The 72,089-nt window shown below is 37.9% G+C and overlaps 2 protein-coding genes across 10 annotated transcripts; both read left to right on the top strand.

Annotated features, from left to right (window-relative positions):
* Positions 1–3,356: 3,356 nt before the first annotated feature.
* LOC113589464 (NACHT, LRR and PYD domains-containing protein 12-like) lies at positions 3,357–13,267 on the top strand. 9 transcript variants are annotated; one of them, XM_081716721.1, is made up of 12 exons: positions 3,357–3,492; positions 3,796–3,920; positions 4,220–4,336; positions 4,513–4,653; positions 5,761–7,536; positions 8,442–8,615; positions 9,188–9,361; positions 9,702–9,875; positions 10,612–10,785; positions 11,075–11,248; positions 11,723–11,896; positions 12,308–13,267. In XM_081716721.1, exons 2-12 carry the CDS (start codon positions 3,865–3,867, stop codon positions 12,312–12,314), a joined length of 3,141 nt encoding a protein of 1,046 aa, XP_081572847.1. In that variant the 5' UTR covers positions 3,357–3,492; positions 3,796–3,864; the 3' UTR covers positions 12,315–13,267. The 9 variants fall into 9 exon arrangements, with proteins under 9 accessions (XP_081572847.1, XP_035381156.1, XP_081572850.1 ...); XM_035525263.2 differs by having other exon boundaries at positions 3,363–3,492; positions 3,856–3,920; XM_081716722.1 differs by having other exon boundaries at positions 3,376–3,491; positions 3,829–3,920.
* Positions 13,268–16,779: 3,512 nt separating this feature from the next.
* On the top strand, positions 16,780–39,356 carry LOC113589461 (cytosolic phospholipase A2 gamma-like). The gene is made up of 16 exons (XM_081716737.1): positions 16,780–18,575; positions 21,553–21,606; positions 22,449–22,499; positions 28,833–28,944; positions 29,417–29,559; positions 29,844–30,042; positions 31,976–32,081; positions 32,208–32,348; positions 33,097–33,174; positions 33,350–33,496; positions 33,724–33,843; positions 33,928–33,990; positions 34,533–34,619; positions 36,564–36,718; positions 38,283–38,448; positions 38,599–39,356. The coding sequence occupies exons 2-16, from the start codon at positions 21,590–21,592 to the stop codon at positions 38,757–38,759; spliced, it is 1,746 nt and encodes a 581-aa protein (XP_081572863.1). The 5' UTR covers positions 16,780–18,575; positions 21,553–21,589; the 3' UTR covers positions 38,760–39,356.
* The last annotated feature ends 32,733 nt before the right edge of the window (positions 39,357–72,089 follow it).

Raw genomic sequence — 72,089 nt, forward strand, 5'->3', positions numbered from 1 at the left:
TAATGTTTCCTACGCTCCTTTCTCCTTTTTCGCTCAATTTGTTTGTCATCAAGCCAGAATGAGAAATGATCCAAGCTTCAATCAGCCAAACAGCAACAGATCTCGGGGTGAAAAACCTCCACACAGACACGCCAGCTACAGGATGCCAGTGTCTGTACACGAAACTCTTGAGCTATTGATCAGAACACCAGCAACGCTTTGAAAGATGATCTAGCTAAACACTGCCCTATTCACAACAAACCCCACCCAATGAGAAAGTGTTGCGGTTTTAGACTTAAAACTATCGAAGAAAGGAAAGCTTACCTAAAGGAGAAAGGAATATGCTTCAAGTGTTGTGTGTACCTACACACTGCACGTGTGCCGTAAATGGCTGGAGCCACTAACAAACATTCAAGTACGTGGCCTTGTGCTGCTGAAAGATGACCAAATGATGAGAAGTAGTTCCTAAGGCCTGTATCTGAGGTCATTCTGCTCATGAGAAGGAAGGACTGAACTTTAATCTGAGTATAATTGTACACAGATACCTTTAGTGGCGAATCATAAACCTGCTTGGGAACAAACCTGGTATAGCGGTATAAAGGTAGAGATGTTATAGGGGTATAAAGGTAGAGATGGTATAGCGGTATAAAGGTAGAGATGTTATAGGGGTATAAAGGTAGAGCTGGTATAACGGTATAAAGGTAGAGATGGTATAGGGGTATAACGGTAGAGTTGGTATAGCAGTATAAAGGTAGAGTTGGTATAGGGGTGTAAAAGTAGAGCTGGTATAGCGGTATAAAGGTAGAGCTGGTATAGGGGTATAAAGGTAGAGCTATTATAAGAGCTGGTAACACTTTATTTTCTTATACCATAATTTGTTGTCTTGTGCATATATTTAAAATCAAATATCAAAACCCTCATGCCTAATGAACCTGGATCTGTCTAAGAATAAACTAGGAGACTCATGAATGAAACAATTCTCTCCTGAACTGGGGAATCTTCAGTGTAACCTTTATACACTGTGGTAAGATCACTTCTCTGAAATTAATACCTGAGTGTGTCCATAGTAAGACATATCCTCAGTGAAACTGCAGCAATTTATTTTCATATTAGCTTTAATTTTGACCCCCACTTGACATTACATTACCAGTTTCATCACATAATTACATATCTTCAATCTAAATCTTATCTGAAAGATCTGCACCATTTATTTCAGTTTTAAAGATGGTGTTCCATCTTCTGGAAGATATTTTTCATATATAGCTTCTGATCTATGCAATAATGTTCCACAGAATACTAGCAAAGTTATTTATTATTTACACAACATTTGGTTATTTACTTTACTTAATTTTTTTTTAATTTAACAATTCACAGTAATGTCTATTTATAAATGTACTTTGTCATATATTTTGGTGCAATCTTTAACATTTTTGCTCAAAACAAGATGATATTATTTTAATGTGTGCTTTCAATTCCCTACTGACAAACAGCATTTTATTATGATTGTAAAACAGAAAATGTTTATTGATACTTTCTCTTTTACGAATTCCCAGTGGTACAGTTGAGAATTGTTTTTTGACTAAATCTTGCACTTACTGCCATCATGTTCCATAATAGTATGTGACTGATGATAATAGCTTCCTCAGCTTGAACACTGATAAAACTTGCTAGCTGCCACTAATAAATGGCTCTAATTTACCAAATCTTACCTTCTGTATTGATGATGGATCTGTGAAATCTTCACTTAGTGTCTTTGATCTAATCTTATCATGAAGCAATCAGATTGGGTTCCTGTCGTAGTTTCATCTTTACGAAACCTAACAAATGCAATCTTTCATAATCCATCTCATGAAGGAGGTAATCAATTTGTATCTTTTTAAACAAGTTAATCTGTGATTAATCCCTGGGCATGTGTACATTAAAGACATTTAAGGCAAACCGTCAATCACATGAACAATGGAGAGGTCTCAGATCAATTATATCTCAGCAGAGGAGCAATAAATAAAAATTTGGACATGTCATAATATCCATATGAAGTCCAGGAACTGATTATAATTGATTGTAATTCCAGTCATAGGCTATTACTGGTGTTAATTACTGCTGATGTGAAAAATCACTGGCTAGACAAGAAGATACACATAGTCAAGCAAAACTAAGAGCTAACATGAATAAGACTAGAAATACTGTACTGTTCGAAATACCTCATTTCAATTTACTGTCTCGTCAGCAACTTCTTTAATGAACGATATTATATATCAAGTTAGAGTTGCTACTTGGCATGATATGTACAGTACTGGAGCACATTACTTAACTTGGAACATCCTGATTACAGGACATCCTGATTACAGGATGATTACAGGATGTTGTTCAGTCATAGCATACTGAATCTTACTTCCTTTTACACATTATGAGGAATTATGAGTAATTGTGGATGCTTATTCTGCTCATGCTGACAAAGGACGCTGTTATTTGCTGCAAAATGCCGGACACGTCCTATACATCAGTCATTTTGCTGTAATAAATCACATAACTCCAGGTGCATGAGGAGGCAGGACTTAGTGACATGGTTAAATAGATGCAGATGCCAATGATTTTTCAGAATGAATGATTGAATGAGTTCATGCTCTGGCTCAGTGTGTGTCAGACCATCCTGTGTTCCCAGTGTATGTGAGACCATCCTCTGGCACAGTGTGTGTGACACAGTCCTCTGATGTCTGTGCCTATGAGACTGTCCTCTGGACCAGCGTGTGTGATTTAAAATATAACAATGAATGACCAAGGAATAAATACATCAGCCCTTATTGATTATTGAATATTGATTATTGGAGTGACTGAGTTATGGGTATGATTTCTGAATGTGTTTTAGGTGTTCTGGCAGCAGAGGGAGACACAGTCTGTATAAATCCAGGAGGATGTGATCAGGATACACATGTGGATTTATTTACAGTCCACTTCATGAAGTGAAAAACTCATAACACAAACACAACATACATATAAAAAGTAGAGTAAATAGTCAAACTAAAAAACATGGGAAAATAACTCACAGTTATTTAAATCTATTGCACGCTAAGTGTGTGTGTGTGTGTGTGTGTGTGTGTGTGTGTGTGTGTGTGTGTGTGTGTGTGTGTGTGTGTGCTTAGTTAGCCATGTAATTATACATAGATATGTACTCACATACCCCTTTGTTAAGATTTGTTTACTAGATACACCTAGTCACCTTCCAGTTCTTTAAAACGGTCAGTTTCTGATCACATCACAGAACAATTGTGGGCTGGATGATTTTAAGGAGTAGACCAATCACAGAACAACAGAGACTCTGACCAATCTCAGCAAAGCATTTATTTTTTGCACTGCGTGACTCCAATGCTTCACATGACACAAACAGTTGCTCAGCCTGCTTCCTGTAATGCGACTGGCCTTGTGGCCGTTTCTATCAGCATGCAGCTCTGACACTGCTTTCACGGGTCTGGGATTGAAGAGATTGGTGCTGCACAAAAAGGAATGCTGGGAAAGGTGAGAGACACTTTTTACCATATTTGTGTTTTATAAAAGTAACAGCAGTTTATGAAGGTTTTAAGATTTCTTTAAGTATCACACAGGAATCAGAGATACTTTAGTCAGATGAAGCAAATTCTGGTCTTAAATGATTCTGTCTCATCTTCAGCAAAATATCTTACAATATTGTGTCCAAAACAAACAAACTAATATCTATAAATTAGATTTGTGTAGTTTTATGTGGTAGTTCAGTGTGTACACATTTGTTTGTATTGTACTTAAATGTACTTTTGTTTTGTCTTTCATTGCATACTTTAAAAGTCACTGAATTTTACATGATGTGTTAAACTTTTTGGTGAGACAAAGCTGTTACTCAACCAGATTACCAGGATGAATTTGTCTCAGGAATGTGATGAATGTTTTTCCGCCTCCATGAAAGGTTTCTGGTAAGAATCTTACCAGGAAGGAAGAAAACAATACAATACAATACACACACACACACACACACACACACACACACACACACACACACACACACACACCACCACCACCAACACCCCATACATTATGCTATAGAAACCCTTCTTATAACCTTCTTATAAGGCAATGAGATAATGTCATGATGTTGCAACATATTTCCTTGTTATGAATAATTAACACTGGTGTAATATGGCTATTGTGTTACAGCATTATGAAAACATATTAGGTTTTGAAAGACTGCCATATTATTTCTATCATGTTAAAGCCCAGTTGAGCAGGAGGGATCAGACCCCCTGTTACCCCGCTGTGAAACCATGGTGAGTGAGCGATCTATGGAACATCCTGCAGAGTTCAAAGATGGAGGCCCCTCATCTGAACACAGGTAACACAGGTAACACAGCCAACACAGGCAACACAGGCAACACAGGCAACACAAGTAACAGTTGCCCACTAGAAGCCCATGAGCACCCAGCAGCTTTTACCAAGATACCAAAAAGTGAAGTGCCAAGAATTGAAACGCCATGTATAAATCAGTGGGTTGCTGTATATATGTTGTAGTCTGATCCAGAAAAAGAGATCAGAGTCACCTGTTTCCAGCAACGTGTCCATGAAGAGTGCATATGACTGCACCAATGATCAAAGATGGTCCAGGGATCTTCCATCACTAATCAGATTTGAATATCCCTCATCTGAAGACAGGTAATATCTTACAGCTAAACCATTACAGAGAAAAAGTAACAACATGCTTTTTAAACCGTGTCAACTGGCCATTACAGAGAGAAAGGCTGTAACTCAAGTACCAACTTCCCATATTTAACACACATTTTAAAAAGGACTTATGAGTGTAAAAGTTCATTTCTGTCCTCTGTAACAATTTGTGAAAAGTTTGTTATCACAGTTGGCCCCACCTTGTGTTTCTGTGGTTTCCCTGTCTCGTGTCTTTGTTTTGCTTTACATCCTTGTTGTAGTTCCATTCCTTAGTTTCATTTTCTCCAGCCCTCGTGAGTCACATGTGTGTCTAGTTAAGTCCTCAATACCATGTATAAGTAAACCCCTGTTATTTCTAGCCTCTGTATGTGAATCAAAGCCTGTTTGTAATTCATGCCTCTTTGTTCTCAGTAGTTGGATGCACTAAGTCTTCACTACCCATGTTTCTTAGCCTGTGTTCTTAATTGTAGTCTCTTTAGCTGACACTTTTATCCAAAGCAACTAACAATTATGACTGAGTACAATTTGAGGTTAAGGGCCTTGTTCAGAGGCCTAATAGTGGCAACTTGGCAGTGTTGGCGTTTGAACCAGCAACAGCCCAATTACAAGTCAAGTAACTACCACAGGTTCCTGCTTTCTGTTGGTTTTATCATTATATTTCCACGTCATATTTATCTGGCATCAAACCCAGCTAAAGAACATATTCATATGTACTCATGGAATATTTTTGCTGAAAGGGTTTGAATAAACTTTGTGTATTTTTCTATTACAGAATTTGCTTTTGTGCATGTTTTGAACCAAACATTTTCATTTATTGAACCTCCTAATATTTCCAAACAGGGTTAATCTATTTAAAAAATAACCTATTATGTATTATGTATTATGTATTTAATGGGAGTATTATGTAACCCATTAAATATGTAGACCAGAAATAAAATATATTTTCATATTTCTGTTTTGAAAAACTTTGTTTTCAGTGAAAAGAAACATTTTGAAAATCAAAATATTAATTTAGGATTATTGATAGACTCTAAAGAACACTGATTTTCTAGATGAAAACATTGCTAATAATGTATTTCTTTCTTCTCCATATCTCAGGCATAGCCTTGAACCGCCTGCCGATGAATTCAAGTATTTCAAATTAAACCTGATACGGAAATTCCAGTATTTTAATGAAATAATAACAAACCAGGGAAACCCAGAACATCTGAATGAGGTCTACACAGAGCTTTACATCACAGAGGGAAGAAGTGGAGAGATGAATAATGAACATGAGATGAGACAGACTGAAGCAACATCCAGGAGAGCACTAATTGAGGACTCACTAATAAAATGTAATAACATCTTTAAGCCCATATCTGAACAACACAAACCCATCAGAACTGTGCTGACAAAGGGAGTCGCTGGCATTGGGAAAAGTGTCTCTGTGCAGAAATTCATTCTGGACTGGGCTGAAGGGAAAGCCAATCAGAACATCCAGATCATATTTCCACTTCCTTTCAGAGAGCTGAATTTGTTGAAGGACCAAAACCTCAGTCTGATGGATCTCCTTCATTTTTGTGTCAATGAACCAAAAGAACTGGACCTCCTCACCTCACACAAAGTGCTCTTCATTTGTGATGGTTTGGATGAGTGCTATTTTCCTCTAGATTTTCAGAGCTGTGTGAGTTTGTGTGATGTCACTCAGTCATCTTCGGTGAATGTGCTCATGACAAACCTCATTAAGGGGAATTTGCTTCCAACTGCTCTCATCTGGATAACCTCCAGACCAGCAGCAGCTGATCAAATCCCCTCTGAGATTGTTGATCGGGTGACAGAGGTACGAGGCTTCAGTGACCCACAGAAGGAGGAGTACTTCAGAAAAAGAATCAGTGATCAGATCTTGGCCAATAGAATCATCACACACATGAAGTCATCAAGAAGCCTCTACATCATGTGCCACATTCCAGTCTTCTGTTGGATTGCAGCCATTGTTCTAGAGAGAATGTGGATGTGTGCAGACAGTGGCGAATTTCCAAAAACTCTGACACAAATGTACACACACTTTCTCATCATTCAGACAAACACTGCAAGAAAAAAGTACATAATGAACCAGAAGGAAGACAATGAAATGATTCTTAAACTGGGTCGACTGGCTTTTCAGCAGCTGATGAAGGGCAACCTGGTGTTCTATGAGGAGGACCTGAGAGAGTGTGACATTGATGTCACAGAAGCATTGGTGTACTCAGGAGTGTGTACACAGATCTTCAGAGAGGAGTTCAGGCTGCACCAGCGTAACATGTACTGCTTTGTTCATCTGAGCATACAGGAGCATCTTGCAGCTGTATATGTGCACCTGATGTTCATCAACAACAACACAAATGTTCTTAAACAGAGTTGGTTGCCTAAACGTTTAATGAAAAAAGAAAGTACAGTTACAGATTTGCACAAAAGTGCTGTGGATCATGCCATACGGAGCAAGAATGAACATCTGGATATTTTCCTTCGCTTTCTTCTGGGTCTCTCACTGGACTCTAATCAGACTCTTTTACAAGGCCTCATAACACAGACAGGAAGCAGTTCCTTTAGCAAAAAGGAAACAATTCAGTACATCAAAAAGAAGATCAGGGACAATCTGTCTCCTGAGAAATCCATCAGTCTGTTCCACTCTCTTAATGAACTGGAAGACCATTCTCTAGTGGAGGAAATCCAACATTACTTGCAATGTGACAATCTAAACCAAAGAAAACTTTCCTCATCGCAGTGGTCTGCTGTGGTGTTTGTGTTACTAACATCAGAGCAGAGTCTTGATGTATTCGACCTACAGAAATACAGGAGATCAGATGAGGTTCTTCTGAAGTTGAAGCCTGTGGTTGCAGCATCCAGATCAGCTCAGTAAGTGATGCAGAACATAACCAAAACACTGACACAACATTAGCAACAGGAAGATGATTGGAGTAAAATACTGCTTTGGCAAAGAGATTTTCAGATTTCAACTTTTAATTCATTCAACTATGACAAACATAAACAGGCAAATTTTAGCTGATGATCAGCTGGTATTAAAGCTACATTAAAGCTACACAATATATTAATAACAACTGATATAAACTTACATACACATTTTTAAATGTTGGGCAGCATGGTGGCTAGCAGGTTAGCACTTTTGCCTCTCAGCACTAGGGCCTCGGTTGTTTTGTGTGTGTGTGTGTGTGTGTGTGTGTGTGAGTGTGTGTGTGTGTGTGTGTGTGCGCGCACGACCAGTGGAAGAGAGTGCTCTGTCCTGGGTGTTGTCCTCTCTCCCTGCACCTGGTTAAATCCCCCAGGGGGCTGTGGTTTCTGGTTGGGAGTATGCTGTGTGGGAGTATGCAATTGCCTGCTGCTTCTCACTGATTTGTGCTTGGATATAAAAGCCATGTGTGTTAATTGTAAAGCAATCTTGGGTTCCTTGAAAGGCACTATATAAATATAACTTTCATTCATTCACATTATGTCAAGTTGAAGTAATAGTTGTCTCATGACGTAGTCTTTTTATTAACATAAGGTGTCATAATCTGTCATATACTATAATGCATACTGCTCTTAATGAGAGTATTAATGATGTAAATATGCTAAATCAAGCTGTCTGTCAAGACAATGATATTTTGTACTATTTCTTCATTTTGGTTTGCACTTGAATGCTAAAACAACTTTAATCTGTGGTGGGATGGCATATTAGTTAATGTTATAATAGTTTTCTTTAGGCTTTAGTGTTAAAATAGGAGCACATATTTGTTTGGTTAACCTTCAAATGTATTTTTCAGGCTTGCAAGCTGTCACCTGACAAAGAAAAGCTGTGCAGGTCTGTCTTTAGTTCTTGGCTCAGAGTCCTCCTGTCTGAGAGAGCTGGATCTGAGTGGGAATAAACTGGGAGACTCAGGAGTAAAGCTGCTCTCTGCTGGACTGGAGAATCCTCAGTGTAAACTGAAGACACTCTGGTAAGATGATCTCTTCCTACATGCTGTGGTCTCCAGGAGGCCATATACTTTACTAATGAGATTAAGTAATTTGGTACTCCCCTGCGGATGATGATCATTTAATTCCACTTGCTCTTTGGTGATTCTTCAGAGGATGTTGTCTTAAAATGCTAATTATAGTTGTGTTGATTTATACGGGAAAGCATTTGTGCTTCTCAATAATCAACTGATCAAGTAAACTGACAGTTTAAGAAATGCACATAGAATGCACAAATCAATGGCTGAATAAAACAATAGATCAATTTCAAAATTAAATACATTACAGTAAAAAAAGAACATCTATATTTAGAATGTGATTAAGTAATTGATCATGTTATACTTTTCTATCAGATGTTTAACATTTCTTTGTTTTTTATTTTATATTTTATTTACTTGTTTTCTACTGCACGTTGTATTATCAATATATGCACTGTGCTAAGTGATAGTACCTGAATTGCTGCTGCTTCTTTAACTAAAAGTAAAAAAAAAAAAAAAAAAAACTGTCATTGTGCGCTGAACTGAGAGAGTGAAGAGTGTGTCATTGTTCTCTGCAGGTTGAAGTATTGTGATGTCACAGATGAAGGCTGTGCTACTCTGGCTTCAGCTCTGACATCAAACCCCTCCCACTTGATAAAGTTGGATCTGTCTGGGAATAAACTAAGAAATTCGGGAGTGTTGAAGCTCTTTGCTGGACTGGAGAAATCGCAGTGTACACTAGAGATACTGAGGTAAGTCATCTTTTGTCACTACACTCTGATCATTTTTCAGTAACTTTGTTTTATCAAACATCTTGTATATTTAACATATTTAACATCTCTGAGTTAGTCATCTTTGAATAGAAACTGAAGACTGTATTCAACTTTTGACATAAATATAAAACAAATCAGTAACTTATATGTTCTGGAAAATTATGTACAGAAAAAATATATTGTCATACAAAAATAAATTAATAATTGCTCTATTGGAATACTGAATGTTAACTATTATAACAACTGTAGTTGAAGTTCATTCTAAACTGAGCTGTGTCCTGACCTGAGAGAGCGAAGAGTGTGTCATTGTTCTCTGCAGGTTGTGTGATTGTGATGTCACAGATAAAGGCTGTGCTGCACTGACTTCAGCTCTGACATCAAATTCCTCACACCTGAGGGAGCTGAATCTGATGGGGAATAATCTGGGAGACTCGGGAGTGAAGTGGCTCTCTGCTGGACTTCAAAAACCTCACTGTAAACTGGAGACACTGTGGTAAGATCATCTTCAAGAATCACATGACCTGGTCCTCAGCAAGACATTTTCTCAAACAATGAGAGTAATGTAGTGGATTTTGGTTTAGTATTAGTTTAAGGTTGAAAAGATTCAAATGGAAAGGCACATGTGAGAGAGAATAACTAAATAAGTAAATAAAAACAAGAGCACTGTACACCAAGAAATTACAGCTCAATATACTCCATACAACACACTAACTAGAATTACAAACTAAAAAGGTACTATTCCCATATAGTATTTTCTCTAATAGTGAGTCTTTAGGTTCCACATCAGTACACAGAGGAAGATGATTTGTAGATTTCATTACATATTCATATTGATGATTATTGCCGCTTGTTTCCTATCTGTATTCAGACATTTTAAAGCTCTTTTTTTTGTTTGTTTAGGACAGGAGACCTGCCATCTGTCCTTTCAGTGTTTTGCATATCATTTACACATATACACACACTGTATTAAAGTCAAATTGATTATTTTTGTAGCATATTTGTAGTTTTATATTTATATTTATTTATATATTTATTTAGTAGTTTTAGTCATTTATGATTGTAGTGACAATCTGATAAGGAAGTTCACACTCAAGAGATATGTGTGCTGAACTGAACTGTTTGTCTTGAACACAGCTGTGTGTCCTAAACTGTGTGCTGAATTGTGTGTCCTGAACTGAGTTGTGTGTCCTGAATTTAGACTGAAGTGTGTGTCATTGTTCTGTCTCTAGGTTGAAGCATTGTGATGTCACACATGAAGGCTGTGCTGCTCTAGCTTCAGCTTTGAAATTAAACCCCTCCCATCTGAGAAAACTGAATCTGACTGAGAATCTTGTAGGAGACTCAGGAATAAAACAACTTTCTCTTGGACTGGAGAATCCTCATTGTAAACTGGAGTCACTGTGGTAATATCATTGGTCTGAGAGTTACACATGACCTAGTTTTCAATAAGGCATATCAGTGGTCCAGAATATTTGCTATATATAATAATATGACTTCATCACCCAGAACTGAGGTTATGTAAACCCAGTAAGGTGACACAGTGTCACTCTCCCTGCTGACCTCGCCTCTCCACATCACATGACTCCTGAGCTCAGGACAAGCAGGAAACATATCAAGATAAATTAGGTCCTGTTAAATTGAGCTGTGTACACTGTACTGAGAGAGTGGAATGTGTCATTGTTCTCTATACAGGTTGAAGCATTGTGATATCACAGATAAAGGCTGTGCTGCTCTGGTGTCAGCTCTAGGATTAAACCTCTCCCACCTAAGAATGTTGGATCTGTCTAGAAATAAACTAGGAGACTCAGGAGTAAAGCTGCTGTCTGATATGTTGAAGGATACTCGTTGTAAAATAAAGTCACTGGGGTAAGATCATCACACACACACACACATAGACACACACACACACACACACACACACACACACACACACACACACACACACACACACACTTTACTACAAACACTATTACCTTTATTATAATTACAATAATACATTCAATATTAAATTAATATTTTGGGCCATTTACTCACTTGCAAAACATTGAAATCAAAACACATCAATTATATTAAAAATACAATGAATAATAATGCCCTCCCTAAAAAATAATGAGAAAGAATGTATGTTTGTTTATGCAATGTGATATTACATCATAGGCTGCCCTACTGGTCATGGTTTAAGCCTAGTCTTGGTTTAAGCCTAGTCTTTTTAATCTAGGTGTAGGACTAATCATGACTGAAGGTAGTAAGTACTGTATTGTAGTGGTTAAATGTTGATGGATTGTTAATGGAGAAGTTCCTGACCTGAGAGAGTGAAGAGTGTGTTGTTGTTCTCTGCAGGTTGTGTGATTGCGATGTCACAGATGAAGGCTGTGCTGCTCTAGCTTCAGCTCTGACATCAAACCCCTCACACCTGAGGGAGCTGAATTTCTATTGGAATAAATTAGGAGACTCAGGAAAGAAGCAGCTACATGCTCTTAAGGATGATCCGCTTTGCATGCTACAGGTACTCAGGTAAGAAATGACCATTTCAAATAAATGTAATTAATTAAATAAATGTGTATATTTCATTTAGTATTTTTATTTGTTTATTTATAACTGTTTTTGTTGTACCACTTTACATCAAACTAGTATTACAAAGCTACTAGATTGATTAGATTTTAAATCCTGATGTTTGGGTTTTAAATGTTGATGCAGAACAGAATGCTGTGGACAGGTGCAGGTTAACTTGAATTAAAAATTAAGATAAATTAAGATAAAATCTTTGATACATTTTAAAATATTGTAGACACAAAACACAGTGCCATCTCTGAGAAGTTAATATGATAGATGATATAGTTTGTATCATCTTGATATCAAAAGAGTATCCATTTTAATCAAGAGTCTAAAGGCAGTTGATTTTTCAATTGTTTTACTCATTTTCAGGATCTAATGAATTTCTGGTGAAGACTCCAGTGATGAGAGATATTAAATAGCCTTGATATCCAGGTGGTGAGATTATCTGGACTCCCCTGCAGCTCTGAGATGGAATCCACCCTCCTGTTTTGGGGAACATAGAACATGTGTTATGGATCAGTGGAGATTTATCATAGCCACACTGAAGTGCAGAACTCATGACACTGAGACTCAAGTCAAAGGACTCTGTTTTTCTGGTCATAGCATGAATTCATTAATTATTAGAGTTTGGATAATATTCTGGATCACAAGATAATGTCTTCTATGTTAATTAATGAACATTAACTTAATTAACCACTAGAGGGCAACAAAGCGCAACATCTAACCTCACATGAGAAACAACAAAAAGGCCAAACAAACCCTCCAACCCAAATCAAGCACAACTCAGTCTTGAAACTCTCTCATGCTTCTTACTGTTTTAGTTATTGATGGGATTTTTTATGACCATATTAAACCAATCCAGTGTAGTGCATACATTCTTCAGAAAGGAACGTTAGATTTGATTTTGATAATTTTGTATGTAATTATTTTCTGCATGTATGCCTTCATGCTTTCTACAGTTCTCCATACAGGTGTACCTTTGTAAGTTGCTCTGCATAAGAGCGTCTGCTAAATGCCGTATATGTAAATGTAAATGTATTCTGTTGATTATTTCACCACCTTTTACTTTTGAGCAAGAGGACATTTTAGCTGTAGCCAGCCAATCACATTCGGCAGGTATTGATTTGAGTTACCTTCTAACCAGCACTGTATCTTATGTATATACAATTATACAATTATATATATGATCATAACGTTTTGTAATTTGTTAATGTATTTTGACATGCAAAGAAATTTGTCACATTGATATTGAGACTGTGATGCATAACTATATGTTACACTGACATCAGTGCAACATGTGTAATATATTAAAATAAATGAGTGATTATACATTTCTAAAATGTATTGAAATTATCAGTAGTTCAAATGACTTAGACAGTAATTTGAGAGAGACATACAGTGATGACAGAATGGAAACTGTTGAACCGGTTTATGCAGGAAAAAAAACTAAAACCCTTCACTCCAGGATAGTTTGTGGTATCAGAAGGGCAATTTTAATAATTTAAAACTACTTTTAAATTCTTCTAATTTGTAGAAGACATCTTTATTATTTGTTTATTTGAGAGTTTTGGCCAGGAAACAAATTTCTATAGTGAGCTGCTTTCAAAACCAACATAACTTCAGAACAAAGCTACTTTGTTTTTTCTTTTTATATTTGTTTTGTTTTGGCATACAATATTGGTGTATTTGCAAAAGTACTTGCAAAAGGACAACGTTCAAACATTCAAATACATTTTACTATCATTTGCCTTCCTCCTATACCAGTATCATTTGCCATCCACTAACACACAGTGGTCTGATTTGTTGTTGTGGTTTGTGTTTTGTGTTAAAGCATTTAGGAACATTTGGGTGTCGGAGTTGTATTGTTGCAGAGAGTTGTTTCACTGTGTGATAGGTGTTGCCAAACCAGATTAGCAGGATGGATCTCTCTGAAGAGCGTGTTAGAGGCAATGCCACCAACATTAAGCATGACTGGTAAGAGTCAGGGAAACATGTCAGTTTACAACATAATACAGCTGTATCATTGTTAATAATGGAATTATATTTGACCACTTTGAATACATATTAAGATCTGAAGGACTGATGTAATATTCCTGTGACATTAAAGTTGAGTATATTAGGTCAGGTGAGACTCCATTCCCCACCTGGGTTCATGAAAAGGGACCAGCCAACAGCTGGGGATGTAATTTGTAAATGTAATTGTTTCATCTGAACAGAGGAAACATCTCATACTTAAATCTTACCATTACCTGCAGTGATTATATTAAAAAAAAATCCCCATTCACCCCAACTGGGGCATCTCTTTTTCCTTCAAGCTCAGGTCCTCTCTACCAGAGACCTGGGAGCTTGAGGGTCCTGCATAGGATCTTAACTGTCACAGGACTGTACTCTTCTGGATATAGATCTTGGATGTTGTTCCTAGGATCTGCTGGAGCCACGCTACCATTTTGGGGGTCACAGCCTCTCATGCTTCCATTACACGGGTATCCACAGTTGTCTTCACCTTCCACATCTTTTCCAACTCTTGTTTCAGCCCTTGGCATTTTTGAAGCTTTTTCAGGTTCCTGATGTTTTAATCACTTGGGATTGCTACATCTATCGCTACAGCCTTATCTGTTCTTTGTTCCTCACTACTATGTCCAGTCGGTTAGCCATTACCATCTTGTCAGTGTCACGGGAGGCTCCTCCTCCCACGACTCACGTGGTACGGCCCGCGGCGTGCAGTGGGACTCACTTGTATTATTGGTAACCACGCCCCCCTGGGATAGCACATACCTGCACGGGGTTTAGTGTTAAGTGTTTGTCTGTATTTAAAGCCCTGTCAGTGTGTGTTGCCTTGTTGGTCATTGTCGCTGTGTGTGTGTTAATTCCGAGCTCTGTAGCCGTAATGTTAGTTTGTGTAGTCACATGTTAACGTGTATGTGTTCATCATTTAATGTTAAGTGTAGAGTCATATTTACTGTAAGTGTTATGTGTGAGTGTCACCTGTGTCGTATATGTTTAATGTTAAGAATTATCTTGCACCATCGAGGAAGTCTGTGCATCCTACCCCACGCCCTGCAGCACTCGGGTCACTCGGGTCAGTCTGAATCTGCACCACTTTCAGGGGTGTATCCCATTTAGACCTTGGAACTTCCAGCCCATACTTGGCTCAGATATTTCTGTATACTACGCCATTCCATATATGGCATTCCATATATGCTCTACCATCAAGCATCTAGCATCCTGCTGTTATTTGCTAGATTCCATCAGGGTAGAGCCCAGCCTCTATTGATCTTGTTTTCAGAGCTTGTTCCTGTGCCGCCATGATTAATGCCTCCATGCTGTCTTTCAATCCAGCCTTTTCCAGCTATTAGTAGGATTTCTCCATATTAGCTTGCACTAGTCGCATGGAGTTTATCCTCCTATGATGGTTCCTGCTCCTCCTCGTTCCCATCTTCCTCGGGTTTCTACTGTGAGGTACTCACTAAGCACTTCATCACTTGATGGTCTCTGTGACGTGGATCAGAGTAGCTATGGCTCTTGTGAGAGACTGCCATATAGAAAACCTTTCAAATCACTGAGAGCCCTGGTTTGTGTTGGCCACCGCTGAGCCTCTGGACCTACTGCCACTAAATGCCACAGCCTTGCCTCTGGACCCACCAGTTCCTGGAGCGGAATAAGTCACTCTACAAGCCCCCATGCCTTGTGCCAGGCCTGATACATGCCAGGCCTGTCCGCGTGCCTCGTGCCAGACTTGTCCCATTGGTTGGTCCTTGAAGCTTTTCTGTGCCTCAAAACGCTGCCACTGCCATGTTGCCTGTCTGCCATGTGTCTGCAGACCTGCCTCTTGTTTCACAGGCTTCATGTTCCCTGCCTGTCCTGCCCTGACCTGTGTCTTCTGCTGCCTCTGCCCCTGGATTCCCTCCCGCCCTGCCCTGCCCTGCCCCACCCCGCCCTGCCCTGCCCCACCCCGCCCTGCCCTGCCCTGCCCTGGCCTGTGTCTCCTGTTCCCTGTATGCCTACTGTGTCTGCGTGGTTGCCTGTTTCTGGTTTTGTCCATGTTCCTGTCCATGCATCCATGCCTGTCTGTTACTGTGGTGAAGTGCCTATGACCATGCCCCTTGTGTGTTTTCTTCCTTTACCTGTCTCTGTTGTAATGAACATACTTGCCCCTGTCCCTGTGCCCAATCCCCATGTTTTTCCTGCTTCTGCTCCTGGTTGTTGTCCTGTCCTGTCTGCTCCTGTTGCCCTGGTTTCTGTGTCTGCTTTTGTTCCAGTGCCTGTTCCTCGTCGTACCTGTTTCTGCTCCTGTGTCTCATTTAGGTCCTGTCCCTGGTCCGTGTCTTGCCCTTTCTGTTCCTGTTGGTGTCTCGTCCTAGTCCTGTTTTATTTTTGGTTTTGGTGATGCCTATTTTTGTGCGCCCCGGTGTTGCATTCTTTGGGGTAGGGTACTGTCATGATCAGTCCCTCCCAGTTTCCGTGTTCCATGTTTTCCCTAGTTTGTATTTTTGAGTTCCATTCCATAGTTTCATTTTCTCCGCCCCTCGTTTGATTTTCAACACCTCTCCCTCGTTTAGCTGATTGTATTCTAACCTTTTTCTCCGGCAGCAAGTTCTTCTGTTCCCCGTTGCACAACATTTATTATAAATGCATTAAATTGTCTATTTAGAAATGAGTTTTGCTAGTAAATATGTGAATTGTATTTTAGCCATGCAAAAGTGAACATGTGGAAGTGTATGCATTTGATTACAATAAAACATGGTTGTAAAATATCTATTTCTTTTATCATAAGAACAAAAGACATTTTGCACAGAGGGCTTCAAACCAAAGGTTTCATATTCTCCATAACAATTCAGCAAATTTACCATTGTGCTATAAACCTTTCTTGACTTGTTTATTTTCAACACACTGTATCATTACCAAGACAACAAGCACTAATTCATCACTTTAGTCATTCTAGTGTTAAGAACATTGAGGGCAGGTGGCAAGTGTTTAAAGGAGATGACAGCTTAGGCAGGGCTGTTATGATCAGTGTACTCACAATTGCATCCTAAGGCACTAAAAGCTAAATTCATCCACAGGTATGTCTCTAGGTCATTGTGTAGTTGGGGCGGCTACATAGTTTGAGCAAATACTCGGTTTGGGCGGTTTGGGCACGGTTGTATGCTACATTATTACAATGGCCGGGACAATGCTATACAGCAAGTATAGCAACCCTCAGGGTATAGCATGCTAGGATGATTGACCAGTTTACCGTGTTTGATTGACTCAGAAATGTGGGGCAAGATTCAAAACTACACAACAGAAGCCTGTTTCCTTCTGGCTCTATCCTTTTAGCTGTGCTGCTATAGCTAGATCTGCTGGAGTCCATCCTTGCACATTCTAGTTCCCTAAATTACACACCCTCATACCTGGACATGCCTAATAATCTATTCTCTTTTTCTGCCGAGGTACACCTACCCCTGATGTCGTGACGTTACTGAGCCTCAGCCCACCCCAGCTGCCATGGCTGCTCCACATGCTGATGTCCTTTCCTGTAGCCCACCACACTGCCACCACAACCAACTACTTCTCCGTTGCCCTTGATGGACGTTCTCATGTGGGATGAGTTTCGGACATGAGCACACACACATTGGGACAGGTCTAGGACTTTTACAAAACTGGACTAAACTTTAAATGCTTTCATTATGTTTTCATTTTATTATTATTTATTTATTTTTCTCTTAAAATTGTTACTATTGTGGTGAACGTTGTCGGCCAGAAAATCCCCCCCCCCCCCCCCCCTTTGACTCATGATTCCTCTCAAGGTTTCTTCCTCATGCTCTAGGGAGTCTTTCCTTGACACTGTCACCCTTGGCTAACTCACTAGTGGCTTGGACTTGGACATTTGTAAAGCTGCTTTGTGACAACATCTGTTGTAAAATGCGCTATATAAATACATTTGATTTGATTTTTTATTTGAAACTGAATGAAATAATGCTAAGATCAAGCTAGCAAAATAAGTAAATTTTTATTGAAGACATGATCATTGAGTAACATATACTTTCATACGATTGTCAAAATCTAATTGTAAAGTGAAGCATCACACTGAATTAGCCATCGGGTGTTCAGGAAAGATACACATTTGACAGAACAATCTTATAAATCAAACAAACTCCATGCCACTTGGCATGTCTCTCAGTGTCTGACTTTTAGTGTGTGTTTTTCACCTGCAACTTGCATCCTGGAGCCACTGTGTGTTTCTGTTTTGGCACACAACTAGATGTCATCCATGTACTGAAGATGGAAATGGTACATATGCAATGTAATTTATTCAATCAGTTGGACTTTTTACAGTGTAATTTCTCAATGTGTATATACAGTTAGATATTACATGCATTTATAACTTGTTATTGTCATTGTCATTGTTGTCAAAATTGTTGTCATTGACAGGCAGGAATTATTACAACCAAACACGCACAAACACACATACAGACATGCACACACCCACTGAACAAGGAAATGGTTTGAATAATTTGGAAACCATAAAGCCCTCCCTCCTCCTTGGTGTGATATCCTATACATTTAAAAGGTTACTCTTTTCTTTACACAGCCACAAACAAACTCTGGCTATAAAATCCCTGAAGTTCAATGTTTTGTGAGGACTTCAGTGAAGGTATGTGCTTCATTTTCATTTTTTAAAAGCTTATTTTGTAGCTATCTTGTAGTGAATATAGTGTTCATTGTTCATAGATTGTTCAATGATGGTGAATTGATGAGTACATATAAACAATGCCTTCATGATCTAAAGGCCATCACAATCTACCATTGCTGATGTTCTTTACTCACATTCACTATTAGAAGGTCATCCACTCTCACTGATGATAATAAATGTACTGTAGTAAAGAAGTAGCAAAATGTATCACTGTACTCCATAAGGGGTATATATATATAATGTTGTTACGACCTCATCTAGGGGCCATAGCAAGTAAAAGGAATGATGATAACAGCACCTGTTAAAAAAAGAATCAGAATCACAAATGGTAATCTCTTTTGTTTATTAGTGTATAAATAAAGAAGTAATTTTTTACAAACAAACACACTGGTACAATTTGCTTTGGAAGTGATACAAACAAGACCCACACTAATGAAGGAAAATGCACACTAAATAATCCTAACAAAAAGAAACATAAAGACTGCCCTAATTACCTAACACATAATCAGGAGACTACCCTAATTACCCAACACATAAACAGAGACACAACTCACATCCAACAAAAATACCACCAGTATCCAACGCCAAAGTACTATACAATCTATACATATGTAAAACAGCAACCAAAGTTGGTGGTGGTGAGGGGGGGGGTCTCTCTTTTCTTCTGCCACTGAGAGGGGCCAGTAAACCTGAAGAGGAAGGGAGCAGAGTCAAGGTCACAAAGGGAGAGGAAACCTTGCATGGAATCTGGAATAAACAAGGAGAAAAGAAACAGACACGCAACACATGAACATACACATGAACATAAACACAATCATAACAATATATATAAATATATATAACATTCTTTTACCTTTATGCTCGTTTCCTCTACCAAAGTCCTGGGAGCTTGAGGGTTCTGTGGACATTCCTAACTGTTCCCACAACTGTATTCATCTGACCGGAGATCTCGGATATTGTTACTAGGAACTGCTAGAGCCACTCTTCCAGTTTGGGGGTCACAGCCCATAGTTCTTTGATTACCACAGGAACATTATTGCCTTCACCTCCCACATATTTTAAAGCTCTTCTCTCAGCCCTTGGTATTTGTCAAGCTTTTTGCATTCCTTGTCTCTGATGATGCAATCACTTGGGCTTGCTACATCTACATCTATCACTACAGCCTTCTTCTGCTCCAGTTGGTTATCCATTGCCATTTTGTCAGTCTGGATCTGGATGTCCCATAAGCTCTTAGCTCTCTGATTCTCCACCTCCTTTAGGGGTTTGTTCCACTTTGAGGTTCCACCTCAGAACTTCCAGCCTGTACTTGTCACAAATGTTTCTGTATACTATGCCTGCCACTTGGTTATGGTGTACCATGTAAAGTCTGCTGCTAGCATCTTGCATCCTGCTGTTATGTGCTGGATTGTCTCAGGGGCCTCTTTGCACAGCCTGCATCTGGGGTCCTGCCTAGTGTGGTAGATCCCAACCTCTTCAGAGCTTGTTCCTGTGCTGTCATAATTAGTGCCTCTGTGCTGTCTTTCATTTAATCCTTTTTCAGCCATTGGTAGGATTTCTCCATATCAGCCACTTCCACTATTTTCTGTTGGTACATACCACGCAGGGTTTATCCTCCCATGATGGTTCCTGCTCATCCTCATTCCCATCCTCCTTAGCTTTCTGCTGCCTGAGATACTCTCTAAGCACTTCATCACTTGGTGTCATCTTCCTGGCATACTCTTGGATCTTTGATATTTTATCCTGGATAGTGACACTGATGTTCACTAATCTTCAGACCCCTTCTGCTTTGTGTATAGTCTCAGAGTGCTGAATTTAGGATGAAACCCTCCATGCATTGATGACAGTGGTTTTCATTTCCTCCTTTAGCCAGCTGATTACACGAGTGGGGTATCTGATGACTGGTAGAGCATAGGTGTTGATAACATGGATCTATCTTGTTCTTCCCATTTAGCTGACTTGTCAGTACTTGTCTCACTCTTTGTAAATATTTGGGTGCTTTCTTTGTGGCTTCTGCATGGTTTCCATTTGCTTGTGCAATTCCAAGGTGCCTGTAGCTGCCCCCAACATCTACTTTGTTGCTTTCTGGTAGTACACTCCCCTCAGTTCTGATTACCTTCCCTCTACTTGTAACTATCCAACTACACTTATTCAGTCTGAATGACATTCTGATGTAATTACTCTATATCCTGGTGAGATGGATTAGCGAGTCAATGTCTCATTCAATTCTGGCATAAAGATTGATCTCATCCATGTAAAGGAGGTGGCTAAAGTTTGCTCTATTTTGTAGCCAGCATTTGTAGCTACTCTTGGAGATTATTTCCTTGAGGGGGTTCAGGCCTATTCAGATCAGCAGCAGGGACAGGGCATCTCCTTGGTAAATATCACATTTGATGGTGGCTTGTGCTCCTGAAGTCTGAAGTTGGCCTCTAGTGTTGTCTTCCACAGCCCCACTGAGTTCTTGATCAAGGCTCTTAGTGTCTGTTTATGTTATACAGCCTCAGGACTTCCAGGATCCATGTATGAGGCACTGATTTTCTTGTAGTAAATCCATGTGGTGCACAAGTAGGTCTGTCTGGTCTTACAGTCTCTGGATGGAACTGCTCCTTTCTGGGGGTCCTTCTGTTCTCATGCTGTTATCCTGCCACCGAGAGTCCTTAAACACTGCATAACAATGGTCCAAAGTATGTATGAAAACATCTGGTGGAATACATGACATGTTGATAGACAATCACCCTCATCTTTTTAAGGTTTGCCCAGTTTTTTAAGGTAATTTAACACTGAAGACTGCACAATCCTGGAGATATATATATATATATATATATATATATATATATATATATATATATATATATATATATATATATATATATATATATATATATATATATATTTAATGACTGTTTAATGTGTTCACAAAATTATGTTCCTCTGTTTTCAGACTTGTGCCTTTTACCACATCTCCCCTTTTGTCTCTGATGGGCCACAAACAAAGGTGTTGTTTAAGATTCTTATTTTGCTTTGAAGCAAATAATGATTTTACACTAACTCATAAAACAGCATTTAAGGTACCATCTAATACATTCAATCTATGTTTAATGTCTACATGTTGTTGTGAAAATACTTGCATTTTGAATGTCTGAATGCTTAAAGTCTAAACGGTGTCAAGTTTTCCACACTTTTTTCAGGACAAAGTTAATAAGCTATATTGACATTTCCCCAGAGTTGTCAAGTCTAACTCCTTTTCTCCTCAAGGACCCACACTAGCTCCTCATGAGATGCTAAATAGCATTACTATGTCTGATCCCCATCATAATAATCAAGTCCATCATAACTTTATTATTATTATTATTATTATTATTATTATTATTAACCTTTATTTAACCAGGATACTTCTTATTGAAATCTCTCTTACAAGGGAGTTCTGGCCAAGACAGGCAGCAACACAACTGACAGGGTTACAGAGATATATATCTTCAGATATATAGCCAAGAAAAACAACACTATCATCAGCATTCAAGCCAAACAGAGATACTAAAAATCAGTGAAAACAACTACACCTAAATGTGCTTGCCTCCAAATCTTTAAAAATGAAACTCTTCCAAGGAGACCAGCTGCTGGAGATTAAAGCAATTTTTAAACTGATTCCAGGAAGCAAGTACAGCATACTTAAACACCCCCTTCCTCAGCTTAGTACAGACTGATAGCATGAAAACCTCCTGAGAGCGAAGACTGTGACCTCCCCTAATGTTCTATTTTCTGAAAAATGTAGATCTGTAAATAAAATGGAAGCAGTCCAAGAATAGCCTTTGATATAAAAACATTCCTATGTTTTAGCCGACGGATGGATGACACTGACCATCTACCTCGAAAAGAAAAAGAGAAATGGTGAGTAAGAGCTCTACAATTTCAAGACTTGTTTCTAAAGTAAAAATTGATTTTCAACTTCTTTTTTTTTTTTTACAGTTTGTTGAATGTGGGGCTTAAAAGAGAGATAATCATGAATTATCATCCCTAAGAACTTGTACTGAGTTATCTTGAAGCCATGAAAAGTGGTACTAGAAGGAAGGTTTAGTCTATTTATTTTTTCTTTAGAAAACATCAGGAACTTTGTATTATCAACATTCAAAATGAGTTTCAAGTCACACGATTTACATTCAGTTTACCCGTGCCACATTACATTTACATTTACGACATTTGACAGAAGCTCTTATCCAGAGTAACTTACAAAAGTGCTTTGTTATTTACTCATAGAATGTATCATAGCCTGTACAGTTGGCTAGAGTTCAAGATACCATTGAACTAGACTAGTATTGAAATACAGGAATCATTGCTGATGCCTAGAAATGCAAAATGCCTATAAGCTCTATCTCAGACAATGATAAGTGCAATAACAAACAATATCAAAGCATACATGCTAGAGTTTTGGTTACCAAACTGGTGCAGGATCAGTGGTCATTCCAAATATTCCAAAAATAGATAAGTCTTCAGAATGTGTTTGAAGACTGCAAGGGACTGTGCTGCCCAGACCAGACAGACAGAGCAAGTTTGTTCCACCATCTGGGGGCCAGGACAGAGAATAGTTTTGATGCTTGTCTACCATGAGACTTGAAGCATGGTGTTTCAAGCAGAGCCATACCTGAGGCTCGAATTACTCAAGGTATAGATCAGGCTAGTCCATTTTTGGCTTTGTACATGAATATCAGTGTGTGCACTTTGGAAGGTTGAAGACCACTCATGCTGCTGCATTCTGAACCTTACATTTTTCAGCATTAAAAAATATTTAGAGCTAACAAAGACAATATATCACAGTGTCATTGAGATAAAGGTAGAATTTTGTCATTGAGATAGGCCTATAGTCTAAAATGGTTGATTCTCCACCTTTCACCAGGGAAAGAACAAAAGCAAATATTAAAAAGATATGTAAATATTTTGACCAATAGGGTTAATACATAAAATAAATATAAGTGGACCCAAGCCCAATCCTTGGGGTACGCCCTTAGATAGGTGTTGGTATAATATCAGCTGCTAGCCTAAGAAAGTAAGGCTCCAAGTCATCAGGACCTGCTGATTTTCTTGTATATAAAAGTGGAGGGCTTTGTGCACCTCAATCACAGTAACCAGATTAAAACTAAAGGTAGCATGATTGTAAGAACCAACAATAAGAGATCTCTCATGATTGATTTTGTAAGAATTGAACAAAGAACTGGAGGTAATAAAATGTTAAAACAATTAAACATTTCTACCTTCTGAGTAATTTTATTAGATTCCTTAACAGTATATGAAGGAAGCCCTACTATTTTTATTTCCATGTTATAAATTTAATACTCTTCAAACATTTCCAGGGATTGATCACATGGACTCGGGTGGGAGTGTGCTTGGTGCCCTTGTTGCTGTCGCTTCTCGCCAGATCTTTTATTTTTTGCTGCTATGTTTTTCTTTCACGGATCATAATTTGATTACATTTTTTTTTTGGTTTATGTTCTGTGTGGGTGCATCTCAACCTTACCTGCATTCTTACTGCGAGCCCTCTCCCTACTAACCTTCACTTTGGCTGCTTCTTTTTTGGGTTAGTTTTTAAATGCTCTTTAAAGTTGTTGGCTGCCAGCACTTGGATATGTTTGGTTGCAATGTGTGTTCTTGCTGTTCTTGGGCTGGTTGTTGATTGGTATAGCAGGATGTCTAACGTAGTATGGTAAATAGGTCCGAGTCGACTGGCCAGGGCTTTTTCTACCGATGTGGACTGGTTCTCTGTCAATAAATATCTGCCATGATCTTTTCTGGTTGTATGCAGTGTCTTTTTTTCTATTTTTTGCATTCTATTTGGTGGCTGGCCTACCTGCCTATCACTACTGGGCTATGCTGCTCCAATACATGCCATTACAACTCCGCAGCTTCTGTTCCTGCTATCGCCTGGACTCTTCCACCTACATGCTACTTGGCATTACTTGCTGTAGCCATAATTATTTGGCTAAGCCCAGAGTCCAGGAAAAGGTGGTGGTCTGGCTGCTGTCTATAACAACACTCTTAATGTCTCTGCCTGTACCTTTCATGAGGTCTCCTCATTTGAATATTTGGTGTTGAAGCTAACTGTTTCCTTACCAGTACTGTTTTTGTTAATCTACCAGCCTCCCAGTACATCTTCAGACTTTCTGTCAGAATTCAATGAACTTGCTACTCTGGCCAGTGCAATGTGTTCAGCGATGGTTGTGCTAGGGGACTTTAATATCCATGTTGACACTGATTGTTCATTTTCAGTTGAATTCCTATCTGTGCTTGACTATTTTTCTCTGACTCAACATGTTGATTTTCCAACCCACTCTCATGGTCGCACATTAGAGTGAATCTGCTCTTCTGGTTTAGATATTACTTCTCTTGGTGGATCGTTACTTGGCATCTCTGATGATAAACTTATTGAACCCACTGTTAGCATCTCAGTCACTCGGCCATGCACTTAATCTCTCATCTCTTTCCGTAATATCAAAGCTGTTGACCCTCTCACTTTCTCTGCTCACCTCTACTTCTCTCCCCTGATGTCAGTTTCAAAACTGTCCTTTTCTCATGATATTTTCTCTGTATATAACATTTCCATGAAAAGGTAGCACCTGTGAAGTCCAGGCAGGTTCCCTGTGGTTGTTCTGCTCCACCCTGAAAACCAAAGGTCGGCACCTTAAGCGCCTCTATAAGAGAACTTGTCTCACTGGTCATAAAGTAGCCTATTCCGACCATATGCTTAATTATAGGTCAGCTCTAAATACTGCCCGCTCACACTTTACTTCCTCTGTTATCAATAGTCCCGGACATAAGCCCCAAACTCTCTTTTTCACTATTAATAAGCTCCTCCAGCCTCCATTTTTCTTTCCATCTGGAATTATTGAACAATGTGAAGGTTTCCTTAGATTCTTTAATTTAAAAATAACCAAAATAAACCAGTTTTTCCCCCTGCTCTCCCTACATCCGATTATGGGGACAACCTTCTCACCTCTGCCGCTGAGCAATCTTCTGCCTTCTCGCTCACCCAACCTTCCCTAATGTCTGAGATTACCTTAGGTTATGTTCCTTCACCTCTCAAAACCTCAGCTCTCACTCCCATTCTTAAAAAACCTGGACTAAATGCTGCACTTCTTGATAATTACCAGCCCTTTTCCAATCTCCCCTTTCTGGCCAAGGTTTTAGAAATAGTTGTAGCTTCTCAACTGCAGTCTTTCTTAAATACACCGGCTCTATTTGAAACTTTTCAATCTGGTTTCTGTCCCATGGACAGCACTGAGACAGCCCTCTTACATGTTCTAAATGATCTTCTCTCTGCTGATTCTGGTGAGCTGAGTATTCTCCTCCTTCTAGATTTAAATGCCGTATTTAATACAATTAACCATAACATGCTCATTGCCTACCTCTCAACCATTGGCATTACTAACTTGGTTCTTGAATGGTTCTCTTTCTATATTTCTAATAGAACACATTATGTTGTTTTATGTTGTTTTAGGTAAACTGCTACCATCACTCAAGGTGTTCCCCAGGGATCTGTCATTGACCCTCTACTTTTCATTATCTATATGATACCCCTTGGTCAGATTCTCCACAGGCATGGTGCTTCATTTCCACTGTTATGCAGATGACACTAACATCTATATTAACACCAAGGCTAACACTACCCTACCACCTCCTGTTTTATTATCCTGTATCCAAGATCTCAAGCAGTGGATGAGCATAAACCTCTTAAAACACAATTCTGATAAAATGGAATTTCTACTTATTGGCCTGAAGTCCAAAATATAAAAATTCTCCAATCTTAAATTAAATCTGGATGGTATGTTGATCAGTTCCTCATCCACGGTTAGGATCCTTGGCATACTCTTTGACTCCTCTCTCTCTCTTTTGAACCCCATGTCAAGTCTCTGGTCAAAAGATTTTTCAGCTCCTTAATATTGCTAGGATTAGGCCCATGCTCTCCACACACGATGCTGGGACCTTGGTTCACGCCTTCATCACCTCCCATCTTGATTACTGTAATTCTCTCCTCATTGGCATCCCTAACAAAACCATCCGCTCCAATATGTCCAAAACTCAGCAGCAAGAATCCTCCTTCATATAAGGAAATCAGTCCACATCACTCCTAGTCTACATCAGCTACACTGGCTCCCCATCCCTGAACACATTCAGTTCAAAATCCTCCTTCTTACATACAAAGCTCTGCACGGTCTTGCACCTCCCTATCTAGCTCAATTCTTACACCCGTACACTTTGTTCCTCTAACGCAGATCTCCTCTCCATCCCCAAGTTTAGAATGGTGTCTGTAGTAGGCAGATCCTTTAGTGTCATGGCCCCAAAACTATGGAACATTTGAACTTAGTCTCTCCATCTCTGCTCCACACTCTCCTCCTTCAAATCTCAACTTAAAACAAATCTCTTTTCCCAACACTTTTCATAACCTATTTTCTTATCCATATTTGTTAATTATTGTGTTTTGTCAATTTGTGTCAATTTTATTTCCTTATTATTCTTTTTCATTTATTATTATTTTTCCCCCACTATCATTGTAAAGTGACCCTGTGTCTGTGAAAGGCACTATATAAATGGAATAATATCAATGTTCTCACATTCAAAGTCAAACAGATCATGAAGAATGCTTGTTCCATAAAACTTTTAAAATGTCATGCTTTAGAATAATGCATGGCATGGTTTTGGGAATTTTTGTGTCTCTAACCATAGCAATAATGCAGTGGTCACTGATATCATTAACAAATACTGAAGCAAACATGTATTTATGGGGATCATTTGTTAGTTTTAGATCAATTGATTAATGATTTTCCAGGACATTTTAGATTAGGTCTTGTAGGACTATCAACAATCTGAAAGAGATTTAGGGAGTCACATTATTGAATATTAAGTTATTTATCTGCATTTAGTAGTTTATATTAAAATAGTCTGGTTTGTAAGCGGGTCCTAAGATTTCATCCTTCTGTATCAATTGATGTTCTGTGATGTCTCATGTAAACAGGAAATCAAGCCAGTGAGGCTGTAATTTACAAGCTGTAAATTCAAGGATTAAAAATCAGGTCCAGCCAGGATCTTAAACCAGGATTACAATTTAAAGATGCCAGCATCTCAGCCAAAGAAAGAAAAAAAGCATTTTTCTTTATTGTGAATAGTTTTGGGTCCATCAAAGAGGCAACAACACATCTGCTTTGAGAGGTGTATGTCTAAGTGGTCCAGACAAGCAGATCAATCCAGATCCTCCAGAGTCACTGAAACTATGTCCACTCTGAATAATCCAAAACAGGAATTAGTAAAGATGAATGATTTCAGGAGGCACACAAAGCACTGTCCATTTTCTGCAAGCGGGACTAACCAGCTTTGTAATGAACTGATTACTAATTTTACTGCATCAGCACAATGAATTAAAATACTGTGATGGATACAAAATGGTGATAGTGTACAAACAACACACAATCAAATGTTGTTGTTTTTTTTTCGAAGACAACAAATAGCATTCAACAATAACATTAATGTGGATGTGTATCTTTCTTCCATTGGCATATCAGGAACAATATTAGACTAATATATTCCTACCTAACAGGCAACATTTCCCTATCGGTAAACACAGATCGCCCCCTGCACCTGTTGTTCAAAAGGTTTCCTGAAGGATCTGGACTTGTACTACTTCTCTTCATTATTTTATAACACTGAATAAGTCAGGTCAGAATTCCCATTGCTACAGGCACTATATAAATGAGGCTTACAACCACTTCTAAATATCCTACTGTGAAGTTCAATTCCGCCCTCACTTCTGAGGCCTACATTAGAGACACATCAGGAACACGTTATGTGTAATAATGTATGTGACAGTTTGTCATTAACTCACGCTGCTTTTTTCATCTTTGTAATGTGACACTCTGGCCATTACGCGTACTGAGTGATGCCAAAACTCTGGTTCATGCCTTAATTTTTCCCCCCACATTGATTATTGTAACTCTTTTTATGGTCTCCCTACCAAACACATAAACAAACTACAGTTTATCCAAAATTATTATTATTATTATTATTATATCTATGAGTAACCATGCCATGTTGTCCCAGCTCAACAAAACTTCAATCATATATACTGAACAAAAACTTTCACAACAGTGAAAGACTCTTTAATAAGGGCTGGTGTTATAGATGACTTAGCTAGATTAGGTTCTTACCTGTTTTACCTGTTATTGTGTGGTGTGTGTGTAGCAGTGAAGTGAGAATTGGCAACTCTCTGAATGAGTCTGAGAGTCAACATGTGGCCAACAGGAGAGCAACTGTTCAACAGTGTCTTCAGGAGCACAATATATTCTGCAGTGTGGTAAATCAGACTCTTAAATATATTCCTCAGTTTTATACAATATACTACTGTTCTGTGCTACACTATTATGATTTTGCTACATATATTTAAGCATATTGCCATCTTTATTCAAACCAACATAATAGAAGTTAAATATAAGCATCTATAAATAAATATAAAACATGATTAGTGGTTTTGCAGGGACACACATGGGGACTGTTAAGATTTAAGATAAGTGTGGGCGGGATATGTCTGTAGCCCATGCAGCTCATAGGGTGTCCACACTGGAGCGCCGACCAATGACATTATGACATTTTCCTCAGATCTGTACAATATCTGTACATATCTCATAACACTGACCATCAGTTTTCCATCTGTGAATGTACCTGGTCTTCAAGAAACCTGTGCTACAAAGACTGTGTGAAGCTCATGGGCTTACAGGGGGTCTCCCAGATGTGTGGTGGGTTTAGGGTGTGTGTTTCAATGACTGCAGGATGAGGTGCCCAACATTGCTCTGGCGGCCACTGGTGGTGGGGAGAGAGCTATGATTGGACTGCTGGGATCACTGAGCCAGCTGAGTGAAGAGAGACTGCTGGACTGCATCATGTATCTCGGTGGCGACTCTGGATCTACGTGGTACTCATACTGAATATATAGCTATTCTAACTTTTTAATTATGTCCACACATAGAGCAGCACCTCACATGCTCATCCTGAATATGGCACATCATTAATTTTTTATAAAAAAAATCACATACACAAAATGCACATACACAAATATGAATTAAATGTAGACATTCAACAAAAAAAACCAAATCAATTCAGTAACATCTCTTTTCTTGATGGGGGTATCCAAATATATGAGAATTCCAGACATTTATTTTTTAATGTAAACATTGTGTTTCTCTCTGACCTCTGAAGGTGCATGGCATCAGTGTACAAAGAACCAGACTGGTCCAACCAAATGGAGACAGTCAAACAAAACATCATCAAAAGGCTCAATCAAGGCAAAATCACCTGCTCTGAACAATACAAAATGCTAGCAAAAATGTGTGAAAAGGACAACTTCAATGTAACCGATATCTGGGCAATATTCATTGTGTCTGATATAGTGAAAGAGGTAAGAACAGTGTCCACAGAGCCAGTAGTCAGAACACATTTTTCATATTTTATTTTTACAGACTACATTTTTAAGAGATAATTTATTCTTGACATAGTGTAGTTTCTGGTAAAAACCCACCAAAATAAAATTTAATGTGCAATACTTAGTACACTTTCTAAATTGTATTATTTAAATTTGTACTATATTTAAAGTAGGTATTTACCTGGAAACAAATACCACAAGGATATGATGACTGGTCACTGTTAAACATTACATGTCAGTGAGTAACTAAATGTAACGGCCCGAGTACAGAACGGCGAGGGGCAGGAACGCGCAGGCTCCAGTGACGTGGATAAACATTTATTACCATACAAACACAATGGCACTCAAACGTATTACAAACAAAGAACATGAAATGGTTAACATTAAACAGACACGATAAACAAGAATACATCTTACATTAACATGTTACATTCACACATTATGCCAACAACCGACAACACTGCAAACAATGACAAGAGTTTAAATACACAAAAGACTAACACAATACAGGTGTGTGCAGGTGTGGCTACGAACATGACCCTCCCACTGCACGCGGCGGGCCAAACCACGTGCTCACGGAAGACGAGCGTTCTGTGACAAAACCCCCTCCCAAGGGTGCACGGCTCCCGACGCGTCCGTCCAATGAACGCGAATCCCCGGGTGCCTTGTACAAGTAAAACACAAAAAGGCAATGCTGGGTGCCCACCCATAACCAGGCGGACCAGGTGCCGTCAGCAAAGGAGACCTTGCAGCGCGAGGGAGAAAGGCAGCATCCCTGCCTCCCTCAGGATAATCCAGTACGCTCCTAACAACGTTGAGTCTGCAAACACATAATAGCGCCCACACACAAACATAAGGCGCTGTGACATGGTGCCCCTCGGTCCTCCTCAGGCCTCCCCCAAGAAATTCCTGGGAGTGTTCCCCTCCGCTTCCGGAGAAGACCCGAACAGCGGTTGCAGTCCTCTCCCAAAAGTCCTGGGATCCAGGCAGCAGTGCGGGGGATGCCTACGCACCTCCCGCTAGGAAGTCCATTTTTAGCTGCAGGGTCTCCCTTGCTGGAGGCACCTGGCCTGCCTGGTACTGGGTGGGCACTGCTCTGCTGTGTTTGTGTTTATGTGTACATGACACCCAGAGGTTCGCGTTCATTGGACGGACGCGTTGGGAACCACGCCCCTTGGAAGGGAGTTCTGTCACGGAACGCTTACCTCCCGCGACTCACGGGGTTTGGCCCGCCACGTGACTTGGGAGGATATTTGTTTGTGGCCACGCCTGCACACACCTGCACCTTGTCTTGTCTGTGTATTTAAACCTGTGTCTATGTGTGCAGTGCATTGGTCATTGTTAGTGTAGTGTAACTATATGTATCAAGTCTTATCTGTTTGTTTAATATCATGTTAAATGTTAAAAGTCGTTAGTGTTTAGTGTGCTCATGGTCATTGTTTGTGTTTTCACGTGAGTGCCACATTTGTCCTTTATGCTGTGATTGAATAAATGTTCGTCCATGTCGAGGAAGTCTGTGCGTCCTGTCCCACGCCCTTCGGCACTCAGGCTACCATGTTACATTAAAATGTCAAGAGTAAACTAAAATGATATAGAAACAACACCACATGGTGTTAAGAGTCATGGGCAGAGTTGAGAGCTATTATTACTATTATTATTATTATTATTATTATTATTATTATTATTATTATTATTATTATATACAGATTGCACATACATTTTTGTCCATCAGATATTTTGTGAAATATACACTTCTGAAGTCTGAATTTTCATTTTAAACATATTTACAATATTACATTTACCATAAATGATTCTTTATTACATGTAATCAAAAATCATGGTAGATTTATTATCATTTACTTAATTAAATATGTATACACAAAAACTGCAGTCTGTAATCCCTTTGCAGATTGATGATCATGTACTCACAGAACAGAGGGGACAGAACACCAACAACCCATATCCCATCTATACAGTGATTGACAAGAAGTGCAAACATAATACACTGAATAGAGGTATTTTTTGCACTTGTGTGTGTGTGTGTGTGTGTGTGTGTGTGTGTGTGTGTGTGTGAGTGAATATGTGCACGAGTATGATAGTATGAAATGTTTATAGACACTTTATATATGCTCTGTTTATAGACACTTGGTTTGAGATTACTCCACATGAGTGCGGCTACTCCCAGACTGGAGCCTTTGTGGATTCCAAATCTTTTGGAAGTCAGTTTGAGAAAGGGGCAAAAACTAAGGAACAGCCTGAGATTGACATGATGTACCTACAAGGTAATACCTGAAAAAGGGGGCGGGGTTTAGCCTTCACGGCCCTATGCTTTTTATGACTTTGGTCATTTGGTCTTTGAATCCTCAAGACCAAATGAAGCCCTCCAAACATACCTGCTGCACTTTCCTCTGTGGAGTGAGATTTATACCAAAACACTTTGTGTATAAACCTTCAAAATTCCTAGAATGAAGGTGATATTTTTTCTATAATTGTTATTTATAAAAACATATATTCTTTATAGTTTGATATAAAGACTCTACAGAAGAAACTCGCTGACTGTCAGATTTACCACCTGACTTACCTTGCTGAGTGGTACACCATGTCTGTTAATACTTAGGAATTAGGATTAGGAATTCATGATGTTTCTTCCCCTTAAAGCATTATAGCTGCTCTTCTTTTGACCAGTTTTTAGCTAGTAGAAGAACCTTATACACATCTCACGACTGCATTGTGCCAGGCACAGAGCATTGTTATAGGTTGATTGGGATTATCACAGTTACTGTTGTAAAATACACACCATAAAAACTGTTCAATCAGGATGTGATGTAGCCATGTGATTTTATGTCTTTAGTTTCAGTGGTAAATATGTCAGTGTAAATACTAACCTGGACTAAATGCAAGACTCCTTCACCAGACTCCTCCGTCACTTAACCAGACTCCCCCTACACTTAAACAATGCATGGGAGCCTGGCTTTCTCTGTGCTAAATCTTCTGAATTTATTTCTGTTAATTACTTTTTTATTTTTGCAGGTCTGTGTGGTAGTGCACTAGCTGATGTGGAAGAGATAAGAAACCGGATACGTAAACAAATACTACACTTTTTCACACGTATGGAAAAGTGCCTGATATCAAAAATATAAATAAGTGTTCAATTCTCAAAACTCAAGAAAACTAACTGTAAAAAAAAGTCAATGTGACTCTGTTTCTATTAGTGATTAGCAATATTAGCAATCCAGAACAAACTTTTAAAGTTTTGTCTTTTTTTTCATTTCCTGTCTATCAGAGATGAAATCCACTTTCACCACTTTACAAGGACCACATATGGAGGAAGGTTACCAGGTGTTGTGCAACCTTCTGGAGATGAATATCAGTTTCCACAAAGGAAATGACCCTTCAATTTATGTAACCAACATGAATGAACTACTGGAAGGTTTTGTTCACCTAAATATTCCATAATATAAAGAACAGTACATGCATTATTTAAACTCTTAATATTTGAAATAATAAATAAGTACTTTAATGGGAATCCAGTTTTTCTACTGACACAATATTCAGAATAGCTGTTTCCTTTATAATAAGGTATTATTATTTCTTCATTATTATAGTATCGGTTTAAAGGAGCATTTAAAAATGCTACAAAAACGTTTTTCTCTTTAGGAAAGCATGATAAAGATGGACAAAAGGTCAAAATTGAGGATTCAATCACAGAAGAGACCGTAAAGAAGCACACCCTGAGTGTCTGTCATTCTTTCTTTGACTGGTTCCCAGAGCTGAAGGGTGAGTAGTGGCTCAGAGATGTGTGTTACTGATGGATTTTCAGAACAATGACCCTGTCATTTTAGTGAGCTATTGTTTATACAGGTTTGAAGAAGCAGGACATGACAAACAGATCTAGAACCTTGGATCAGCCAGTGACTTCTGCTGGTATTGTATTTCTTCTACATGTACATGGCAGGAAGTGCAGCTAAAACACATATCTTGCTTTTATTTAACATTCAGTTAGCATGTGTCATGATTAAGTAGGACATTAATTAAGCCATCCATTAGTCATCATTAAGTAGGACACTAATGAAACATTCCATTAGTCATCATTAAGAAGGACATTAATTAAACCAGGCACTGGTCATTATTAAGAAGGACATTAATTAAACTAGCCATTAGTCATCATTAAGTAGGACACTAAGTAAACCAATTATTACTCATCAGCAACTGACATGGTACTATAGATTTATTAAACATGGATCATGTCAGTTCAAAACAAAATGGTGGCAGCTCTGTCCAGATGTGATGTGGGTTATAGGGTCTTGTCCCCCAAGAGGTAAATCATTAGGACTTGTCCTGGAGTGATTCTATACATTCTAAAAGTTTTTTTCCCCCTAGTTTCCAGTGGTAATCTCTATTAAAACTGGTAATCGATTCCTTTTGAAAGCCAGAAGTGAATTAATCTGTTTATTTTACCTTGTCAGATTTTTGGAAAGTCATTGTTAAGTGCATAGAGAAAGTTTCTCAGTGGGACTGGGGAACAAAATACAACTTTCTCTACAAGATGAAAGGTAGGAAATAAAAATCTCAGAGTATTCTATTTTGGTTATGAAACCAATTCAGTTTTGTTTCTATATGGTGGAATATAATGTTTCTTATTGTATGATTAATGAAAAGTTTCAGTGGTTAGCATGTATCTTTATGTACTTACAGTCAACACCTGTCCTTATGTTCACCTGTGTCTCACCTTCCCCTAAACTTTCTGTATTTTTGTTTTCCTACCTTGGTTCATCAGTCATTGTATTTTAGTTTTTGATACCTTCCTAGTTTGATTGTCTATTTTTGCTCGTTTCTCTTCCGTTGTTTAGTCTGTATCTGTCTTTATGTTATCAGGTTTCATTTCTTTTAGTACTATCTTACTGACTATCAATCACATTAATGACAATAATACTGCATTACATATCAGAAACACTTCTTCATTGGTTAGTCTGTTCCTTCCTTTATGTAATCTGGTTATGTGATTACCCTTCAGAAACACTTCTCTATTGGTTAGTCTGTGTATGTTTATGCAGTCTGGTTATGTGATTACCCTTCAGAAACACTTCTCTATTGGTTAGTCTGTGTATGTTTATGCAGTCTGGTTATGTGATTACCCTTCAGAAACACTTCTCTATTGGTTAGTCTGTGTATGTTTATGCAGTCTGGTTATGTGATTACCCTTCAGAAACACTTCTCTATTGGTTAGTCTGTGTATGTTTATGCAGTCTGGTTATGTGATTACCCTTCAGAAACACTTCTCTATTGGTTAGTCTGTGTATGTTTATGCAGTCTGGTAATGTGATTACCCTTCAGAAACTTTGCTAATTCCAGCACTTGGATCCTGCCCCACTTTCCTTTGTGTCCTAATTTATAATGAGTGATAAACATTTAATGACCTACTGCTAATTTAAATTTCATCAATATAGTGTTTGTTGTTACATCATGATTAACAATTTTTAGACTACCAGCAGCAATATATACACAAAATAGAATCCACGTCTTCTTTCCAGACTTTGAACTAATACAAAAGTGGGTTTTTTTGAATGGTAAAACCTCAGTTGACTGCAATTAATCTGACTGTTTCACTGTTTGACAGCCTCTCTATTGAGAGTCCACAGTACGTCTGCCTCAGTTAGTAACTCGCATTTTGTGATGTTCTCCATTGGTTCACCTATGGAGTTATTTTAATCTTTCATCTGAGAGATCTTAATTTAAGATTCATCCAACCACTTTAGTAATGCATCCACATTGATTTGTAGTCCAACATTGCTACCATTGCTCTCTGTCATATCTACTTGAGACTCACCATCACCTTACTGACTTGTTTTATTTTCTCCAATTACTTCAACCATTGTTGCATAGTAGCCAATAAACATAACTCCTTAACTCTATTAGTAATCACATTAGCGCAAATTACAACAGGCTCTGCTAGTTTAGTTTGTTTCCCACTAGCAATGCTAACTTTCTTGGTATCCTGCTTGGCCACACTTGTTTTAGAATTATTAGATGGTGCCATCGGTTCTCAAGCATTTCATAATTTGAAGTGGCAATGTAAAACCCAAGTCTGATATCTGCTTTATAAAAGTTTAAATGATAAATTTTGTGGTTATTGGGTAGACTTTTCAGATCTGTTTCTAGCCTTCCCTCTGGCCTAAGAGTCTTATATTAGTCTTACATGAATATTCACATTTCTTATTTTCTAGTGTCTAACGTGTTCTTTCTAAACATGGCATCACATTTATTTATTGTCCTATCCAATTTATTTATTGCTCTAGACAATCTACTCTAGACAATTCATTGTTCTAGACACATACTCACCCACACATACACACTTTGGACATTCTAACAACATTCTAAACATCCTAGAAAACTTTAATTCCTAATGCAAGAGAAGCAATAGAAAAGGAAATTGTACAAAATACCTGAACAACTAATGAAATCTTATATAATGAGTATTGTTTGTCTTTCATTAACAGTTGATGATGTTCACCCCAGCGTCCTTAAGTCAGAGAAAAGACACTATGAGGACACTGGTCTGTTAATCAACTCACCCTATTTATCCATACTGCGAAAGGAAAGAAACGTTGACCTCATCATTTCCCTTGATTTTAATTCTGGAGTTCAATTTGAGGTAACACAACACAAACAGGCACATACACACACATAACCTGTAATAACAAAGATTCCCAACACTCAAGAAAACTCTTCTTGGCTAACTATGGGTCTGGGTACAACTGTTTTTCTTACAATAATTGGACTAGTGTGAGTTTACCACGCTGTGATGAACTGGTGTCCTGTTCTGGGTCGAATCCTGCCTTGTGATGTTCTACTGCTCTGTTCTGGGTCAGTTCCTGTCCTCTGCTGCTGAGTCCCCCCCACACCTGAACTGGAATAAGTGGTTTAGAAGATTAATCAACATCTCCAATGTAGCTCATTTTGAAGTATTTAAGAAGCAGTTTAGTTACAGAGACAGAAAAATTTGATTTTCATGCAAGACTTCTTCCTCGTTTAACTTACTGGCTGACCAGCTGGCCAAGCTAATAGCACAACTGTACAGAAATTTGCAAACAGACCTTAGAAATGTTAGATAGAAAACACTAAATCTATCATCCCTGCACGATTCTTGCCAAATACAATCCCACAAGCTGGAAAGAATAATAGATTTTACCAATGCTTGTGTCGTCTTTAAGATTGTAGAGTTTAAGTTGTGAGGGTTCATCAAATCTTCCTTGAGAGGCAGTTTTGTTGTTCCATTTAGGAATATATATATATTGTCAGTCAGCTTTCTCAAATTACACAAATGCTTTGCCAGCAGAGGTTCATAGTTCTCTACATCTTACCCAGCATGTCTCCATTAGCTTTCTATTTATGTACTTTCTGTTTATATTCCTTCCACTGCATGTGACCATGCCCCCCTGATAGCAGTGTCCCTCGCTTCACCTGTTAGTAGTTGCTTAGTTCCAATCATTGCATATATAAATACCCCTTTGTTAGCACTAGTCTTGTTTGCTTATTGTTTGTGGATACCTTTGTCACCTCTTTTGTGACTGCTGTTGTGAATTTATGAATGCCTTTGTAGATGTGCCTTTCTATTGCCGTTTGTGTGTATGTTGTGTATTTGAATGTGTCTTGCGTGTTTGCCTCAGGGACTGCAGCTAATAATAAGACAGCTGAATATTGCTGGTGCATTTGCTTTACAATGATGAATGTGGACTGTCCCTGATAAAAATGAAATCAAACAAAAAAAACTGATTGTGACCAAATCTTGTTTGTTACTTTGACAAGACTAATTCATGCTATATAAATTGCGATTCCAGACTATTGAGAGCCTACTGAAATCCCACTGATGTCCACATGAGTCATGTGAGCTAATTCACCAGCACTTATATAGCTGGCTAGTCATGTGATGACAATATTTTAGTGTTTTATAATAGTGTAGTAGGCAATGTGTTCTAGCAAGCATAATGTAATCACCTTTTGTGGGTGAGCATTTGTAAATGGCATGTGAATGCATATTCAGAGATCTTTGCATTCTTTGAGGCAAATGTGTAGGAATTTATTTAAGAATAAATATATAAAGCAATATCACAAACTTCTTTTAACTGTGCTTAATTTTTTTATGGTTTAAATGATACCTTTTATTGTAGTCATGCACACATGCACACACAGCTAATTAAGAGCATTCCCTCTTATAGACAGTGGATCAAGCTGCTCAAATGTGTAAAGATCTTCAGATTCCGTTCCCTACAGTTGAACACCCAGAGAATATTGAAGAACCAGAGGACTTCTATGTGTTTAAGGACAACCCCAATGCTCCAGTTGTGATTCACATGCCTCTTTTTAATGCTATGAACTGTAAAGGTAACTATAATATACAGTAAACAAACATTCAGAAGTGTAACTAGCTTCACTGTGCATGCAAGATACGAGCACAAACCACATCTTCCTCAAACCCTGAAATGAAGTAACAAAGAGAGCAGTGTTATACATGATCAATGTCTGTTTCCTCAGGTGAAGTTAAGATGTGCGAAACCAAATACACGACCTTTCAGTTGGCTTACAGTGATGAAATGATCAGTAATCTTTTGGAGAAAGCTGGTTTAAATATCAAAAACACAAAGGAGAAACTCCTGAAGGAGATTGAAGAAGTCATTCAAAGAAAGAAGAATTAGACAAGAAACCCATGACCAGGTTGAACATGATTTTGAAGAATGTGAAAGTAGATACAATTGTAAATGGATATTCAACAAGACATGTTAATCAATCAACACGTGATCATAAACATGTTGTGCCTGATTAAATCGATTATGTTTGAATTCTTTTCTGGTTTCTCTTTCACCATAAGCTCTAGGATAAGGTATTCAACTTATTGTTGGTACAGGGAATTCAATTTATTATTGCTTTTAAGTAACTAACATATATGAATACTACTAAACAATCAAATCTTTCATGTATGGATATTTAGGTGCATATGTATTGCTTTAGAATTCTAGAACATTTGTCTCCAACTCCCTCAACTGAGCAACAGAGTTGCTTCAGTTTAATTGATTATAGAGGAGCAGAGTTGTTTAGTTAAATTGATTTAAAAAATATTGTGTGTTAAATCTTTGCTGCATTTGTGATGGTTTATTATCATAAATAAAACAAAAAAAACAACAAAGTGCACAGTGTCAGCACAGTGTCAATCATAAATAAAGTGCACAATATACAGACCTTAATGAATTATGTAACACTACAAATGTACATGATCACAGATATGGAATGGAAGGTTCACAGTTGAAAATAAAAAGTAAAATTTAATGAGCAATTGTGTGTTCTGCTGTTCTGTTGTATCTTTAAAAAAGAAATTAACAGAATAGAATATGAGAATGTGTGTGTGTGTGTGTGAGAGAGAGAGAGAGAGTTTGGTAATTACTGTCTTCGTTATTTATTTCAAAACATTCAGCTGTATTACTAAAGTTGCTGTAAGTCATTATTTCAGTGATTCTTATTCACATTATGAAACAGTCCTTATACTGACACCTAGTGGCCTGGATGCATCAGAGACGCTACTAAATTTATTTTAAACATGGGGGGGGGGGCTCTGTGGAGCTTAGACTGCTTCATTTGGGGGCAACAAAGTCATCTGATTCTTCATCTCATGTTATTTAATTATTTAATAATTTATTTTATATATATATATATGTATATATATATATATATATATATAAATAATTACTTATTTATATATATATATATATAAATAATTACTTATTATTTATATATATATATATATATATAAATAAGTAATTATATATATATATATATATATATATATATATAATTATTTATATATATATATAAATATATATATATAAATATTTACTTATTTATATATATATATATATATAAATAAGTAATTATTTATATATATATATAAAAATAATAAGTAATTATTTATATATATATATTTATATTTATATATATATATATAAATAATTAATTATTTATATATATATATAAATATAAATATATATATATAAATAATTACTTATTATTTTTATATATATATAAATAATTACTTATTATTTATATATATATAATAAATAATTACTATATATATATATATATATATATATATATATATATATAGTAATTATTTATTATATATATATATAAATAATTACTTATTATTTATATATATATAATAAATAATTACTATATATATATATATATATATAGTAATTATTTATTATATATATATATATAAATAATAAGTAATTATTTATATATATATATTTATATTTATATATATATATAAATAATTAATTATTTATATATATATATATAAATAAGTAAATATTTATATATATATATAAATATAAATATATATATATAAATAATTACTTATTATTTATATATATATATATATATATAATAAATAATTACTATATATATATATATATATATATATATATATATACATACACACACACACACACAGGTGTGAAAAAATGTTTGCCCCTTCCTGATATCTTTTTTTTTTTTTTTGCATGTTTGTCACACTTAAATGTTTCAGATCATCAAACAAATTTAAATATTAGACAAAGATAACACAAGTAGAGAAAAATGCAGTTTTTAAATGAAGGTTTTTAATTATTAGGGGAAAAAATCAAAACCTACATGGCCCTGTGTGAAAAAGTGATTGCTCCGTAAACCTAATAACTGGTTGGGCCACCCGTACTAGCAACAACTGCAATCAAGAGTTTGCGATAACTGGCAATGAGTCTTTTACAGCACTGTGGAGGAATGTTGGCCTACTCATCTTTGCAGAATTGTTGTTTTGGTCTTGGAACTCTGCCATGTAGGCCATTTTTTCCCAGTCTCTTTCTTATGGTGGAGTCATGAACACTGACCTTAACTGAAGCAAGTGAGGCCTGTAGTTCTTTGCATGTTGTTGTGGGGTCTTTGTAACCTCTTGGAGGATCACAGCATCCTGTCTAGCTTTTCAGTCTACTTCACTTTGTCAGGCAGGTCCTATTTAAGTAATTTCTTGATTGAGAACAGGTGTGGCAGTAATTAGGCCTGGGTGTGGCTAGAGAAATTCAATTTAGCTTTCCAAAGATGTGATAAACCACAGTTAATTTATTTTTTTAAAGGGGGGCTTTCACACATGGCCATGTAGGTTTGAATTTTTTTCCCCTTAATAAAAAACAAAAAACAAAAAACTGCATTTTGTGTTTACTTGTATTATCTTTGTGTGTGTGTGTGTATGTGTGTATGTGTGTGTGTGTATGTGTGTATGTGTGTGTGTGTGTATATATATATATATATATATATATATATATATATATATATATATATATATATATATATATATATATATATATATTTATTTTTTTTTTTTTATTTTTTTTTTTTTTTTTTTGGGGGGGGGGACGGGACTGATTGCTCCTCTAATAAGGAGAGAACACATTTGTCTAATTTTCAAAGGGGTCCACCAACAACAGATCATAACAGAAATAATGAAGAAATAATACCTGTAATATAGAAATAACACTAATGAATATAGGATTAAACAAAACATGTATAAACTGAGCTATGCAAAATACAATTAAATACAATTCAGCTATAATATGGCAGAGAGAAAGCATAAATGTCCTATAAGCACTGACACACACACAACAACAACAACAACATTTCTTCTTTGCATTAAATATTGGTTTTCTTTTTAGGAAGATATGTAAAAAACAAATAAACAAACAAAAAACCTTTTCTGAAAAGAAACTTAGTAAGTAGAAACACTATTCAAATTGATGCTGCTCATCAGACTTCTTCACTTCTGAGATGATATGTGATGTTCTGAATCACTGCTGAGATAAATAAAGCACTATAACACAAAGGTATCATTTAAATCCAAAATAACATTACATTTATTCCTAATTTTCATTGTTCAAAGTTATATATTTATGAACATAATTTCAACAACATCTAAATCGTATTTGCTCTTTTGAATTTGACCTTATTCTGTGTCCTAAAGCCTGCATCAACTTTTAATTTCCTCTGGTAGGCAAAAGATCTCTAAGTAAATTTCATAAATACAACCATAAAGAGAACATACTTTTCTTCGCTTATTTTCATCAGAAAACAATGGCTAATATAATAATAAATTATCCACTTTTCAGTCACCTTAAACCAGAACACAGATACATATACAGATACACATATAATCATGCATTACCTAAACTGTATGTTTTATAAATGCATGTTAACTCAAACAATAAGTGAGATTCCAATGATAGAGGCTAGACAGCATATAAGAAACATGAAATATTTTTCTAAATTAAATTGACATTTTAGTTCCAGATAGTAGAGAATCCTTAAAAGAAATACCAACAGTGGAGCACTCTGTTACCTACATGTTTCTACAGACTGTGACCATTAAAAACAGAAATGTACTAAATTCAAAATGAAATGAAAACTATTTGAATTGTTAAAAAAATGAGCTATTTAAAATTTAAATTCTGTTCAATGTGACTGAATTTTCTAATTTTGTAATAATCTAATTAGTGAGTTTTTTGCAGTCTCTCACTTCTCTGGCTACCTCCATCACCAACGTTGCAATGTGAGATGAATTGTGCGGTTTATTTTTTATTCTTTCCATATTGTTACCATGTCAACAGATTCCCAAATCAGTTTTCCTGCTATTCCCAAATCAGCACTCACATAAACACTGACTGTCAACATGTGACTTCCCTAATGGAAAAACCTTCCTTTTATACATTTGAAAGGGTTATTGAAATAAGACAAATTAATCCTTTACCTGTCTAATGAGTCCACCTTAGAGTTGTGCAGAAAGAAATGGAGAATAATCTTCATTAAGAGACCATGCACTGACCAAGACCCAGGGCACTGACTTCATGAAATGACTAACCAATCAACTATTCTTTCATAACTTCTCACACTCTTTAGTTGTTTTCATCCCTCTTGTGAAGCTGACACTGTAGTATCAAAATCCCACAGAAGCAAAAAATTAGGTTCAGAAATAATCCACAGGTGAGCTTGATTGGTATCCACAGGAACCAGTCAGTATTGTGCAGAGGATTCCCTCTGGTGGTGAGTGTGTAAGAAAGTGTGTAAGGGGTCCATCTGGTGGGCTGACTGAGCAATGGCAGGGGCAAACCTGGCACCTTCTTTACTCTTTGGTTTCCAATTTCCTTTAACACTGGTCTTATATAGGCTGCAGAATATATTATTGTCTACAGCAGTGTATTAAGTGTTACTCCCAGTTACCACTAATTATTAGACACTATAATGAAACAGTTGGTGTGTTTATAGTGTATTCATATAGACCAGCATTTTCTGACCCAGCCCTCAGGATCCACTAAACTGTCAGAATTATTCTCTCTCCCACCTGACAACATGTCTGATACAAGCCATTCAAAACACAGAAGACCTGGTGCAGTTGTGCAAGAACAACTACCTGCTGTCAGAACCAAATGATAATGAAAGTATATGTTAATCTGTTTCATGTCATTTAGTTTAGGTACAAAGTCTATAAAATAATGATATGCTTTGAAATGTGTTCTATATGTGTATACCTCTGAAATACAACTAAAAACACAGAAAAACATTTACAAGTTCATATATTTATATCTGTAAATGTAATTACATCATGCTGGTGTCGATAAAGAGATCAGAATCTTAGTCATTTCTAAAGAAGCCTTGTGTTAGCTTAATTTATGCAAAAATGCATGTGGTTACAAAATTGTGATCACTGCCATCAATATCATCATCCAAACTGTCATTATCATAAATCAGTTCAGTTCTTATTATTCTACACTAAATTCTAAAGTCTACAAGCTCAAATAATGATTGCACACTATAATGTAACATTCCACTGAAGATCATTTAAACTGGACTTTTAAATGTTTTGTGCTTCCTCTGTGTTTACTTAAATTTTATATTTCTGATCTAATAAATATTTATTTGAATAATTATTACCTTTTTTGCTGAGTGTTGTCAGGAGCAATGATAAGTATCACAGCAATCACAGTAAATACACATTCCCGAGGATGTGTCTGAAATCACAATTTGGCTAAAGTCTCTCAACAGAAAATACGTTCTCTCACATGTTCAAACTCAGATAGCCACAACTGTGAGTAATGTTGAGCCAGTCTTTCAGGAATATACCCACAAAAGTGCTGTTCACTGTGTGGAGCGTCAGCAACAACCCTGATGAAGACTTATAACATTTAGCAGAGCCTCCTGTAGCAGAAGGCAGGTATATAATTTCCTTGTTTCCAGTAGGTTCTGCATGACACTATCTGACATCAGTGACATTAAGCCACAATGAATGTGTTGCAAAACAGTGAGCAAGTGGCACTTGGTGAAAGTCGCAAGCAGCAGTGAAAATGTTGGGGAACAGCAGTATAACAGCAGTTAAAGTGTTGGGGAACAGCAGTACTGTGTCTTGCAACACGTGAGTTTTGCAGGACAAAGGGTTACAACAGGCACTTAAATTGAGGTAGTGGTCTTGTCGCATGGAACATGTTGAATTTGTTGAGGTATTTATTACATTGCTGTTGTAAAAATATAGGGTGTTATGTATACTTGTTAAGTCCTGATAAGCAGGAACAGTAACAAAAATTATTTAGCCCAAACACAAATGCAAAAACATGCACATACACTCACAGACAGTGTTACACACAGACACACAGACACACACACACACACACACACACACACACACACACACATGTATCTGTAGAATAAATGGGTTGAATATATTGGAATCTATTTAAAACAAACCCCTCCTCTTCAGTGTGATATACATACAAATGTTTTCTCTTACCATAGAATAAGGATGTTATATATATATATATATAGACACACACACACACACACACACACACACACACATACACATACATATATATATATAGGACTATAAAAGGACTATAAAAGGTCTATAAAACAAAACCACAGGGGTCAAAGGAAAGTAAAAGTAATGACTGAGAAATGAAGGTGAGGTATAAATACAAATGAAATGCAGGTAAAAGAGGGTAAAACAAGTGATAATCGAGTAGGGAAAGAAACATTTATTACACAACGGTTGCAATGAAAGTGAGGATCATTCTTTATTACTGCCCTGGACAACTTTAAATCTCATTTTAAGCCAATAGCTACAAAATAGTCCTTTGTTTTTATGAGCACTGCCCTCAACTTCTAACCTATTAAAATACTGGTGGGTACAAATATCAATTTGTACAAATAAGGCTAAATTTACCATTTCAAACATGCTCTGTGAATTCAAAATTGTTTTCTCTTAAATCTTCTATTTGCATATTTTTATCCCCAGGACAAAGTATTAGCCAGCAATAAGATAAGATGGAAATTACACATATCAGTCCAGAACCAGCAGAAGGAGGACAGGTACCCAACTATTATATAGCTATTATATGTTGTGAAAACAAATATATTACAAAGCATACACTCCTAGGCAAAAAAGGGTCAAACCCAAAATTGCATAATCTTAAGATTTTAATGGTCTCAATGGCAAATATTCTGAACACCCAGACATGTTGGTTTGAAATTTTTATCAAAACATTTAAATCTTCTCATGACTTTATCTTTGCATAAAAGAAGACTACAGAAATTGATTTCCCTATTTCCAGCTTTTTGCCCCAACAATTCTTTGCAGCAACGAGCAGTGATTGACAAAAAGCCTCAGGAGTGCCTTTTTTTTTTAGTGTCACAACATGCTCCCACAGACTCCTCCCCATGTTTGTGTGTGTGTGTGTGTGTGTGTGTGTGTGTGTGTGTGTGTGTGTGTATGTGTGTGTCTGTCTATCGTCACGCCCCTAGTTGTTAATTGTTCATATGTCACTTGTCCTTGTTATGTTCATTGTTAGCACATGTATTTAAACTCCTGTTGTACTGTTGTTTGTTTTCAGTGTTTGACCCCATGCATACGACATGTAAAGTATCTCCCCAGTGTTTTCTAGTTGTGCTGTTCGCTACATTGATCTGGTTTAGTGAGTTTTGAGCTGTTCTTTGTGTTTAGTTTTCGGTTTCGAGTTATGAATAAAACACTTTTTTGTTACAGAGACTTGCCTCATCATCCCACTTCCTCATCACATCTCATCACAGAAACACCGATTGCCAAGGAATGCAGTGAGCCTCTTTTTCATTATGAGGTTTGCTAGCAGGGGCTGAGTATTTGCCGTTGCTCCCCAAGGAAATTGAGCAGGCATGTGAAGACAAGAGACGTGTGGCTCACGTTTGCCCACATGTTGAACGCATACCTTGGGAGGGACACTACTAGTTTGGGGAATGCAAAGCTGATCTGCATCAGTATGGACTTGGAGAGGCTCATACAAGAAGAGGAGTCATGTGAAGCCTTGTTAGAAGCCCCTCATAGTGACCCAAGCCTCCTGCTAGCACCTCCCTCAGCAGCCCTAAGAGGGAAGGACTCGACTCTCCTATCCCTTCAAAAAAAAAAAAAAAAGGAAGAAAAACAGAACTCCTCCCGACCCCTCCTCTATTGTAGAGCCACACAGTCCTCCAAGATGATTAGTTCTGTCCCTACCTGGAGGTGGAGCCTGTACCCCAAATTGGCTCACTTTGTCCCTTCCTGGAGGAGGAAGATTATCCTGAGGGGTTAAATGAGGATCCAGGGGATTCTGGTGGTCAATCAGCCCTCCATGGACCAGGATGATGAGAGCTATGCTGAGGGGCAGGAGTTTCTCATTCGGATGTGGGATCCGATCGATCGGTTGCTTCTCATCAAGATATGGAGGAGCTTCCCCTGGAGTCTCTCTTGGATATGGAGCAATCTGCAGACTCCTGCATGGAGATGGAAACCTCACCTGTGCCTGAGACTACGAAGGGTGCATGCCACTCCCGAGCATGTCCGCTGCCTCGTAAGACCTCGAAGAAGGTGTAGATGTCATCCGGCGCATGCCAATCAAGAGTTTGCGCATCCCCTCACAAGTTGGGCAGGACAGTGAAGGTCTCTATGGCACCTGAATCCATGGCAGGTGACTCATCTGCCGAGCAACATCGGGAAGCGTTCCCTGGCACATCCACCAGGAAGACAGAAGTGCTCTTGCTGCCCAAGCGGGCAACAGGCATTCCCTTCTGGACTCATGAAACCTGGTATTTACAGTCCTCAAAAAACTAAAGACCTGGTTAAGTCTAAACCAGTAGCAAAAATGGGCTACAGTCCAAGCCACTTTCAAGAGATTGCTCTACTATAAAAATCACCTAGAAGAATACAAATCCGCAAAATATGAGTTCAAAAAATAATAAAAGGCACCAAAATATGAGTTCAACATAGAATTCTCAGTGTGTGATATAGCACAAATGGAGTTTGCAGAGCATCACAACAAATTCAGAGAGGGCAATGATTGTCTACAACAGAACTACTAAAATCTATCTGAATAAATATGGTCAAACCTCCCAGCTTTTAATGGAAGCTGGTTAAACATGGACACATTCTTAAGTCACTAGGAGAAAAGGAGAACTTTGAGAGTTTCAAGATTTACCTGTTAAATCCTCTGCAACATTTTCAGAACTTTATTAAAGATGAGGTTCAAAAATACATAAAAGATAATCCCAGAGGCAAGGAAAACAATTACAGAGATAATTGCATACAACAAATAATGTACTGCAGCACATGCTGTCACACAGGAAAAAAGGACATTTTAAATCATGGCTTGAGACATTTTCTGACAGCCTAAAAGATGAGCTGGAATACAATACTGATCATCTGAGTGGTGAACATCAGTGATTTTCAGTTACTCACAGATAAAACAATACAGAACAGCAGGATTAAATTACGCAGTCTGGAGCATCACTCCTGATAATTCTGAGCTCCCATACAGGAAGTGGTTTGTATGCAGATTCCAGAAAGGCTTGGAGGACTTTTATAATAAAACATTTATTTTTTGGTCAGATTCCTCATGAGTGGAAAGAGTACACAAAGGAAGATAACATTCTGAGTTTGGATATTTAAGAACAAAATGTAAAATGTTACGGCCATTACATGCATCTGTGCAAAAATCACGTAAAAGCACACTCACTGTGTTTCACTCATGTTTCTTTTTCTTCATCTGTGTAAAGCAATGATTAAAAACAAAAAAAAAAAACCAAAACATAATCACAATATAAACCAAGCCAACCAGAGTATTTCTTCAGGGTGGGCTTATGTCAACACAACTAACAAAAATAGTAACTTAACACCAGCCAGTTCACTAACTTCAATAAAATAAAATCAAATCAAATAAAAAATAAAATAAAATACAACACTCCTACCTTAACTCCCTATTGCAAAAACAATGCACCCATCCCTACAACTCCAAACAAAAAAAAAGAGACAAGAACAATATTTACAATATACAAGACAACAGTACAATAGAATCTGTTGATTCCGATTTTGCTTTGAGACAAGTTGACTATTGACAGATGTTACAGTATGATAATACAGTAACTCACAAAACAGCATTTCAGATTATTGTACCATCTAATACATTCAATCTATGTTTTAATGTCTACATAATGTTATTCAAATACTTGTATTTGGTATGGCTGCATGCTTTAAATCTATCTTGCAGGACAAAGTTAGTAAGCTATATCTACATTTTCCCAGAGTCATCCAGTCTGAACTCCTTTTCTCCTCAGGCACCCATACTAGCTCCTCATGAGATGCTCACTGGCTTTACTATGTCCAACCCCCTTCATAATTATTAGATCTTCCTCAACTTAGTAATAATAATAATAATAATAATAATAACAATTAGTTATTATTATTATTATTATTATTATTATTATTATTATTATTAACCTTTATTTAACCAGGAGAAGTACTCACTGTAATGGAAAATCTCTCTTGCAAGGGAGTTCTGGCCAAAACAACCAGCAACACAACTGAATTGTTTATAGAGACATACAATGAAAAATAAAATTTATTTACAAGTTCATAAGATATCCAAGAAAAGTTGTCAATAAAACACCACCACCATCAACACAGAGATTCAATACAGAGATAATTGAAAACACCTACAACCTAATGTGCTTGCCTCCAAATCATTAAGAACTGCCTTCCAAGGAGACCAGCTACTGGAGATTAAAGCAATTATTGTAAACAATTCCAGGATGCAAGTGCAGTGTATTTAAACACCCCCTTCCTCAGCTTAGCATGGACTTTTGGGACAGATAGCAGGAAAACATACTGAGAGCGCAGACAGCAAGCTCTCCTATTTTTCTGAAGAATGTAGATCTGTAAGTAAGATGGAAGCAGTCCAAGAATAGCCTTTGAGATAAAAGCATTCCTATGTTTCAGCCGACAGGTGGACAACACTGACCATCTGCCCCGAAAATACAAAGAGAAATGGTGAGTAAGAGCTCTACAATTTGTAATAAACCTCAGTGTTCCATGATATACAGTCGAAAGAATGTAGGCATTGCAAAAATGCATATTATATATATATATATATATATATATATATATATATATATATATATATATATATATATATATATATATATTAGTCCAACACAGACATAGTTAGTAGCAACAAGTCTCCTTGGTAAAAAGAGAGAATCAACAATTATCATCCAAAAGAACTTGTATTTAGGTACAGACTCTCTCAGAGCCCTGAAAGGTGTTACTAGTAGAATGGTTGTCTATTTAATTTAGCTTTAGAAATCATTAGCTTTGTTTTATTATAATTCAAATCACGTTTCAATTTACATGGATTTGCATTCAATTTTCCCATGCCACATTTATCTTTATGGAATTTGGCAGATGCTCTTATCCAGAGTGACTTACAAATGTGCTTTGTCATTTGCTCATAGAATCTATCCTAGCCAGTACAGTTGGTTAGAGATCAAGATACCATTGAACTAGAATACTGTTGAAATACAGGGATCATTGCTGATGCCTAGAAATGCAAAACATATATAAGCTCTATCTCAGAAAACGATCAGTGCAATAACAAACAATATCAATCTATACATGCTAGAATTTCTGTTAACATATGGTGCAGGATCAATGGTCATTCCAAATATTCCAAAAATAGAAAAGTCTTGGATTTTGAATATGGATTTTGCTGTCTGGACAGCCAGAGGAAGTTCATTCCACCATCAGGGAGCCAGGACAGGGCATAGTCTCAATGATTGTCTTCCATGAGACTTGAAACATGGTGTCATGTATGGAGGGGCTAGTCCATTTTTGGCTTTGTAGGTGAGCATCAATGTGTGTACTTCAGAAGACTGAAGACCACTCATACTGCTGCATTCTGAACATTCTGAGTATTAAAAACTAATTGTAGCTGACTAAGAACCTGGTTTTATATATCACAGCATATCACAGTGTCATTGGGATAAAGGCATAATTTTATCATCGGGCTTGTCTAAAATGGTCAATTCAACACCTTTCAATAGGGGATAAACAAAAGCAGATTTCCATACAAGAGGAATTTTGTTAATATCGAGGAAAAGATTAAAAGATATGTAAACATTTTGACCAATAGGGTTAATATATAAAATAAATATGAGTGGACCCAAGCCTTGGGGTACACCCTTAGATAGGTGTTGGTATAATATTAGCTGCTAGCCTAAGAAAGTAAGGTTCTAAGTCATCAGGGCCTTCTGATTTTCTAGTGTACAAAAGTGGAGGGCTTTATTCACCTCAATCACAGTAACCAGATTAAAACTAAAGGTAGCATGATTGTCAGAACAAACAGTAAGGGAGCTCTCATGATTGATATTGTGAGAATAGAACAAAGAACCAGAGAAATGCTTCTTAAAACATTTAAGCATTTCTACCTTATGAGTAACTTTACTAGAGTCCTTAACAATATATAAAGTAAACTGTATACCATTTTTATTTCCAGATAAGGATTAAATACTCTTCCAAAATTTCCAGGGACTATTTAGATTGTTTGAAATAGTCAACCTAATAGTTAAATAGCTTTTTAATTGTAGCTATACATGCATTGCAGTCGTTTTCAAAGAATGCTATTAATGTTCTCCAATTCAAAGTGAAACAGATCATGAAGAAGTGCTTGTTCCATAATTTTTTTCATGTCATGCTTTTTAATAATGCATGGCATGGATTTAGGAATCTTTTTGTTTCTATACATAGCAATAATGCAGTGGTCACTGATGATATTAACAAATACTGAAGCAAAGTATTAGATCAATTAGAAATTACTTTTCAGGACATTTTAGATTACGTCCTGTTGGGACTATCAACAATCTGTAAGAGATTTACACTCATATTATTGAATATTAAGTTATTAATCTGCATGTAGTAGGTTATATTCACAAAGTCCATAATCGGGTCCTAAGATTTCATCCTCCTGTATCAGTTGATGTTCTGTGATGCCTCATTTAAACAGAAAATCAAGTTAGTGAGGTAAATAAAAGGATTAAAATCAGGTCCAGCCAGGTTCTAAAACCAGGAATACAATTTAAAGATGCAATCATCTCAGCCAAAGAAAGAAAAAAGCATTTTCCTTAATTGTGAATGGGCCCATCATTGAGGCAGGACAGCACTCCTACTTCAAGAGGTGTATGGCTAAGTTTTATATCGCACGATACCCAGCAGGCTGTTTGTCACTCAACCCAGGACTCAACCAATCAAGAACGTCACGTCAGATCATCATCACCCGAATATTGAATTTACATGTGTGACATTTAGAAACATGTATACGCTTGTCTGAAAGTACATCACGTTGCGAAGTATTGCTTCCATTGTTTTCTGGGCATACCGAGCATCATTTCTCTGATTCTACTACTGTGTATTGTACCTTGGATTTACTGTTTCTCGTTTCTGATTTTTGCTTGCCCCCTTTTGGATTCTTCTAGAATTTTGTTTTTTTTGTTTGTTTTTTTTCCTAGATTTTTGGATTGTCTTTCTGGTTTTGATATGAACTGTTTTCCCATTATTCAAGATACTCCCTTCCTTGCCCAATTTGTTTTGACCTTATTTCACTACATGGAACTAAAATTAAGCCCTGTCTTTTATCCACAAGTGTTTAATTTTTGCCTGCCCCGTTACAACAAGCAGATCAATCCAGATTCTCCAGAGTCACTGAAACTATGTGCACTCTGAATTAAAAAGCAGAAGCAAATCATAAATTCCTTTAATCAAAGACAGGAATTAAGATGAATGACTTCAGGAGGCACACAGAGTACTGGCCACTTCCTGCATGCAAGACTACCCAGGTTTACTCTGTACTGAACTGATTACTGTAACGGCCTGAGTGCCACAGGGCAAGGAGCAGGACGTACAGAATCGCTTGACAGACAGATGTTTATGGGTGAACACTGAACACATCAGCACTCACATGTAACAAAAGCAATAATCACAAACACAGGCACTGAGACAGTGAACAGCAGCACAAATATGAACAGGAACTTGATCACAAACAATAACTGACAATAACACACACACTGACAAGGGTTTAAATAACTACAAACATGACAAGACTAAAACGATGCAGGTGTGATCTTAACAATGTAGGTGTGGTTACAAACAATTCACAGTTAACGAAGAACTCCCACTGCATTCGGTGGGCCATATCACTTGACCAGTGGAAAGGGAGTGTTCTGTAACGATTACTAACTTTACTGTGTCAACACAATGAATTAAAAGACAAAATGATTATAGTGTACAAACAAATCATGGAATCAACTGATATTTTTCAAAGATAACAAATAGCAATCAACATAAACATTAACACAGATGTGAATCTTTATTCCATTGGCATATCAGGAACAGTATTATTAGACTAGTACATTCCTACCTAACAGACAGACAACATGTCACTATGGTAAACCCAGATCACCCACTGCACCTGGTGCTCAAAAGGTTTCCTGAATTATCTGGTCTTGTACCACTTCTTTTCATTATTTATATGATACTGAATAAGTCAGATCATCCATAGCCATAATCTAAATTCCGATTGCTAAAGGCACTGTATAAATTAGGCTTACAACTACTGCTAAAAATCCTGCTGTGACTTTTGATTCCTCCCACACTTCTAAGCATCATTTAAGACACACGTCAGGCACACGTTATGTGTAACAATGTATGTGACTGTCACTAATTCATTCTGCTTTTTTTCATTTTCATAACGTGACACAGCCTGGCCATTACTCACAATTAGAGATGCCAAAACTCTAGTTCATGCCTTCATTTTCTTCCCTGCCAAAACCATAAACAAACTTCAGTTTATCCAAAAAAGCTATGTTGGCCCAGTTCAGCAAAACTTCAATTATATCTACTGAACAAAAACATTTTCACAGTGATAGACACTATATATGACTGGCCGGTGTTATAGATGACTTTGTTATATTGGGTTCTTACCTGTTATACCTGTTATTGTATAGTGTGTGTAGCAGTGAAGTGAGAATTGTCCACTCTCTGAATGAGGCTGAGAGTCAACATGTGGCCAACAGGAGAGCAACCATTCAACAGTGTCTTCAGCAGCACAATATATCCTGCAGTGTGGTAAATCAGATTCTTAAATATATTCCTCAGGTTTATATACTTTACTACTGGTCTGTGTTATACTGATATGTTGTATGATACAGATAATTTTGCCTATTTCCTTCGTTACCCAAACCACTGTAATAAGAGTTTAATATAATAATCTATAAATAAATATAAAACGTTCTTTTTTTTTATTGGTGAGATGTTGTTGCTGGCCCGAGTGCTGGTGGGCATGGAGCAGGACGCACAGACTCCCTCGTTGTGAAACATTTATTAACATAAAACATGTAGAACCGTGGCACTCACACACAACATTAACGACAGACATGACTTATACATCTAACTAAACACAGGCTATAATACCATCCGACAATGACTACATATGCACTTACATACATCAGCGAACAAACAATGACCAATGTTGAGGCACACACCGATGTGCAAACACACATTAACACGTAACCCCATACAGGTGCGTGCCTTCATGGGGGTGTGGCTACAAACATGTGTGAACCCCCCTGCATGCGGCAGGCTGTACCATGTGATGGGGGGCGTCCCGTGACAATTGGTGCTGTAGGGACACACATGGGGGCTTAGTTTAGGTTTTAAGATCAGGATGTGGATGGGACATTCCTGCTCCTCATGCAGCTCATAGGGTGCCCACACTGGAGTGCCAATCAATGACATTATGACATTCTCCTAAGATCTGTACAGTATCCATACATATTTCATAATACTGACCATCAGTGTTACATCTGTGAATATACCTGGTCTTCATCAATTAATCTCTCTATTTTATCTTGTCAGATTTTTGGAAAGTCATTGCTAAGTGCATAGAGAAAATTTCTCAGTGGGACTGGGGAACAACATACAACTTTCTCTATAAGATGAAAGGTAGTAAATAAAAATCTAGTATTCTATTTTGGTTATGAAACACTTTTAAAAATGTTTTTTTGTTTATATGATGGGATATAATGTTTCATATTGTATGACTGATGAAAGTTTAAGTGATCACCTGTGTCTCATCTTCCACTAAACATTCTGTATTCTTGTTTTCTTTCCTTGGTTCATCAGTCATTGTATTTTAGTTTCTTATACCTTCCAATCTTGATAATCTGTTTTTGCTCCTTGCTCTTCCCGTTTGTTTATTCTGTGTCTGTCTTTACATTAATTGGTGTTTCATTTCTTTTAGTTGTGGCTCACTAACTATCAATCACATTAATGACAATAATATTACATTACCCTTCAGAAACACTTCTCTATTGTTAAATCGGTGTATCATAGCACAATAATCATTCAGAAATCAAATTGAAGTAGACATTTGGGTCAAACATGGTACTCTATGGATAAGTTTGTGAACAAGCACATTGAACTAGACCATCTATATTTCCCAATACAGAAGAGGAACATGAGCAGCCAAAAGAGGACCAACCAAGAAACTGGACCAGAAGACAGTGAGACAGTCAGAATGGCAACCCAACCAATTAATCAAGGTTGGACACAAGAACCAGAACAAACATTGATACATGGGTCAAAGCAAAATGATCAGTCAATCAACCAACTAATACTCAGCCCAATGAAAGAAATGCAGCCCGTTGTCTTACACAACAACAAGCATTTAGCCTCCCACCAACCAGTGCACCGCCTGAAGATGATTGATCAAATCAGGGCACTACATCAAATCAAGTAACCAATCAGAAACCAGCCTACGAGCTGCGACCCAGACCTGGCTTTAAACCCAGTTGATCAACCAATCAACGTCCAGAAAAACAAACAATGGCATTCACAGATCGAACAAGGCCCATGAACAAACAAATATTATGACAAAACTCACAGGCCAAACACAGTATGATGCTTGCATTGAAGATGTCACCTCATCCGGTGATGAAACGTTTACAACCAAAATGCCAAGATCAGAGAACACTACAACATCGAACTAATCAACCCGAACTACCAATATTTACCTTGATTTACACTTGTGAAGTAATTTGGTAGCCCCCCCAGCCCCCAACACCTTGGTTCCCGGTTAGTGTAACTCAAAGAAAATAGCTCTTTATCTTAGGTTACAAAAGAAAGGAACACATTTTTGTAGAAAGATGTGAGCAAGCAAATAAAGAACTTTACTAAGATTCTATATACTATTTAAACATGGCACACAGTTGCTTTGATGGTAATTTCATTTTCTATGACAAAATTTGGAGTTATACCGGAAGCATGTTTTAAAAGGCCATTTAACAAAATGACAGAAAAAAGATTGTTGTGCGACTTGACCAAAAAAACACAGCATGGGATTTCTTGTGAACAGTTGCATAAGACATTTTATGTTGATAAATGTAATGTATTTTAAGAACATTCACTGCTATTAATTAAGTGATTTATTTTACTATGCCAGATCTGCATAGAGGATGCAAGTGCAGTAGGAGGTTGATGAAATTTGTCAATTTAGTGTTTGTTGTTATATTATGCTTAAGCATTTTTAAACTTCCAGTTGCAACATGTCCATAACAAAATAGAATGCACATCTTGCCAGACTTTGTACTAATGCAGTGTTATTGTATTGAATGGTAAAACCTTTACTGATTGCAATTATTTTGACTGCTTCACTGTTTGACAGTCTCTCTGCTTAGAGTCCACAGTACATCTGCCTCAGTTAGTTACTCACATTTTGTAATGTCCTCTACTGGTTCGCACATGGAGCTGTTTTATTCTTTTGTTACAACCCTAATGTACTGTAAAGGAAAGCACACAGAGATGCAAGATTTGTAATAGAATTAACCACTTTATCATTATACTTATTTATTTAATCAAACACCCAATATCGGGAGCATAACATCAGGGTGGGCGTAGGTCAACATAACAAACAAAACACTAAACAACCCTCCAGAAACTCACTTCCATAAGCAATAAATAAATAAAAATAAATTACAACAAAACTTCACTAACCACTTAACATCAAAAATAGGAGAAAAAGGGCAAAAGAAAATAACACCCACTCCTACAGCTCTAAAAGAAAGAACATATGAATAAACAACAAAATATGTATTTCTGTACACCCTTATACTCCTATGCACATACTACGATAGGTGGAAAATCAGTACTTCTCATAGCACTCTAGGCATAACACCTAAGCACTTCTCAAAGCTTACAAAGCAATCGGATGTCTCATAAGGCCCTCTTAAAAGAACCTGTTATGCAGAGTTCAGTGCAATCTCATAAGGCCCTATTTAAAATAACCTATTTAGAAGTCCTGCATTTACCGTGACCACATAGTCTACCGCTCAATACATAATGGGGCAACATCACATTCTCAACAAGTGTATTTAAGCAATTGCTAATGACACTGTAGATCAATCAATCAACTCTCGAGCTAATTTTTGATTGGCCACATGACGAACTAGCCACTTGTTATTGCTCTTGTAGCAGCGCCATCTCCTGTAGGACCTGCAACACAAAACTGAAAGCAAAGAGGCACAAAAACCCAAAATGGAAGTAACTATAACACTTTAATCTCTGAGATCCTCATTTAGAATACATCTAACCACTTTAACCCTTCCACATTCATTTGTAGCCCAACATTGCTACCATTGCTGTCTGTCATATCTACATGCAGACTCACCAGCACCTTACTGACTTGCTTGATTTCCTCCACTTTCTCCAACCATTGTTGCATAGTAGCCAATAAACATGGCTCCTTAACTTAATTAATAATCACATTAGCGCACATTGCAGCAGGTTCTGCTAGTTTAGATTGTCTCCAACTAACAATGCTAGCTTTCTTGGTGTCCTGCTTGTCCGCAATTGCTCTAGAATTATTAGATAGTGCCATCAGTTCTCAAATACATCATAATTTGAAGTGGCAATGCAAAACCCAAGGCTGATATCTGCTTTATAAAAGTTTAAATAATACATTTTAAGGTTATTAGGTGGGCCTTTCAGATCTGTTTCTAGCCTTCTCTTTGGCCTAAGAGTATTATGTTGGTCTTGTGTGAGCCTTATGAATATTAGCATACATTTACATTTTCCAGTGTCTCACATGTTCTTTCTAAACATGGCATAACATTTAGTTATTGCTCTATCCAATTTATTTATTGCTCTAAACAATCCAATCTAGATAATTTATTGTTCCCCACACCACACACACACACACACACACACACACACACACACACACACACACTTTGGACATTCTAACAACATTGTAAACATCCTAGAAAACTTTAATTCCTAATGCAGCAGAAGTAATAGAAAAGGAACTGAATATTGTCTATTTTTCATTATCAGCTGATGACGTTCACACCAGCATCCTTAAGTCAAAGACAAGACAATATGAGGACACTGGTCTGTTAATCAACTCACCTTATTTGTCCATACTGCGAAAGGAGCGAAACGTTGACCTCATCATTTCCCTTGACTTTAATTCTGGAGTTCAGTTTGAGGTAACACAACACAAACACACATAGACACACACAGAACCTGTAATATTAAAGATTCCCTATACTCAAAAAAACACTTCTTGGATGGCTAACTATGGGTCTGGGTACGATGGATTTTTCACAATAATTGGAATGGTGTGAGTGTGCCAACTTGTGATGAACTGGTGTCCTGTTTTGGGTTGAATCCTGCCCTGTGATGTTCTGCTGCTCTGTTCTGGGTCAGCTCCTGCCCTGTGCTGCTGGGACAGGCTCTGGTCCCCCACACACCTGAACTGGAATAAGTGATTCAAAGGATTAATGTATATGTCTAATCTAGATCATTTTGAAGTTTTAAGAAGCAGTTTACCTACAGAGACAGCAAAATTAGATTTTCATGCAAGGCTTCTTCCTTGTCTAATGTACTGACTGACCATCTGGCCAAGCTAATAGCACAGCAGTACAGGAGTCTGTAAACAGACCTTATTATATAAATTATTATATAATCTATATAATAAGGTCTGTTTAATAAGGTCTGTTTATATATGTTATATTAAAAACTTCAAATCTAACATCCCCATATACAATCCTTTGAGCTGGAAACAATGATAGATTTAACAAATGCTTGTGTTGTTTTTAAGATTGTAGACTTTATTAAGATGAGTCATCAGATCTTCCTTGAGAGGCAGTTTTGTTGTTCCATTTAGGAATAATTTTTTGCCAGTCAGCTTTCTCAAATTATACAAATGCTTTGAACAGGTTTAAACCATTAAAACATTAAAACTGTCATAGTCCTCTACCCCTTGTCCAACATGTCTCCATTAACTTTCTGCTAATATTCCTTTTCCTTGTTCTTTCTGTTTGTTCTCTCTGTTTATGTTCCTTCCACTGCATGTGGCCACCCCCCCCCCCCCTTGTTATCAGTGTTCCGCGCTTCACCTGTTAGTAGTTACTTTGTTCCAATGATTGTGCGTATCAATACCCCTTTGTTAGCGCTAATCTTGGTTGCTTATGGTATGTGGATACCTTTTTCACCTCCTTTGTGACTGCTGTTGTGAATCTTCAAATGCCTTTGTGAATCTTTTTGCCTTTCTATTGCTGTTTGTATGTATGCTGCGTATTTGAACTTGTGTGTTGTGTATCCGCCGCAGGGACTGAAGCTCATAAGCCAGTTGAATAATGCTAGTGCATTTGCTTTATGATGATGAATTTGCACTGTCCCTGATAAAAATGAAATCAATGAACAAACAAAAATGATTGTGGCAAAATCCTCATTACTTTGACAATACTAGCTAGTGTTAATCATATAAATTGCTGAGACAATGCAAATTCAGACTCAGAGAGCCTACTGAAATCCCACTGGTGTCTACCTGAGACATGTGAGCTAATTCACCAGCACTTACCTAGCTGTCTATTCATGTGATGACAATATTTGGTGTTTTATAATAGTGTAGTAGACAATGTGTTCAAGCAAGCATACCATAATCACATTTTGGATGTGGGCATTTGTAATTGGTTTATTAATGCATATTCACAGATCTTTGCATTTTTTGAGGAAAATGTTTAGGAATTTATTTAACAATAAATATATAAAGCAATATCACAAACATTTTAACTGTGCTTAATTTTTTATGGTTTAAATTATAACTATTATTGTAGCCACACATAGCTAATTAAGAACATTCTGATTTTTCCTCTTATAGACAGTGGATCAAGTTGCTCAAATGAGTAAAGTTCTTCAGATCCTGTTCCCTACAGTTGAACACCCAGGGAATACTGAAGAACTAGAGGACTTCTATGTGTTTCAGAACAACCCCAATGCTCCAGTTGTGATTCACATGCCTCTTTTTAATGCTATGAACTGTAAAGGTAATTATAATATACAGTAAACAAACCTTTAGAAGTGTAACTAGCTTCACTGTGCATGCAAGTCATGAGCACAAACCACATCTTCCTCAAATCCTGAAATGAAGTAACAAAGACAGCAGAGTTATACATGATCAATGTCTGTGTTTCCTCAGGTGAAGTTAAGATGTGGGAAAACAAATACACAACCTTTCAGTTGGCTTACAGTGAGGAAATGATCAGTAATCATTTGGAGAAAGCTGGTCTAAACATTAAAAATACAAAGGAGAAACTCCTGAAGGAGATTGAAGAAGTCATTCAAGAAAAGAAGAATTAGACAAGAAACCCATTTAAGAAATCCATAACCAGGCTGAACATGATTTTAGAGAATGTGATAGTATATACATTTGTAACTGGATGTTCAACAAGAAATGTGTTAATCAATCAAATTGTGACCATAAACATGTGTCTGATTAAATAGTTTATCTTTTAATTATTTTCTGGTTTCTCTTCCACCATAAGCTCTGGGATAAGGTATTCAACTTCTTATTGTTGGTAAAGGGAATTCAGTTTATTATTGCTTTTAAGTAACTGACATATATGAATACAACTACACAATCAAATCTTTCATGTATGGATATTTAGGAGCACCACTCTTGGAGCTCCCCAGAGGGAGCTCACCTCCGAGGCTTTAGGTGGAGCCCTCCAGAATTGCTGGTGAGTCCACTGAAAGGAAGGGACTCGGGCTTCGGCCCTGCCCTCGGGAGATCCCGCTGGCTCCACCTAACCGCCCTCTTTACGGTTGTTGTGGGGCACATTAGTGCTCCTCAGCCCAGGCTCAGGCCTTAGGCCCCCCCCCCCCAAAGAAATTCCTGGTGGTGTTCCCCTCCACCTCTGGAGTGGACGCGAACATCTGTCACGGTCCTCTCCGCAATATTCTGGGATCCAAGCGGCAGTGGGGGGGGGGGGGTGCCTATGCACCTCCCTCTAGGAAGTCTGTCTTTTGTCAAGGGAACTGGAGTCCTGTGGTGGTTGGTCATTCTGTATCGGTGGCCCAAGTTCCGCAGGGCGCAGAGCAGGATGCACAGACTCCCTCGACTGTGACACTCATTTATTAACATTGAACACAAATGACAATGGTGGCACTCACACATAGTGACAATGATGAACATGAACACACAAACAGTTAAAATACTAACAGTGACAACATAGGCAGTATTAACATAAACAACATCAACACTAACATTAACATTGACAATGACCACGAGGTGCCGTCACAACGGTTTAAATAGACATACAAACACTTAACGTCTAAACACACCTCATGAAGCGTGTGGCTACAAACAAATGAACCCCCTGCATGTGGCAGGCCGTACCACATGACTCATGCGGGGTGGGGGGGGGAGAGTGTTCCGTGACAATAAGGGTAAGCAGTTTAATGGTAAAGAGGGTAAATCTAAAAATCTTAATCAAAAACCCAGTCCAAGAAAACAGCCAGAGAGAAACAATCCTGAAGGCCAACAAATACAAATGGGCAATCCAAAGACAAAGTCAAAACACAGAGAGTTCAGGAAACCATAAATAAGAGTTAGTATGCTCACAAGAACAGAGGCGATACTTCACAAAGAAGCAGCTAACCTACAGGTATTAAATAGAGATAGAAACATGGGTATGACATTAGTATTCAGGGGATGATGACCTCCCTTGGGGATTCTGGGGAATGTAGTAAAGAGCCCTAGCATTAGCCTCATTGGTCAGGACTGCTGGACCAGAGGGCTGTGTGACAGTACCCCCCCCAAAGGATGTCGAGCTGGCAGAGGCACGAGGACGCCCATGACGACCACCACCCACACGACTGGAGGAGCTGAATGGTGAACCCCCATAGCCACTCTGGCACTGGATGGAGGTAGAACTACTAGAAAGCCCCCAGGTACTGACGTGCCTGTGGTGCTGTTTGATATCCCATCCACAATGAGTCCACTGGGGCTAGGCGCAGGCCTGTCAGGGAGTCGATGATGGAAGTCCCCCACTATTAAAGGGTACTGGATATCACAATCAGTAACCCAGCTCTGTTCCTCAGGTCCATATCCCTTCCAGTCTACCAAGTATTGGAGGACTCCACCTCATCTTTGCAAGTCCAGTAGTTGGCGTACATCATAAACAGAGGAGCTATGTCTATAGGTTGGGGTGGCAATTCATCAGTTGGGACCTCATCCAATGAACCTGCAATGACAGGCTTGACAAGACTGACATGAAAAAAAAAGAGAAACTCAAAACCTGGTAAGAAAAAACTGGTAAGATCTTTCTTAGGAATTTGAATGGACCAATGTACTTTGGGTTAAGTTTTCTATATCCCTCTTGCATCCTGGGTGAATAGGCAAACCCTGTCTCCAGGCTGGTATAATGCGGTTCTGTCACAATGATGCTCTGCTATCTCCTTTTTACACTGCAGGACCTCTTCAATACTTTGATGAGTTTCCTCCCAGACCTTCTCACTTCTTTGCATCCAGTCATCTACAGCAGGAATATCTGATGTGATGGCTGTCCAGCGACCCATGGGGGACTGATAACCCAGTACACACTCAAAGGGAATGATGACCAAGGAGCTTTGAGAGTTCTCAGCCCATATTAGGAAACGGGACCATTTTGTGGAATTTTTGTGGCAGAAGATGTAAAGGAACTTCCCCAGTTCCTGATTAGTCCTACCATACTGTCCATTGGACTGAAGATGATATCCTGAGGTAAGGCTCACAGAAACTCTTATGTGTTCAAAGAAGGTGGACCATACCTAAGTAAATTGAGGAATTCTGTCCGAGAGGATGTCCTCAAAGATACTGAATTCTCTGAAGATACTGGTGAACAAGGCCTTGGCTGTCTGAAAGGTGGTAGGCAAGGCTGAAAAGGGGATGAACCGGACCCCATGGGAAAATCTATCCACCACTGTGAGAATAATATTATTAAGTAAAGCCTCAGAAACCTTCTAAGACATTTGTCAGGACAGTCTTAATAAAATTCAGATGCTGCAGTGTATTCACAAATTGTCTGTCACCATCATGTGGGAACAAGAATGGAGTGGCATGAAAAAGAATGATGATGATGCAAAAACATTTCTCAAAACCTTTGACTTTCTAGAGTGCTTAACTCCTCGGGATGCTCTGTATGGAGCACACACCAATGCCCTACAGCTCTAATACACAGCTCAACCTGATGAAAGAATCGATTACTATGATTTCACCTCCCTCTACCCTTATGTGAATAAGGTAAAAATATACCGCATAGGTCACCCCATTATCCTTTATCGTGAAATTGGGTCGTTGGAAAACTACTTCGGCATCATCAAGGTAATGGTTTTACCTCCCAGAGGGTTGTGCCCCCCTGTTATTCCCTACCAGGTAAAGAAGAAACTCTTGTTCCCTCTCTGTAGAACCTGCGCTAAGCAACAACAGGGTAGCTGTGATCATGTGGTTGATGAGAGGGCCCTGACAGGTGCTTGGTGCAGTATGGAACTGATGATGACACTACAGAAGGGGTACAGAGTGATGAAAGTATTTGAGATCTGGCACTTTCCTAATAGAACAAATAAGCAGTTTTCAGACTACATTAAAATGTTTTCGAAAACCAAACAAGAGAGCTCAGGTTATTCCTGGGTGGTTGATGAAACCACAAAAAAAGGACTACATTCAAAAATATGAGGAGAACGAAGGGGTTAAGCTTCAGGAAGAGAAAATTTCAGTCAACCTGGCCAAGAGGTCCATAGCTAAACTTGTGCTGAATTTTTTGTGGGCTAAGATGTGTTAAAAACCAGTCAGGTCAAATATGGTTTTGATCAGAGATCCTGATGAGTTTTTAGAGTACATGTTCTCAAACCTGTAGGATGTAAGTCTTCTCTCTTTTCTGAATGATGAGGTGGCAATGGTGCAGTGGCATCACAAGGACATCGGGTGCTATAAACCGGGGTACGCTAACGTTTTCATCTGTATTTTTACGACCGCATATGCTAGGCTGGAGTTGTACAATTTGATAGATCGTTTACAAGACCATTGCTTGCACACAGACACAGACAACATCATCTTCAAAAGTCATAAAGGTGATTGGATACCACCTTTGGGCAATTACCTGGGGGGGTCTTACAAGTGAGATGGACTCTGGTGATGAGATTGTAGGACTGTGTAGATTGTGAGAAATTGTTCATCAATCTGCAAAGATATTACAGGCTGCAGTGTTTATGTGTATACAACTTGAATCACTACATGAAAATTGCTCTTAAAAATGTACTTTCTGACTACTGGATGGACTGACTACTGTGGACGCTGTTCTTATCTCTTTCACTACACTAGAAACAATTAATACTGGCCAGATATCGGTTACGCTGAAGTCGTCCTTTTCACACATTTTCCTTAATTTGCGACATGTCTCGTGGTAGCTGACTTGATCACTTGTAAGTTTTTGGATGATGTTTTGTTTCACTGTCTCCATTTGTTTGGACCAGTCTAGTTCTGGGTACACTGATGCCGTGCACCTTCAAAGATCAGAGAGAAGCACAAAGTTTACATTAAAAATAATAATGTTTATATTAAAAAGAATACAGTGTTTACATTAAAAATAACAATGTTTATGTTAAAAAGAATACAATGTTTACAATAAAAAGGAACACAATTGTGAGAGCATGGCCACCTCCTCCTAGACTCCTCCGCATGTCAGTGTGATGTCCTGTTGGTGTTTGCTTGTGTGTGTGTGTGTGTGTGTATCTACCTGCCTATGCCTCTCGTTAATTGGTTATGTGCTACACCTTTCTCTCGTCATTAGCACGTATATTTAAGTGCTTGTATGTAAGACAGTCTTCGTCTGTGTTTAACTCATATGCTTAGTATTGTAAAACTGTGTCTGCTGTGGTTTGCCTTGTATGGTAATCAATCAAAGCAGTTTTCGTTCTTTGTGTTTGCTGTTTGGTTCATCATGTTAATAAACGTCTGTGTCATGTGAACCATGGCTTGTATTTGCCTCCTGCCTTTCCTCCCTCATCACAATATTTATATTAAAAAGGAACACAATGTTTTTATTGTAAAGGTACAGCCTAGAGGTGTTACATATTTGGAAAATCCCCCTCAGGAATAGAGCTGACAAATATGAATACAACATTGCTTTTGCTGAATGTGTACATTTAATTCATATGTGTGCATGCATATTTTGAAAGAATGAGGTTTTTACATAGAAATGAATGACGTGCCATATTCAGGATGAACACTGAGGTGCTGCTCCTATGTGTGGACATTACTAAGAAGTTAGAATATCTAGATTTTGAGGATCAATACCAAGTAGATCCAGAGACGCCACTGAGATACGTGATGCAGTCCAGCAGTTTCTCTTCACTCAGCTGGCTCAGTGACCCCAGCAGTCCAATCATAGCTCTCACCCCACCACCAGGGCCCAGCACAGCAATGGCACCTCGTCCTGCAATCAATGAAAAACACACCCTAAACCCACCACACATCTGGGGGACCCCATGTAAGCCCACGAGCTTCACACAGTCTTTGTAGCACAGGCTTGTTGAAGACCAGGCGCATTCACAGATGTAACACTGATAGTCAGTGTTTTGAAATATGTACAGATATTCAGATACAGATGTGAAGAGAATGACATAATGTTATCGGTCAGCGATCCAATGTGACCACCCTATGAGCTGTGTGAGGAGCAGGGGTGTCCCACCCAAATACTAGTTTTAAAACTAAACTAAAGCCACCATGTGTGTCCCTACAGCACCAGTAAAAACAAGAACAAAAACATGTTTTATATTTATTTGTAGATGCTTATATTGCACTCCCAATATGCTGATTTGAGCAAAGATTCAAATAGGCATAATTATTTGTAGCATAAAGCATAACAATTGTATAAGACTCAGGAATATATTTAAGAATCTGATTTACCACACTGCAGGATATATTGTGCTGCTGAAGACACTGAAGAACAGTCGCTCTCCTTTTGGCCACATGTTGACTCTCATCCTCATTCAGAGAGTGGCCAATTCTCACTTCACTGCTACACACAGTATACAATAACAGGTAAAACAGTCTTGCCCCAATCCTGCTGGTCATGTTTAACACCACCCTTCATATATGGTGTCTTTCACTGTCATGAAAGTGTCTTGATTCAGTAGATATAACTGAAGTTTTGTTGAGCTGGGCCAATGTAGCATGATCATGCACAGACAGGAATAAGCATTCACAAATACAAAATGTAAATAAAAATGTAGAAAAATGTGAATAGTACATGAATCTGAGATGCTATTTCAAAATAACTACTATATTTCTCTAACATATGTTAACAATCACAATTTTGATTGAACTAAAAAACTAAAATCTAAAAAAATGTAGAAACATAAAAATACCTTCTGGGGGTGTCCATCTAGAGATTAAATGGGGCCAGGGAAGTAAAAGGAGCAATTCTGAGAAGAGACAAGCATCATTTTGTGAACATTTGACAAAAGTCTATTCACCTAAGAAAACTGGGAAACCTTAAAAAAAGTGATGTGAACTATCAACATGTCATCTGTCCCTCCAGAGTGACACCAAAATTGTTGGCATCATTCAGCAAATCCGAGAGCGTCTTTCTCGTACCTGCATATAAACAAAAAATATTTTCAGTATGGCTACAGGAGAGACCTGCCTCTCATTACAGAGTGTACTGTCAGAAATGTGATCAAGTGGATGTTTGTAACAAAAGTGTCAGGTCCAGACTGTATATGTGTATTCATGGTTCTGTGCTTTATAGTTAGTACCTTCTTCAACATGTCCATGATGATCTTCAACATGTTCCTGATTCAGTCTGCTGTCCCCACATGCCTTAAAAAGATCATCCAAGTGACTATCAACAAATGACTATGATCAGAAGCACTCACTTCCATCCCTACAACAGTATAACTCATTATCATCACTACAAAAGTAGCACTGTCTCTTATCACTAGATCAGAAGCACTCACTCCCATCGCTATGAAATGATCTGATAAACTGGTCAAGAACTTAATCTGCTCCTCCCTGCCAAAATACAGGAACCCTCTACAGTTTGCATATCGTCCATACAGATCAAAGCATGATGACATTTTACACCTCCATCATACCTTACAATGTCATCTGACCAGCAGACAAGTGTATTCTGCCATAATTCTCTTCATTGACTACAGTTTGACAGTTAACACTATGTGACTCACATAGTCACAAGAAAACTAGTGGACATGGGACTGAGTACTTCTACTGGGCAGATGGATCTACAGCTTCCTGATTGGCAGGTCACAGGCAGTGAGAGTAGGATGGCACATTTCAGCCCTCTCAGATTGATCACTAGAGCCCAGCAGGGATGTGTCCTGTGTCCTGTGCCTGTTGCTGTACTCCCTCTACATGTTCCCACACACAGCTCTAACACCATCGTCAAGTTTGCTGGCAACACTTCTGTGACTGGACTGATCACAGCATTGATCTCACTCAGTGCAGTATCTGACTCAGTACGGACACAGCAACAGACTGTTACTGATGGTCAGCAGTACAAAAGATCTGGTGGTAGACTTTACAAGGAAGCACTCAAGAAGTCACTTGCTCCTCACCAGTGACACAACACCAGTAGTGAGAATGAGCAGCTTTAGGTACCTCACTCTCAAATGTTGGACACATCACATAGACTCAACAGTCTAGAAAGTGCAGCAATACCTTTATCTAATACAGAGACTGAGGAGATTTGAACCCTCACCACCCACCACCAGTTTCTACCACAGCACGACACTGAGCAGCCTGATAGGGACCAGAAACAGCACCAACCACATCCACAACACTCTGCAGTAGGTGGTGTGATTTGTGGAATATATCATTGGTGGAGCTCTCACTCACCTACAGGACATCTACACCAGACGCTGTGCTGGAGGATCATCACAAAACCCAGCCATACACACCATGTCCTCTTTACATTGCTGCCATCAGGGAGACACTACTCCAGCTTGAGGGAGAACTCTGAACACCTCAAAAGAAGCTTCTTCCCACGGGCAGTGTGTATTGTGAATGAAGCCACCACACACTGTCTGAACTTCCACCACTCCAGCTGATCCCACCACCGACCTCCACAAGCAGCAGCACTTTAAACAGCACCTTAAATGATCTTTCATCCTATGTGTGAATAGTCATATACACCTCATGAACAATGATCCACATCTGCTCGTAATTTCATAGTATTGTATACCATACTTTATATTACTTTTATTACATTTATATAGTTTGTACATTGAGTCTATATCCTTGTTCCATTGTTACAGTTCATATATTTATTTACTTTATTATTCATTACCTCTAATGAATCGGTCATAATCGTGCACCTTAAATTTCCCATTTTTCTGATTTCTACATAATTTCATATTACCTTCTATAATATTAAAGCAAATTATACATACATATTATATTAATATATGTCATGGTTATACCCTCCCAGCTTCCATGTTCCATGTTTTCCGTGTCTTGTGTATTTTAGTTCCATTGCATAGTTTCTTTTTCTCTGCCCCTCATTTGATTGCTCACACCTGCCTGTCGTTATCCACTCTGTTCAGTTAATGTATTTGAACCCTGTCTTCCCTGTGTTTTGGCAGTTCATTATTTGAATGCGTGCATTTATGTGGTTGTATGAAAGCCCCTCTGTGTTTCAAAGCCTTTGTTTATGCTGGCCTGTTTTGTTATGCCTAAACAATGACCAACAAACAAGAGATGCCTGATCACAATCAGGGTTCACTGCAAAGTCATGCTCTGTTCTCCATCTTAGGGGTCACAGCCCCTATCATCACTGGGATGGCCTTGGTTTTAACCTTCCAAATTTTCTCTTTTCTGGTTCTACATTTTCTCTTTTAGTCATTGGTATATTTTTCCAACTTCTCTCATTTATTTCTTTGGATGTTTACATAATTTGTGACTTATACATCTATTACCACTGCTGATTTCTGCATCTTGTCTATGATCACAAAGGTTGGTTGTCATACAGGATCTTTGTCTTGTTGTTTATCTAATTTTGACAAATATCATGTTTCAGGAGTTATACAATGATTTATGGATTTTGCAAAATTTAGGAAATCCAGTCTAAAAAGGTGTTGCTCACCTGGCAAAACCTAGAGTATTATGTCTGTGATTGCTTGTGTGTTTGTGTGTGTGTTTCCTTTCTCTAGGTATATGCCAGATTCCAGATCCAGTGCCATGTTTCTTCACCCTTTTCTGACCTTGACTCTGCTCCGTTCCTCTCCAGGTCTACCAGCCCACTGGACACGCCTACATAAAGGCCCCTCCTGGAGGCAGACAGTTAGGCAGGAAGGCAATTGTTGGTGGCACTTGCAGAGACTGGTTATTGCTTCTATTTGTAGTTGTATAATTTGCATGTATGACCCTGTTTTTCCCATTTGGACCTTAAATTATAACTTCATCCTTTCTACTTAAATTTCTGTTATATATATATATATAGTAGCTGTGTAAGGGGTGAGGGTAGTGCTTTTATGTTATTTTGTTAGGATTATTTAGTATATATGTCACTTCAGAAGCAATTACACCAGAGAGAGAGAGAGTAATGGTATTAACTAACTGTCAGAATGATTGCTTGATTTGATTTATTTGACAGCTGTCAATCATCCGTCCGCCCCACCCTGACCCCACCCCATATATATATATATATATATATATATATATATATATATATATATATATATATATATATATATATATATATAATTATTATATTATAATTATTATTATTATATTATAATAATATAATAATATATTAATAATATTATATGATTTATGATGTAACAATATTATATGAAAATAAATTAACACACAATGAGGGATCCTCAACATAGTTTTATTGACTTAAAAAAATAATAATTGAGAAACAATCAAGTGATTAAAGTAAATAAAAATTACAAGTCTTAAATGAATACATACCACGCAGTCTTTAATGTCTGCTCTGCTCTGCTGCTGGTCATGTACTGATACTCAAACATGCTTATGGGTCTCAGTTGTGTGTGTCTCTCTCTCTCACTCACCCACTCACTCACCCATCCCACTCTCTTCCATTGGCTGTTTCTCTAAGAAGTCACACCTCACAAGTCCTCCCTCTCCCCTACCATGCAGGAATAACTTTCTGACAAACTTGATATATTGCCCCTCACCCCTCCCACTCCTCTCCCATTAGTTGTTTCTCTAAGAAGTCATACCTCCTCCCCCCTACCATTCAGGAAAAACCTTTCTGCCAAAATTTATATATGGTGTGTCCCCCTCCCAAAACCAAACTCCTCCCAGGGTCAGAACTAGGCCAGAAAGATCAAATTTTGCTGCCTTTTTTTCTTTCTACCCAACCACCTGGTCTGACCAATCCTGTGCAGCATGCAACTCCTCCCATAAAAGCAGACCCTCGTACCCCCGATGTTTGAGTAGGAATCATTGAAATAATAATTTAATAGGGAAATAAAAAATTACAATTTTCAGTCTCATACTACACCAGTTTTTCTCCACTTTGTCTGTCTGTTCAGTGTCCTCTCTGACACACACTCTGCAGTCAGAGGTCAGAGGTCATTGACTCAAACTCTCTCTCTCTCTCTCTCTCTCTCTCTCTCACACACACACACACACTCTCTCTCTCTCACACTCTCACTCTCACTCTCATTCACACACACACACACACACACACACACACACACACACACACACACACACACACACACACCCCTACCGACCTCATTTGCCAGATGTACTCGAACAGGACAATAAGAAAACTTTTCAGAAAACATCACAAAGTTTTCATTTTTTTTTTTCTCTGATCTCTAACCACTGTGGTTACTCTATAAGTTTTATCACACAAGGTTTTTGTCTGTTATCACACGTTGTACCCTTACCACTTTCAGTTTTTTCAACAACTGAGAGAGGTTTTGGGGGCGGGGCGGGACGCAATTTGCAACTTTTATCCGAAAACCATCTCTTTCCCCACTGATTTTTCTTAAAGCTGTGTTTTTGGTACTTCACTCCTTTAGTTCACAGCCATAATTGTAAGCGATACATCTGAAAACTTTCCCAAGTCGTCCGAACGAACATGGACATGGATCAAACATTAACCTTTTTTTTATCAACAGGTAAGCAATTCAGTAGTGCTTAACTAATTCATGCTATACCTTATATTAGTATAAGTTGCTAAAAAGGCTGACGTGTATTTAGCTATTTATTTAGCTAATGGTTGAAATACTTTATCGTGCGTTGAATGATTTAACTCGTTGGGGCTGTGAGGGAAAATGCTTAATGCTTGCTTAAAGGAAGCATTAAAGCAAGACACTCCTGCGATGGTGGTGCAAACCTATTCTGAAGTCTCTCCCCCAGCCTACCCAGGACTACCCGGCACTTACAACGACGCCATTGCAGCCATGCACGCGGCTGCTCTTGATAGTCAGCCACGGACCTGCAACCATGGCATTCTCATTACGCGTTAACACTGCCATCATAGCTGGCAGGCTGCAGACAAGGGCCAGAGGAGAATGTGGCAGAATACTGTGGCAGATTCATAGAAGTCCACACTGTGGAATAGAAAGACTGGACAGGATGGCAGCAGGACCGGCTGAGGTCTCAGCATGGGAAGCCCACCTTCGCAATAGTTTCATGAACGGTCTGCGAGACGAAATCAGAAAAGAGGTATGCAAGCTATGCATCAGGTGGGAAACAGCCCCCATGATAAATGAACTGGAGAGACTTGGTGTTGTGTATTTTTTTTCATTTATGTATTTATTTTCATATCTTATTTTATCTTATGTAAGTAATATATGTATGCAACACGGACTAAGAGTGTCTCCCAAACACTATAAATGTAATCTGTATAAATGCGAATGTAATGTTTAGCATTACTTCATAAGGTTGGTATTGCAAATAATTCTTGAATCACTTTCAATTAGTTAAATAGCTGTTTGATGTGGAGTGTAAAGGAACCTTTGTTTTTAGAGGTCCTAAGGCAGATGATTCTTGCTGTAGTCAATGATTAATTTATATCGCCATTATTGCCACTGTAACATCTAAAATAAACTCCAGTAAGCAGCATCATATCATTGATTGAAAAGAATACAGGCTACAGGAGGCAGGTTTGGAAACACTAATAAAAAGGCCTGACATCTTGCAGGCAGTGGATGCTGCTGAAAGTGAGCACTGGAAGCCTTCTATTGTGTCATATTAGTGTAGTGCTGTCTTCTACTATGTCATACTAGTGCAGTGTTGTCT

Source organism: Electrophorus electricus, chromosome 6 (assembly GCF_041902795.1).
Source record: "Electrophorus electricus isolate QZ-2024a chromosome 6, ASM4190279v1, whole genome shotgun sequence".
In the NCBI taxonomy this organism is placed as follows: Eukaryota; Metazoa; Chordata; class Actinopteri; order Gymnotiformes; family Gymnotidae; genus Electrophorus; species Electrophorus electricus.

Excerpts from the sequence above, each read along its gene's own strand:
- LOC113589464 (XM_035525262.2), top strand. The coding sequence starts at position 3,386 with ATGCGACTGGCCTTGTGGCCGTTTCTATCAGCATGCAGCTCTGACACT. Across the intron at positions 7,537-8,441 it reads GCAGCATCCAGATCAGCTCA|GCTTGCAAGCTGTCACCTGA; the intron begins GTAAGTGATGCA and ends TGTATTTTTCAG. Across the intron at positions 9,362-9,701 it reads TGTACACTAGAGATACTGAG|GTTGTGTGATTGTGATGTCA; the intron begins GTAAGTCATCTT and ends TGTTCTCTGCAG.
- LOC113589461 (XM_081716737.1), top strand. Across the intron at positions 32,082-32,207 it reads ACATAATACACTGAATAGAG|ACACTTGGTTTGAGATTACT; the intron begins GTATTTTTTGCA and ends CTCTGTTTATAG. Across the intron at positions 33,844-33,927 it reads CTGGTTCCCAGAGCTGAAGG|GTTTGAAGAAGCAGGACATG; the intron begins GTGAGTAGTGGC and ends TTGTTTATACAG.